Genomic DNA, 55,960 nt, shown 5'->3' on the forward strand with positions numbered 1-55,960 from the left:
AAAACAAACTCATAGTTATTAACAACCACACCCAAAACAAACACAACAAACTAAGCAAACAACTAGAACAGGGACAGATGCACAGAAATGTAGATCACATGGAGAGTTATCAGCCAGGGAATGGAGGGGGAGGGAGGGGAAAGGGTACAGAGAATAAGGTGCATAGGTGGTACATAGAAAATACACAGGAAGAGGTTAAGAATAGCATGGGAAATGAAGAAGCCAATGAACTTACATGCATGACCTGGGGACATGAACTAAACGGGGGGGGGGATTTGGATGGGAAGGGGTGTGCAGGGTGTACAGAATATGTGGGGGACATGGGGAAACTGTATCAGCTTAATCAATAAAATAGATTTAAAATAATAATAAAAATATATATGTTGCTACCAAAAACGAAAAGGGATATGACCAAGGAGAAATATGTAGACAAGGATCCGGGCCCCAACACAGGGACCTCTGCACAGTTCTGCCCCCCAACGTCTCCCTCTTCACCAGGCCTGTATTCAGATGCCGCCCATCATGGGAAGTGCTCTGCTCAGACTCCCACCTGTGTGAACTTTGATAAAGTGCGCATGCGCTCTTATGGGACTATGGGAAGGAGTTACAGAACCGAGACGTCTTACTAATCTTCATGGGTGTGGAGTTTCGAGTTCCATACTGATCCTCTGATTTCACATCCCTGTGCAAGTGAAGCCAGAGGATCGCTACTGTGGTTGAAATGCTCACTGTCCCGCCTCCCGCAGCTGTGTGTCCAGAATACAGGTGAGACACCCCTACATCCTGACCTGTTTGCTGCCAGGTGCATAGGCCATTTTTGCCGAATTACTGAGGCCCTCCTGGCGGAGGTGTCTCCCCATTTCTTTTGTGGGTTTGCTGCTGAGAGATGTTGCCTGAGCAGTCAGCCCACTGCTCACCATTTATAGTCACAAGTCAGGTAGAGCACAGAATCTGTGCCTCACTTTTCACAGCCTATGGAGACCAAATTCCTTCTGAGGGTGAAGATGTGCTGAATCCCCCTTTGATATCCTCCCTGGGTAATATGATGCACTTCAGATAGAGAGAGTGGTTTGGAGGAGAGGAGTTGTGAAAGCCAGGGCAGGGGCAGCAAAGCAGGGCATGGATGCCAGGTGGGAACTTGATCCAAAAGGCCTCTGCACACTTTTTACACCTAAACTGTGCCCCTTTTGGATTCTTTTAGATTACCTGAGAAGATCTAAGAAGTGACATCATCTGTGCGCTCCCACACACAGGTAGTGAACTTCTCCTGTGAGGGATCATTGTTAAATGAAGTGCTCCAGGACATGCTCAGGTGAACCCACTGATGAGCAGGAGGACTCTGGAATGCATCTGTGAGAGGGGAGAGCAGCCTTTCTTCAGGGAAGATAATGAAATGCTCTATTGGGTGTGGGGTTCAGGAGAGCAACACACATTGTTACTGCTGGAGCAGTTTGTGGACCTCTGTGAGAGGAGAGAGCACATGAAGACAGAAAAACAAACCCAGTGTGGTCTCCAGGTAGCAGCTTATTGACCTGCCTCCTTGTGACAAAGGAGAGGAGAGGGTGGGCCTTTCAGCATTTCCACCTGTTTCTGCCAGTGATTGTGGTGGGATTAAATGAAAGGTATGTGCCTTTGAAGACACATTCTCAAAATGCAAACTTGACCCCTCAGCACATGGTCTCCTGAGAAAAGAACTTAGAGGAGAAGGAGGATCAGCACCAGGAGGACATAGAAGCTTCTCAGGTAAAAGATGTTTCCTGAGTCAGAGGTTGTGACTCTGATTAATCTTATTATGATTAGATTCTGAATCAGTGACTGTTATTCCTTTTGTTTCATTTTCTTGGGTACTGAAGTTGTTTTTTTCTACTGTTTTCTGTTTCTTATGATTCTCAAGGTCAATAGTGTATGTATAGTAATTTCCTCCTTTTCCTAGGGCCATCTGTGAATTCTCCTTATCTAGGCATCCCCATGTGAGGAATTCCTGCGTGTAATCAATAATTTTCAAACACTGAACTCATCTCTGTGACAGGTCAATCTTGGATGTCAGTTGTGTGCTGTATATTTGATGGGATGGACTCAGAGACTGGGGTATTGGTGGAGGAGGTATATGTATGGTTAAGTTCATATATCTGAATCATCACCTCTGTATATCAGATGTGAGAAAATGCAGATTTTCCAGTGAGAATCACTGTGAATGTTCTGAAAAAGAACAGTCAGTAGAATGGACTTTGTCATTCAATTGAAAAGAAAGTCTTCCTAGTTAAATATATAGTTTACTGAATATGAGAGGTACCTGTGGATTGACATTGTAAAACTGAATGTTTACTTATGATTTTGTTCATATAATGACTTTCTTATTAATGAATTTCACCAGCAGTGTTTCACCCATAAGGACATATCCTTCTGCATGCCCCAGTCAGTGAATATTCATTGTTCCAATCCACCTGATAGTCACTTGGCTGAGAAGCCCTCTTTAGTGTAGAGTTAATAGATTTTCCTTTATCATTAACAAGAGTCTAGCAGATAATTATAGATGGGTGTGAAAAAACTATCATATTTCATCTGTACACTGTTGTCATCTTTACAACTTCAGTTTGCTTTGAAAATGAAGGCCCTGCATTTATTTCATAGATGTCATTGGCTTTTGACATGAAGGATGTAACCAGTGAGGCTGTTACTGTACACATTTGTTATATTGCACAGTCATGTTGCAGACATACTCTACATTATCACTTTTCATACTTTCAGGTGATTTTACAAGAATCACATTATAAACCCATGTTTAATACAATTCAATTGTTAACATCTACCTCTCCACAAATGATACAGGAACATTTTCAAAGAAATAAAACACTAAGAAACAATAGCTCTAACTTATTTTCTATTATTAGGTTTGTATTTCATTTTTTTATCAGCATGAGTATTTTTTTTAAATTTTAATTGTTGTTCAACTACAGTTTTCTGTCTTAAACATTCATCCAGAATAGGAGGAAGAAACAATAATTGAGAACATGAGGAGAGGCTGAATGACCTCTGGGACAACTTTAAACCTTCCAACATTCTAACCTTAGGGGTACCAGAAGGGGTAAAGGAAGCTATGAAATGAAAAACTGATTTGAAAAATAATGAAGGGAAACCTACCATGTCTGAAAGAAATAGGCAAGCAAGTAAAGGAATCTCTTAGAGTCCCAAAGAAGTTGCACTTGAGGAGGAACACATCAAGACAGATGACAATTCCATTACACAAAACAAAAGACAAGGAGATAATCTTAAACCCTGCAACACAAAAGCAGCATGACCTACAAAGGGATTTCCATGACATTAGCAGCTGATTTGTCAAAAGAAACCCTGCAGGCAGCAAGGGGTTGGAAACAAGTATTCAACGTCATGTAAGGAAGGGACCTACATCCAAGATTAATTTAACAAGCAAAGCTATCATCTAAAATGGAAGGGCAAATCAAGTGCTTCCCAGATAAGGTCAAGTTAAAGGAGTTCTTCATCACCAAGCCCTTCTATGAAATGCTCAAGGCACTTAATCTAAGAAAAAGAACATGGTCAAAAATATGAATAGTGAAGTGACAATAAATTCACACAACTAACATCTGAACCTATAAAGCAAAACCAAAAGAAACACACACTAAGCACACAATGAGGAGTGGAACAAATTCACTGAAATGGAGATCCTATGGAGGGTGAAGAGCAGGGAGGGGGCTGGGGAGAATGGGGGAGAAGGTACAGGGAAGAAGAAGCATAAACAGTGGGTACAAAATAGGGGGGTTTAAAACAGTATAAAAAACGGAGAATTAATAGAACTTATTTGTAGGACCCATGGTCATGAACTTATTCAGGCAATTTTAGAGGAGAGGGTTTGCAGGATGGAGTGGGAAAAGGGGAGTAAAATGGGACAATTGTAACAGAATAATCAATCCAACATACTTAAGTGAGCTTCTGAAAGATGAGGACACGCAGGCGTCACCCACAACTCTTAAATCAAAATCTGCCTTTTAACATAAAGACAGTTTTTATTCCCTGAATGAAACCTAAAGAAGTTAGTTACATTTTCAACTCACCATGCCTTTTTTAGCTGAGAAGTATACACAGATGATTCTGAATGATATAAATATAATACTCAACTACATATGCCTGTGTGTGTTCCTTCATTTTAAAGTTTATTTTCCTGAATGGTAATGTCTTTTCAGTGGATTTGTAGACATATATTATCTCACTTGTTACAAAATACATTACAGACTGTTAGAGAGTCCAAGTGGCCTTACTGAATGATGCAGGGTATCTCCTAGGTCAAAACAACTTCTAACACTTTTCATGTTAGATGACACTGAGAACTGTGCTGTGTCTCCTTCATAAATTTATCTCTTTTTGTTTCCAGGAATCTTTAACCTTCAAAAACATATCAATAGATTTCTCTTGGGAGGAATGGGAATTCCTAGACCCAGCTCAGAGGAAATTGTACTCAGATGTGATGTTGGAGAATTACGGCAACCTGGTCTCCCTGGGTGAGGCTGACTCCCTTCATATTGCCTGCTCCACCCACAGTATTTTCTTTATATAGCATCTTTTGGAAGCTTGACTTTTTATGGTAGGCTTTGAGGTTCATAATCACAAGGGAGAACTTGGAGATTATCTTCTGTAGAAAATAAAGGCTTCAAGAACTGTGGTCCTTAGGAACCCACTGAAAAATGTATGTATTGTTAGAACAATTAAGGTGCTTCAGGAAACAGGACTTTGCAAAATGATCTTCTAGAATATTTTAATTTTCCTGCAGTGATTTTACCTGAACACAACATGGATTGGGAATTGGGAATCGATTAAAAAATAATAATATATATTTTGTACACAGGTCTTGTTGTTTCTAAGCCAGTCCTGGTCACATTTTTGGAACAAATGCAGGAGAGCTGGGATGTTTCCAGAAAAAAGTCAATATCCACACCCCGAGATAGGTGATAATGCAGATGCAGATGTCACATGTGAGTAACACAAAGGTGTCAGAGGAAGACAGAACTTCAAGTGTAGTTTTGGAAGCTGTGCTTAATGGAAAGAATTTTGAAAACACAGGCTTATTTCTTTCACTGTCATTGAGGGCCAGGTGGTCTCCAACAGTATTCTATGCTCCTACATGCTTTCAGAATTCTGTTTTGACTCCAGTGACTTCTGTTATCCTACTAGCAGTTTCCACCAAAACCCCCCCTCTCTAAAAATAAAAACATGCAATCTTTAAAAAGAGTGTGCAGTGTATACAATTAAGCTATTTTTAGACTGTGATGGTAACCTTGGCCAGACTCCTCTTGCATTCCTTTGGGGACCTGAGATAATCTGTGCATGTTGCTTAGAAATTGTCCACTAAGCCTTCTTCACTTTTTTTATTTGTTTTTGTGCCAAGAACAGGGTTCATGAAAGAAGTTGTTGAGATCCTGCAGTTTGTCGCAGAAATTCCATGAATCTTGGGGACGTGTGTTGTTTTTAGAATTATATTTTTAACCCTCTTGGGGATTCAAACAAGTCTCTACAAAGTTTAGACTTGCTTGTTTTCTTGTATGACAACGCACCTCCCCAACCTGAGAAAATTTATTTTTCTATTTCTCTGAAAAATGCCCTTGTACTTCTGCACCTGTACTGTAGTTTGCTGATCCATTCATTCCCTGATGGGCACTTAAGTTTCTTCCAGCATTTGGCCATTGTAAATTCTGCTGCCAGGAACAATGGTGGGCATAGGTTCTTTAGAATAGGTGTATCAGGGTTCTTAGAGTAGAAGGGTCTCCTAAATTTGGGACAGTGTGGATGGATCTGGAGAGCACTATGGTAATGAAATAAGCCAGGAAGTGAAAGACATGTGCCATGTGTACTCACCTATAAAAAAAATACTCAACAAAAAGAACAAGCTAGCAAACTGTAACCAGAAACATGGAAATAAAGAACAAACTCACAGTAACCAGAGGGGAGATGGGAGGGGGATAATGGGGGTAGAGGGCAACCGTTTTCAGGAAGATGAACGAAGGACACATGTGAAAAACTAAAGGGGGGTAGGATCAATGTGGGGAAGTAGGGATGGCTGTGTGGGGGAGTGATGGGGGAAATTGATACAGCTGTACTTGAACAACAATAAAATGCAGAAAGAAATTGTCATTTTGCTTTCCCCCGTCCACCAAGTGAGCAGTGCAGAGAAGGTAGAGGACTGATTCAGCCTCTTTGAGAGACTAAGGAGAGTTTGTACAAGGAGGCAAGAGGGGCCATTTGTATGTAAAATCTACAGGATATGGCTTGGGTGAATTTTCAGGTGGAGTGGGGCAAGACCTCAGGGAATCACTACAGCATTAGCCAGGTTGGAGGGGGCTCAGATACAGCACTTCTAGCTCTATTGTGGGGAGGGCTCAGCAGGGAAGAATGGCCTCAGATGGCTTCTGTGTGGGAGAATGTCCCACCTCCAGCCTTAGGCCTGAAGACAGACAGTTGAGTCCCTCCCTGAATTTCCCTAGTCCCTTTCAATCTGCTGTCCAAAGGCTGAAGGTCAGAGCGTGTGAATCCTTGTAAGTCTGTGGCAGGCCCTTTAAGAGAAAGACCTGGACATCAGCATCTCTAAGTCTCAGTCAGTCATTATCTTTACTACTTTACCAGGGTGATTCCTTATATATGATAAACTCTCCAAACTTTAATTTTTAGGAGTTTTTACATATTAGGAAAGTAAATGATAGTTTTAAGATGAATACTTAAGATGTTGTAGGACTCAATTCAAAATACGAATAAGCCATATGGCAATTGCCATTAAATTGAAGTGTGCATTTGTCTGTTTTTTTCCCTTATACTGTTCATGAAGGATCTTGATTTTTTCTGTGCTTCTTTAATGGTCAATCTCTATTTTGTCTTTTGAGTTACAGAAATAGTCTTCATTTTATATATGTACATGGCTGAATTCTTGTTGGGGCACAAGCATGGGTTGTAACCTAGGTCCCCAGAATGGGGTGCATGTGAGGCCACCTCACAGTGGTGATTCTCACCTCCTCTCCCCTCTGTATAAAAATAAATAAAATGTTTCTAAAAATCTGTTCCAAGTTGAATGTAATTTTTGAAATGATTTGATTCACCCCTTCCTGATTTTTTGTGGCAACCTGTGCCCACATTCTTCTATGACATGCCATGGCCTGAAGAGCTGCACACCATCTCCTCCAGCAACAGTAGTGTCTTGCAGAAGACTGTGGTTCAGGGATACCTTTCTTTCTGCTCTAGAGCACGCCACCCCTGTGACCAGCAGGTGGCTGTGATCTGTACAGTACCAATGCTCACACACTGCTACCTATGGAGAAATCCCTTGTGAAAACTGACATTCAGATCATCCTTGCTGTCGGGTGCTATGGTAGAGTAGCTCCATGTTCTGGTTCGGCTGCAAAACACTTCCTAGATGTAGCAGCTAGTGTCATAGATTAAGATTATGGAGGAGATTCTGGTGTTGTACTGTTCAATTTTGACAAAGGAAACCGTGAAGTTAAAAGGGTGACCACATTGCACAGCACATTTGTGAACAGGTTTATTATCCAGAAATAGGGGAAGTTCAAGTAGTGGAAGACATTGAATGGGGTCCTGGAGGTTTTGGGTCCACTGAAAATAATTGAAATATATGCTGAAAACAGAAAGTGGCAAACATACTTTTTTTTCTTAAAAATCAGTTTTTTTTTTTTAGTGTGTTGGTGCTTAATCAGGCTTTACCTTCCTAAATACTTAGTTGTCTTATGACCAAGGCAAGGGTACATTTTTGTGTATTTTTGCATTTGGGTGTTGTACAAATCTGCATGGCATCTTAACACACATTGCTTTTTTAGTCAAATGTCTATCAGTTACTGACTCCCCCAAAATTCTATTATTTAATTTAGTAAATGCTGACCCTTCAACAGCTTAATTTTCAGTTTGCTTTACAAATGATAAGCAAAGTCTTTTATACGCTGTATTTGATTTTTTAAAAGATTTTATTTATTTATTTATTTTAGAGAGGGAAGGAAGAGGGAGAGAAAAAGAGATAGAGAGAGAGAAAAACATCAATGTGCTTTGCTGGGGGTTATGGCCTGCAACCCAGGAATGTACCCTGGCTGGGAATCGAACCTGGGACACTTTGGTTCCCAGCCCACGCTCAATCCACTGAGCTTCGCCAGCCAGGGCCTCTGTATCTGATTTTTTTTCACAGATTCTTACATAAACTGGACTAAAAGTTAATAAAAAGTTAAAGTTAAGCAAAAGATTTATAGTTGTCTCTTTTAAATATTTTTTATTGTAAATTTTGATAAGAAATCATGTAAATAAAGATCTACCTTCTAAACTTTCTCTAGTGGTACAGTTAAGTCACATTAAGATTATTTGTGTCATTGTGCATCTGAATTCTGAAAACTTTCATCTCACAGAAATGTGGCAATATCCATTAAACAACCACTTCCTCCTTTTCTATAAAACCAAGGCCCAGGTAACTACCTTTTCTTTTCTCTGAGTTGCACTCCATTGGAAGCCCCCTAAGTGGAAAGCTGCACCACGTGTCTCTGTGACTCAAGTGCTTCACTTAGAACATATTCCAGTTTGACTTTGTGGTATTAGGTGAAAACATATTTCCTATTTCCAGGCAGAGCAGTATTCCATTGTATATATGTACTACATTTTTATAACTTTTTGAAAGATTTCATTCATTTCTAGAGAGAAGGGGAGAGAAAAAGAAAAAGAGGGAAACACTAGTGTGTATTTGCTTCTTGCGCAAAACCTATTGGGCAACTGGCCCAAAACCCTGGCATGACCCCAGACTTGAATTTGAACCAGGAACTCTTTTGTTCACAGGCCAGTACTCCATCCACTGAGCCACAACAGCTGGCACTGAATATACTACATTTTTAATGTATTCATCCATTGACCTGGTGGTTGTTTCCACCTACCAGGCTTTTGTATTTAATGCTACCATTGACACATATATGCAAATGTCTCTTTTGAATCCTCAATTCGATATTTTGGGGTGACATATAACCTGTGACCCTTGTGTATGTAGATGATGCTAAACCAACTGAGCAGTGGGTGAGATGGAATAAATTCTCTTAATTCTATTAATTTACATTTCTTTCATGCCTTGATATACCATTTTTAGTGCTAAATAATATTTCATTGTTTATATTTCAGTTTCCTTTTCTATTTACCTGTTAGCATATATCTTCATTGATTTGAATTTTTGGAATGTATGAATGATACTTCCAAAAATAGTCCCACATAGGCTTTTGTGTAGATAAACTTTTTAGCTCTTTGGTTAAATACTATGGAACACATTTTTTTGTATTATGTAATAAGTGTATGCTTAGTTGTGAGGGGACTTCTAAACCCTTCCCAAGGGGCTGTAGCATTTTGTATTTTCACCAGTAAGGAATGAGAGCTCTGTTTGCTCCACATGCACAATAGTATTTGCTTTTCTCAGTGATTTGGATTCTGACCTTTCCAGCAGGGGTTTCCTATTGCTTGAATGTGCACTTTCTTCAATTTTCCTTCTTTTAATGTCCATTTCCTAAAAGACATAAGATGTTGTGAGTCTTTTAGACACCATCATTTTATCTATATGTTTTTAAAATATTTTATTTATCTATTTCTAGAGAGGGGTAAGTAAGAAAGGAGAGAAACATCAGTGCCTAAAAAACATATTGATCTGTTGCCTCAATCGCACCACCAAATGGGGATCTGGAGCCAAACCAGGCCTGTGCCCTTACTGAGAATCCAACTGCTGATCTTTTGGTTCAAAGGCAGGTGTTATGTCCACTGAGCCACACCAGTCAGGGCATACAAATATATATATATATTTTTTTCCTCAGGTCATGGGTTCTTCTTTTCTCTCATGATGATGCTTGCTTTTTCTTTTTTTTTTTCTTAATGCTTCATTTGAGACATCAGTTTAAATGTTAATACTATGAATTTGAGAAACAAAGTTGATTTGCAACTTGCCTTGAAAAGTATGTGGTCCCCTGAGCTTCTGTGCCTCAGTGTGGTGACCACCAGCCTGCAAACCAAAGGGTCACCAGTTGGATTTCCAGTCTGGGGCAAATGCCTGGGTTGCAAACCTTGCCCCCAGTAGGGGGCACACAAGAAGCAACCTCACTGGGATGTTTCTCTCCCTCTCTTTCTCTCTCCCTTCCCCTCTATAAAAATAAATAGAATCTTTACAAAAAAAAGTGTGCAGTGCATACAATTAAGTTTTTGTAATTGTTCAGTAACATGGAACTTATATTTGCAGTCCTTTTTTTTCATAATTTCCATAAAGAAATCATGACATTGCTTGGAGGTGACATGTTTGGAGATAATGTTTTTGGTGTAACAAAGTCTGTTTAGCAGGTATAGAGATGTGTAATATGAAAACTGAACCTAGCCCACACTGTAGGCATGTGCCCTTACTGGGAATTGAACTGGCGATACTTTGGTTCACAGGCACCAGCACTAGATCTATTCAGCACACAAACCAGTGCTCCATGTTTTTCCACCAGATTTTTTTTTTTCGGTGTTGTGTAAGTTCCTTGTATCCTTTGAATATTTAGCATTATTTGTGAGTATCTTCCACTATTCACTACATTAGTTTGTTTTCTTGATGATTTCCATTGCTCTGCAAATACTTATGTCATTGTAGTCTTGTTTATTTTTTTCTCCTGTCTGCTCTACCTACGATGTTATATCTAAAAGAATATTTTTAACAGTCATTACAGAATTTGTCAGCTGTTCTTTCTTCTAGTATTTTCATGGATTCAGGTCTTAAATTTAGGTTTTTATCCACTTGAAGTTTATTTTGGCACATGCCATTAAAAAGTGTTCCGCCTACAATGTTTTATGTGTATTGGTTCACTTTCTCTCAGACCATTTATCATAGAATTTTCTGGTCTCATTGTATATTCCTGATTTTTATTATAAATTAGTTAATGACATACATTTTTCCATTTTAAAGATTTGGTTACTTCTTTTATCATGATGTTTTGTAAAAGTCCTTCATATAACCTGGGTATAAACCACTTACCAGGTACACATTGCAGAAAATTTCCTCCTTCTACAGGATGTGATTTTATCCCACTGGTTGTTTGCTTTAATATTCAGGAGTTTTTATATTTGGTGTAATGCTATTTCTTTACTTTTTCTGGTTTGCATTTCCTTTGGGTGTTATAATAAAAAAAATGCCCTACAAACTCTTCTTTTAGTGAATTAAGAGCTTTTAGCTTTTGCCCTGGCCCTAGTGGCTCAGTTTGTGGAGCAACATCCCTTAAAGCTAAGGTCTCTGGTTTACTTCTGTGAAAAGTAATATGCTTGGGTTGTGGGCCTGTTCCCTGGCTGGGGACATAAACAGGCAACTGCTTGATGTTTCTATATTTTAATGTATTTTTCAATTTGAATATTTTGTTTTTCAGCTTCCAATTCCATGTTTGGGTTACTTTTACACTTTATCTGTTTTGATTTTTATTTTGGTGATTTACAGGTTTGCCACTATTAAGCAGTTGTCATATTTTTCTATGTTTCTATATTCAGGTGGGTATTTTTACTTCTTTATCCAGTAGGTATTACATTTCAATACACCTAGTGCCAATTTTGTAGATGTATTTTAATTTTCTGATTTGATTTTTTTCCTGTCTTGATATATTGTTGGATTTCAGAACTGTAAACCGCTAGGCTTTATGGACTTCCTTTCTCCAGGTTAAAAAAACAAAAAACAAAAAACACTTATTCCCAGTTTAAACTCTAATTTCAGTGTAGAAATTAATTTCAGTAAAAAAAAGTGGTGTGTGTGTTCATTTTTGAGTGTGTGTGAAGTGCAAGTTAAATATACTGTCAGTTTCTTTCTCAAAGCCCAGGGTATTATTTTATGATTAATATTGATTTTCAGTCCAGTAGTTACTTTGGCATTTCAAGTATTACCCTTCCTTTTCGGTGTGCACTTTAATGTATTCACCATGTGCTGTTTTTGTGTGAACAATGTGTGTCCTGCCAAACAGAAACATGCATTTTGAAGATGCTTGAAAACAGTGAGATCATTGAACACACTGGACCCTCTACATGTCTAGAAAAGAACTGGGAATGTGGATTTTTCTTATCCTATTTCCACGGTGTGCCAGGGAATGTGAGCTCAGTGATTGCTGTATGTAAGCAATTGCTGTTCCTTTTCTATGTGCCTTTTTCTCATTGTACCATACTTGGTCTTGCTCCAAACATGTAAAGTTTTTTGAAGTACTCAACACTGTGATTTGTTTAAAAATTCCTTTTAAGTTCAATGTACATTGACCTGTTTTCACACCTGTGAACTATTATTTTGTGTCTTTCAGCTGTGTCATCTGCAGAAAACCAGGACTTTTTGAAAAGGTCAGGAAGAGAAGATTTATTCTTTGAAGCAACACTGGTAAGATGTGAGAGTTGTGCCTTTAATGCTGTCAAAGGACTGTAGGACAAGATAGAAAGGGTGTTTACATGGAGAAACCTAAGTTTGAAAAATTATTCATGAAAAATCCTTGTTATCTAAAGCTGTGAGAAATATTATAAATTTAGGAAAACTTCCAATTTAAATCAGTTACAATATGTTTCCAAATAAGAGGACTTAAAATAATGTTTTAAGTGTACATATTCTTGTAAAGAGCAAGTGGCAAACACAGGACCTCGAGGCCAAATGTGGCCCTCCACCTTCTTTTATCCAACCCAGCACTGTATTTATACCTGGTGGCAGTATCGATCTCCTTGCCCGTAGTGAAGGAATGGTTACATTTGTATGATCCTAAAATTACATGTGGCTCATTGAAAGCACCCTGGAGGCTGATGTGACCCCTGGAAAAATGAGTTTCACCCTCCTGTCCTAAAGTTAGTCTGAACAATGTAGGAAACCTAATGATCTGTGGTGTGTGTAATCATTTCAATTTTTAAAATGTAGAGTGAGAATACATTTTAGTCAATAATTTTTATAATGTGGTCATTTAAAATGCATTTATCAAGCTTAAATGGGATCAATTTGATAATGCCTTTACTAAGTAAATATGCTTCTTTTAGAAATCTTTTTTGTTTAATTGTATAATATTTTAATGAACTTGGGAGTGATTTTTAGTACAACCAACGTGGTTTAATAAGGATCACTGAATGCTTATTTGGGAATAAGTGCACATGTTTAATGAAGTTATGGTTGTCACAGAAGGCCTTTCTGTATTCAATATTTACTAGAGTGCATGGGACTCAGGCAGAAGTAGTCAATGCAATGTAAATTGGAAGAATTCTATCCACGCGTCAAATCCTAATGTACATCAAAAGACTCAGCTTCCAGATAGCCATTATGAAGGTAGTGAAGTCTTTGATGAAATGTCAAATCACAATACTCATCAGAATTTTCCTATTGTGAAGCTGAAAACCAAGCAAAGTAAAGATATCACATGTTTAAAGAATCTTCAGGTAGCAATGAAGAAACAAATATTGCTGTTGAGCAGAAAGTTTACCAATATTTACCATGCATGAAAGTCTTCAATCAAATACCCAATCTAAATACACTTAAAAAAATATGTTTCAGAAAAGAACACAATTGTAATGTCTGTGGTAAAACAGGTCATTTTTTTTCAGGTGTAAATCTACATAAAAAAATTATCCTGCAGTAAAGGCTAATATGTGCAAAGAATTTGACAATGCATTTAAGATTACCTCAACCCTTACCCATCATCACAGATTTCACACTGGGCATGGGCCTAGTAAATATAGAGAATGTGGTAAAGCTTTTAGCCAGTCTTCAGATTTCAATGAATATCAGCAAATGTATACAGGAAAGAATATTTTCCAATGTAGCGAAGGTGACAGTGCCTTTATAGGGTCCTGTATACTTGTACACAATCACAGAATTCATACTGGGGAAAAGCATTATGAGCATAGAGAATGTGGAAAAGTTTTTAGGTGGTCCTCAACCTTTACTTGTCATCAGGGAGTTCATACTGCAGGGAAACCGTATAAATATATACAATATGACAAAGCATTTACACAGTTTTCAAACCTTACTTGCCACCAAAATGTTCGCAGTGGAAAGAACTCTTATAAATGTACACATTGTTGGAAAGTATTTCGATTCCCCTCAACCCTTACTCAACATCAGAAAATTCATACTGGAGGGAAGCCTTATGAATGTACACAGTGTGGCAGAACCTTTAGCCAGACTAGATACCTGACTGAATATCAGAGAATTCATACTGGAGAGAAGCCTTATGAATGTACACAGTGTGGGAAAGACTTTAGGCAGCAGATAACATTGATTCAACATCAGAAAATTCACACTGGAGAGAAGCCATATAAATGTACACCATGTGGGAAATCCTTTAGGCACCTGGCAACACTTATTAATCATCAGAGAATGCATACTGGCGAGAAGCCTTATGAATGTACACAATGTGGGGAAACCTTTAGTCAGACTAAATACCTGACTCAACATCAGAACATTCATTCTGTAAAGAAACCTTATGAATGTAAACAATCTGGGAAAGCCTTTAGACACCCGGGAACCCTTACTCACCTTCAGAGAATTCATACTGGAGAGAAGCCCTATGAATGTACACAATGTGGGAAAGCATTCAGACACCAGGGAACACTTCCTCACCATCAGAGAATTCATGCTGGAGAGAAGCCTTATGAATGTACACAATGTGGTACAACCTTTAGCCAGACTGCACACCTGACTCGGCATCAGAAAATTCATACTGCAGAGAAGCCTTATGAATGTACACAATTTGGGAAATCCTTTAGGCACCTGACAACACTTACTAGCCATCAGAAAATTCATATTGGAGAGAAGCCTTATGAATGCACACAGTGTGGCAAAGCTTTTACATGCTCCTCAACCTTTATTCTTCATCAGAGAGGTCATTCTCATGAAAAGGTTTATGTATGTAAAATATGTGGTAAAGCCTTTCACCAGTGCTGTAACCTTTCTCTGCATCAGAAAGTTCATATAGGAGAGAAGCCTTGTAAGTGCTGAGTATGTAATAAACCATGTTATAGTCCTCAAACCTTACTCAACATCAAATAATTCACAGAAGAAATGCCTTACTTATATACCTAATGTGACAGAATTTTTAAACACTCCTCAATTCTCATTCATCATAAAATATATCTATACTGTAGTGAAGCCTTCTAAATGTACATAATGGCAGAAAGATTTTAGCCACTAAAACCGTTACTTATCCTCAGAGAATTCATACTGGACTCAAGGTTTATAAATGTTGACTCTTTGGCTACACATTAACATTGGGTCACTCATAGTGGAAATAAACCATGTAAAATCAGTGTATATAACAAGTCTTTTAGTGATCACAGCTGCATTACCCAGAATGGGAGATAGCCATCTGGAGAAAAACTGTACAAATGTAGAAATTATAGCAAGATTTTATCCTATAAACAAAGCTTACTCACCAAATTAAAGCTTTTTTTCAACATTCACTTCTTATGGTGCGTGAGAGATCCCACACCATAAAGAAAAAAAAAAACACATTGAAAGGGAAATTGTCGAAAATCATATACATTGACCTACAGCGTCATGATGTACTGGAATGCATAGTGGGGTGGGATTCTACATTCATAAAGAAAGAAAGACTTTTGTGAATTTACACAGTTCACATAATCCCAAGGAACTTATACCTGGAAATGTCTTGAAAGGTATAAAAATTCATGAATGCATGCAAATGAAAATCGCTTTCAAAATATCATAATTCAGAGTAGAGATTTAATGATAGCTTTTAGGTATTGCTCTAAATCAGACTACTTATTTTAAACTTTCTGTGATTATCTATAGTATCAGTCAGTACTTTTCAGTGTGCTTGAAAATGTCAAGAGGATCCATGTCTACCTAGGTATAATTACTCAGAATATCAACTGCTGTATATTGACAGCATTTGAAATATTTTGACAAGGATATATTAAATTGATCCCAGTCTCCTAGAAGATGATGCTACTGTTTTTATTCCCAGTGTGTGTGTGAAATCAGTGGGTTGATTGTTCATTCCTCAACAACCGATGAACTTTCGTATATTAGGTAAGCATCACTCACAAATACATTCTGTAGAAGATCGAGGACAATATAATGTGCAATGTATCAAAAAACCTAAATGAAGGTGCTGTTTTAAGGTTACTCAGAATTTTGTTGTATGTTACAATGTAAGTCATGCTATTTTGTGTGATAGTAAGACACAGAAATGTTAAAAAAATGTTAATGCAGTTATGGCATTAGCAGTGGGTTTTCTTGGTGGCCTCTGACATTAAGTAATGTGGAAAATTTCCCCATGTATTGATGTATTCCATTGTACCTAGTGGAACATTCTCATAATAAGTGTAGATGATAAGTGTTTTTTGAAGAGTTCAGCTATGCTACATTATAATATTGCTGTCATGGCATTTATTTTCTTTAACTTGGATCCTTGAACTGCTGCAACCTTCACTTGCAATTTCACATATGAGGCAGCATCTCACAGAGTCACAGTTAAATGTCCCTTCTTGACCTGACTTACTGGCAGCTGCTCTGAGCAACAGTCTTCCTTCCACCTCAGGCCTTTCACCATACATAACCATTAGATAAGATCTCTGCACAATTTACCAAGATCGTGCCATTTGGTTCATTTTGAACAATCTAAACTTAGTTCAAGAAACCCAAAGTCCTCTGTATTTGAACATGTAATGAATCACATGTCCTAGGGTCTCCTATAGTCTCCCAGCATCTGGCCTCATCTTCACATGTAGCTGTTGTAGGCCTGCTGTGTACATGTCTCAGGCTCTGTGGGAAAGAAGATGTGCTTCAACTCATCTTGTGGTCTTTTATAGAACTTCCACTCACTATACAGAACCAGGGTGCACTGCATAAAAAAATGCTAATTTTTTAAATATTTTATTTATTTATTATTAAGAGAAGGGAAGGGGGTCAGTAAGAGAGGGAGAGAGACATCAATGTGTGGTTGCCTCCCACATGGTCCCTCAAGGTACCTGGCCCACAACCCACACATGTGCCCTGACTGGGAGTCTAACTGGCCACCCTTTGGTTCTCAGCCCGTGCTACAACCACTGAGGTACACCAGCAAGGCAAATTGTACTTTTCAAAAGTGGAGACAACTGTTCTTCAACAACACCAACATATTTTTTAAGAAATGCAAACAAGTATAATTTCAGAGTTCAGATTAATATTTCTGTCATTACGTAAATAAAGTTTAGTTTTATTGATTCACATTAAAAACCAATGTATCTTGATTATTTTATACTGTTACTATTTGACAGGTTACAGGATTAAAAGACATTGGATCTGGACTTAATTTTAGAATCTAGGTGTGTAGTAGTGACAGATAATTGCTTACTGAAAATTTGTGATATTTCTTTCCTGGAAAATGAAAGTATTCATTTTTATTTATTATTTATTTTTTTATTTTATTGTTGTTCAAGTACAGTTGTCTACATTTATCCCCCACCTCTCTGCACTGATTCCAACCTCCTTAATTTTTGTCTATGTGGTCTGTATAGTTGTTCCTGAAAACCCTTCTGCCTTTCTTTCTCATTAACTCCTCCCAAATCCCCTCTGCTTACTGTCAGATAGCTCTTAATTTCTATGTTTCTCAGTTCTGTTCTTTCCATTCATCTTGATTCTGGCCACCTCCCTGTTCTCTTGTCTATATATGGTAAAGCTGCCATGTTCCTTTTCCTTTAAGGTGGACTTATTTAGTAGGTGTCCTAAAGAATCCACTGGCACAGGCTCCCTGTTCACCCGAGCTGGGGGCTCAGGTTGTGCCCTCCTACCACTGTGGGCAGTGTACACACTGCTTTTGTAATTTAGCCTTGAGTTCTCTTGTACTTGAATGGGGTGGGATTACATGTGGGCCAGTTTACTATGGGGAGAAGCCATAACAATAAACCTCAAACCCCGAGTGCTGTGGCACATAAGCTGTTCCCTGAAAGCTGAACCTACTTCAGTGTGATTCTGGTTACCAGTAAGACTGCTATTCCAGTTTGCTACTTGAGGTTGTTGGTGGTTCTTTGGCATGAAATGAGCTGTCTGTCCCATGTCCTAGTTTGGGGACATCTACCTGTGCTGCCACTTTTGCCCTGCTAGGTGACTTGCTATGAGATACAAAAAGATCTTCGGATGGCTGGTACTTTAGTTTGTCTTAGAGGTGCCCAGGAGAGGTCAAACTGAGAAACTGGCCAGCTGCAGTTTTCATCAGCTCAAAAGTCACATTGCAGGTGTTATGGAATATGCAGTAGTCAGGTCGCCTGTTTGGTAGATATTAGAAAAGTCTGACACAGGATCAGCACAGGCCACATGTATGGAAAAGCTTCTGGAAAATGCTTGGGTGGACCTGTGGTTTGGTGGCGGAAGATGTCAGAGCAAAGCTAACAGCTATGGTCAGGTGGTAGGAGACTGAGGTATTGTGTCACCTCATTTTAGGGAACTAATCTTCTAGAATATTTTAATTTCCTTCAGTGTTGTTACATGAGTACAATGTGAATTGGAAATGGGTAATCTATAAAAATAATAATATTTATTTTGTACACAGGTCTTGTGTTTTGTAAGCCAGTGGATCACATTTTTGGAGCAGATGAAGGAGTGCTGAGGTGTTTGCAGAAATAACTAAATACCCCCCCCCAGGTAAATGGGATTGGAGATGCAGATGCCCCAGATGAGAAACCCAAAGGAGACAGAGCAAACCAGACCTTCAAGTGTGGTTTGAGAAGCTGTGCTTCAATGGAAAGGATTTTGAAAAGTCCAGGTTTAACTCTTTCACTGTCATAGAGAGCCAGCCAGTCTCCCACAGTTTCCCATGCTCCTACATGGTTTCAAAATTGTGTTTTTACTCCACTGACCTCTGTTATTCTAATAGCAGCTTCAGCCAGAGCCCTTCCTCTCTAAAAATCAATAGATACAATCGGTAAAAAAAAAGTGTGGAGTGTATACAATTACGTTATTTTTGGACTCCAGGGTCACCAAGTTCTGGCTCTGTTTGCTTTGCTTTGGGGACCTGGAGAATCTGCATGTTGCTGAGAAATTGAACACTAATCCTTTTTCCTTTTCTTAAATTTTGTTTTTCTGGCAAGGATGTCATTCATGAAGGACATGGTTGAAATCCTAGAATTTGACACAGAAATCCCAGGAACCCTGGATAGAGCTGTCATGTGTTCTGACATAATTTAACCCTCTGGAACCTGCAAGGAAGACCCTACAAAGCTTAGAGTCAGTGATGTTCTTGTAGAGCAAAGTCCCTCCCCAACCAGAGACAATCTACTTTTCTGTTTGACTTCAAAATGTCCCTGTGCTAGTGCAAGTGTACCATAGTTTGTGGATCCATTGATTTACCGAAAGGAGCTAAGGTTGCTTCCAGCATTGGGCTATTGTAACCTGTGCTGCTATAAACATTGGGGAGCATAGGCTTTTTCGAATATGTGTGTCAGGGTTTGTAGAGTAGAAGAGGTTCCTAACATTTGGGACAGCGTTATGGTAATGAAATAAGCCAGGCAGTGAAATACAAGTACCATATAATCTCACCTAAAATAGGAAACTAATAAAAACAAGAAAGCAAAATATGACCAGAAATATCGACAGAAAGAACAAACTGACAGAAAGCAGAGGGGAAGTGGCAGGGGATAATGGTGGGAAAGAGGGCACGGGTTTTCAGGAACATGTATAAAGGACACATGGGAAAATTTGAAGGTGGTTAAGATCAATGGGTTACCTAGGGATGAGTTTGTTGAGGATACTGGTGGGGAAAAATGGAGACAACTGTACTTGAACAACAATAAAATAATCTGGAAAGAAAAATGTCTTTTTGCTTTCCCATGGCCACTCAGTGAGGGGCATAGACCATGCAGAGTCCAGATGCAGCTTGTTTGAGAGATTTAGGCGAGTCTGCACCATAAGGGAAGAGGGGCCATTTGTATGGAAAACCAATGGATATGGCTTGGGTGAATTCTCTAGTGGAGTGGATCAAGGCCTCAGGGAATCACTAGGACAGGGCTATAGCATTAGTCAGGTAGGTAGGGACTCGGATACAGCACCTTCTGGCTCTATTGTAGGGAGGGCTCAGCAGGGAAAAATATCCTCAGATAACTTCTGTGTGGGAGAATGTTTCCCCTCCACCTTAACCCTGAAGCCAGACAGTTGACTCACTCCCTGAATACCTCTAGCCCCTTCCATTCTGCTGTCCAAAGGCTCAAGGTCAGAGCTTGTGAGTCCCTGTAAGCCTGTGTCAGGTGCTTTAAGAGAAAGACTTGGATGTCATCATCTCTCAGTCTCAGTCAGTTATCACTACTGGTTTTCCAGGGTGATTCCTTTTATATGATAAATTCTCTAAACTTTGTTGGGTGACGTTTTAGTATTTACTTACATATTAGGAAAGTAAATAATAGTTTTAAGATCAGTTTTAAGACATTGTGGGATGTGATTCCAATATGAATCAGCCATATGGCAATTGACATTAAATTTCAGTGCACATTTGTCTGTTTTCTTCTTTACACTGTTCATGAGGTATCTTGTTTCTTTCTGTGCTTGTTTAATGGTCAGTGACTGTTAGGTCCTTTGAGTTACAGAAATAGCTTTCATTCAACAGTTGTGCATGGCTGAAACCCATTTGGGGTAAATGCCTGTGTTGTGAGCTAGGTCCCCAGCAGGGGGCGCATGTGAGGCCACCTCACCTTGATGTTTCTCAACCTCCTCTCCCCTCTTTCTAAAAATAAATTAAGAAAATCTTTTAAAAAACAGCTTTTCTGAATTGAACGTAATTTTTGAAAAGATTGGATTCTCGACTTCCTGTTCCTCTGTGACAACCTGTGCCGGCATTCTGCTTTGCCATACCATGACATCAAGACCTACACAGCATATCCTCCAACAAGCAGTAGTGTCCTATAGAAGAGGGTGGCCCAGGAATACCCTCCCTCCTGCTCTCAGAGGTCGCCACTGCTGCGGCCAAGGGATCTGCGCAGGTGGCTGGCTATGACCTGCACAGTGCCAATGATTACACAGTGCCACCTATGGAGAAAGTCCTTGTGAAAACCGACAGTCAGACCACTCTGCCTGCTCAGTGCTGTGGAAGACTAGCTCCATGTTCTGGCATGGCTACAAAACACTTCTTAGATGTAGCAGTTCTTTTTGTAGATGAAGATTATGGAGGAAATGCTGGTGTTGTATTGTTCAAATTTGGCAAAGGAAAGTTTGAAGTTAACAAGGGTGACTGCCTTGCACAACTCATTTGTGAATGGGTTTATTATCAAGAAATAGAGGAAGTTCCAGGTTTGGCAACACCGAATGGATTGCCTGAGGTTTGGGTTCCATGGGAAAGAACTGAAATGTATGCCAAGAACAAAAAATGAATAAATATATGTTTTTTTCCTAAAAATAAGACACTTTTGTTTAGTGTTTTGGTGCTTAATGAAGCTTTAGCTTCAAAACTACTTAGTTCTCTTATGACCAAGGAAAGGGTACATTTTTGTGCTTTTCTGCATTTCATTGTTGTATAAATCTGAATGGTAACCTAACACACATTATTTTTTAGTCAAATGTACATCAGTTAATGATTCCTCACAGAATCTATTATTTAATTTAGTAAATGCTGGCCCTCAAACAGTTTATTTTTCAGTTTATTTCATAAATGATAAGCAAAGCCTTTTATACAGTGGATTTGAAATTTTTCACAGATTCTTACATAAACTCAACTAAAGATAAAAAGTTGAACTTAAAAAGGAGTGATTTATAGCTGTCTCCCTTAAAGAACTTTTATTTTACATTTTGATAAGAAACCATGTAAATAAGAATCTACCTTCTCAATTACCTGTAACAGTACAGTTAAGTCATATTAAGTATACTTGTTTAATTGTGCATGTGAATTCTGCAAACGTCCTTCTTGGAGAAATGGCACAATATCCTTAAACAACCACTTCCTTATTTTCCTGAAAACCAAGGCCCAGGTAACCACCTTTTCTTTTCTCTGAGTTGCACTTTATTAGAACTCACCTATGTGGAATCCTAAAGCATGTGTCTTTGGGACTCTTGTGCTTCACTTAGAACATGTTCTAGTTTGACTTTGTGGTATCAGGTGAGAACATATTTTCTGTTTCCTGGAAGAGCAGTATTCCATTGTATACATGCACTACATTTTTGTATGTTTTACAAGATTTGATTTCTTTATTTTTAGAGAGAGGGAAGGGAGGAAGAAAGAGATGGAAACACCAATGTTTATTTTCCTCTCATGTGCCCCCTACTGGGGACCTGGCTGGCAACACAGGCATTGAACCAGCAACTCTTTCGTTCATAGGGTGGCATTCCATCCACTGAGCTACAGCAGCCAGCACTATATATACTACATTTTTAAATATATTTATCCATAGACATGAGGGTTGTTTCCACCTACCAGGCTTTTGTGAATAATGCTACAATTGACACAGGTATGCAAATGTATCTTGCAAATCCTCAATTGAATATTTTTGGGGTGCATATAACCCTGTGAACTTCTTGTGTCTAGAAGACACCCTAATGAACTGAGCTCTGGCTCAGACAGATGATAGTATCTTTATTCTATGAACTTAGGTGTCTTTCATGTTTTGATATATTATTTCTTTAAGGCAACATATAATTTTCATGTATACATTTCTGTTTATTCAGCTGTTAACAGATATCATCTTCATTTTGAGTTTTTGGGATTTACAAATGGAGCTTCTAAAAACTTCCCCTTGTTAGATTTTGTGTAGATAAAGTATTTAGCTCTTTGTATAAATACTATGGAGTACACTTTATGGATGATGTAACTGCATGTTTAGTTGTATGAGCACTTCCAAACTCTTCCCAAGTGTCTCTAGAATTTTATATTTTCACCAACAAGGAATGAGAGTTCTGTTTGCTCTACATGCACAGCAGAATTCTGTCTTCTCTGTGTTCTGAATTCTAACCTTTCCAATAGGGGTTTTGTGTTACTTGAATGTGAACTTTCTTTAATTTTCATTCTTTTAATATCCCCTTCCTAAAACACATAAGATGTGGAGGGTCTTTTAGACACCACCTTTTAATCTATGTACTTTTAAAATATTTTCCTTATCTTTTTTTAGACAGAGGTAAGGGAGAAATGGAGAGAAACATTGATGCCTAAGAAACACATTGTTCAGTTGCCTCTCACACACCACCAAATGGAGACCTGGCACACAACCCAGGCCTGAGCCCTTACCAAGAATCAAACTCCTGACTTTCTGACTGAAAGGCAGGTCATAAGTCCATTGAGCCACACCAGTCAGGGCTTGCAAACACTTTTTCTCAGCCCATGGCTCTCTTCTTTCCTCATGATGATGATTGCTTTTCTGTTTTCTTTTGTTTTTCCTTACCATTTGATTTGTGATATGGGGTTTAAGCGTTAATACTATGCATTGAGATGCAAAGTTGGTTATCAATTTGCCTTGAAAAGAATACAGTGGAGCTAGCTGGCGTGCCTCAGTGCATTGAGCACCAGCCGGTGAACCAAAGGGTCACTAGTTCCAGTCCCAGTCTAGGGCAGATGCCTGGGTTGCTGACCAGGACTCCAATACCTGGTGGACAACAGGCAAACACACATTGATATTTATTCCCCTCTCTAAACATAAATAAATACAATCTTTAAAAAAGTATACAGTATATACAATTAAGTTTTATTAATTTATCAATAACATGGAAGTGACACTTGTCATCCTTTTCTTTCATTTTTTTTAGTATGCATATCATCAGTAATTGCTTGAAGGAGATGTGCTCAGATATAATTTTTTTGACATTAAGCAAGGTCTGTTCAGAAAGTATCTGGACATGTAATTTGAAAACTAAAGGCATTTACTGAATGAGATAGAAGAACCACTGTACATAGGGCAATCACCCCTCAGTCCCTTTCAAAGTAGGCACTTTGGGATCTCACACAGTTTACCCAGGTGCCATCAACTGCCCCATCATATTTTCCTGAATGTCATGAACAGTGTAAAATCTCTTCCCTTTCAAAGGTGATGTTAGTTTTGAGAAAACTAGAAGTTGCATGGTACCAAATCAGAGCTATAGGGAAGCTGAGTGACCTGGGTGATTGAATGTTTCACCAAAACACTCTGCATGAGACATGATGCATGAACAGTGCACTTTTGCACAGGAGCTGCTATTCACCAGTCTCCCAGAGTGCAGCCTTCTGAATCATGTGAATAGAGTCCATTCAGAAATGTTGAAACTTATCAGAATATTTGATGCAGAGTCATTGCTTTACTCTCCTAGTCATTTTGAATGTGAAAGCCCCACAGTACGCATGCTGACTCAATGGGCTCTGCTGCCCCCACTGGCAGTACACGGAAATCATCATTGTTCACCCATGCACAGTCCACTCCACTCTCCTTGGCTGCCTGGATACATCCATGAGGTGCACACCTTTCTTGTTATGATACATTAAGAATCGCCAGACTTTTTCCCAGAACACCTCTATTTTCACTAAAATAAAATCATTTTTATTCCATTCTGTATCTTCACTATGGTAAATAATACTATAGTGGACATAAGGATGTATATACCATTTAAAATGTGTATACTCATATTCTTTGCATAACTGCCAGAAATGAAATTGCTGTGTCCTGTGGTAGTTGTTTATAAATACTTGAGGAACATCCATCTGGTTTTCTGCGGTGGCTGCACCAATTTATTTCCAATCTCACCAACAGTGCACAAGGGTTGTCCTTTCTCCACATCATTGCCAGTAGTCATTGTTTAGTGATTTATTGATAATTGCCATCATGAGAGGCGTGCTGTGGTATTTCATTGTAGTCAATTTGCATAACTCTGATGATGAATGATATTGAACATCTTTTCATATGTCTTTTGACCATCTTTATGTTGTCTTTTGACAAAGATCTCTTTAATTCCTCTGCCCATTATTCTTTCTATAGTATGCTATTTTTTTAAATTTTATGTATTTATATTTAGAGAGGGAAATGAAGGGAGCAAGAGGAGGAGAGAAACCTCAATGTGTGGTCATCTCTTGCACACCTCCAACCGGGTACCTGACCCAAACCCCAGGCATGTTTCCTGAGTGGAAATCAAACTGACAATCTTTTGGTTTACAGGCCAGCACTCAATTCATTTTGCTCACAAGCCAGTGCTCCCCATTTTTCCATCAGATTGTTTATTTGGTGTTGTGTACGTTCCTTGTATACCTTGAATATTTAGCATTGTTTGTGGAATTCTTCCCCTATTCAGTAGATTGGTTTGTTTATTTCCTTGATAATCCCTTTGCTATGCAAAAATTTATCTTATTGTACTGTTCTTTGCTTATTTTTTTACCTGTTTGCTCTGCCTACCATGTTATATCTAAAAAAATATTTTTATGAGTCATAACAGAATTTGTCAGCTGTCCTTTCTTCTAGTGTTTTCATGGTTTTAGGTCTTAAATTTAGTTTTTAATCCATTTTAGTTTATTTTGGTATATGTCATAAGAATGTGATCTACTTATAATGTTTTGCATATATTGATTCAGTTTCTCTCAGACCATTTATGAAACAATCTGCCCATATTGTCGTGAATTCCTCATTTTTTTTCTTACAGATTAGTTATTGACATATAATTGTCCATTTTAAAAATTGTGTTACCTGTTTTTATCATGATGTTTTGTAAAAGTCCTTCACATAACCTGGATATTAAATATTTATGAGATACACTTTACAGAAATGTTCCTCCTTTCTAAAGGGTATGATTTTATCCTACTTGTTTGCTTTAATGTGCAGGGGATTTTATATTTGCTGTAATGCCACTTAATTATATGTAGTTTTTTCAATATCCTTTAGGTGTTATAATTAGAAAAAACTCCAAATATCATATAATCTCTTATTTTAGTGAATTAAGGCCTATTTGCTTTTGCTGTGCCCCAATTGGTGCAGTTTGTGGAGCATCATCCTTCAAAGATGAAGTCTGCAGTTTATTTCTGGGAAAAAGCACATACCTGGGTTGTGAGCCTGGCACCTGTTTTGGGGACATGAACAGGCAAGTGATCACTCTTTCTGCATTTTAATATATTTTTAAATTTGAGTATTGTGTTTTTACTTTCCCATTTTGTTTGGCTTATTTTTACATTTTCTGTCTTTTCATTTTTATCATGGTCATTCACATATTTGCTGATAGTAACTTGTCATATGTTTCTAAGTTCCTATTTTCGGTTGGTTATGTTCAATTATTTATCAAGTAATTAATATATTTCAATATAGGTAGTATCAGTTTTTGTAGATACATTTTAGTTTTCTGACTTGACCTTAGTTTTCTGGTTCCTGTCTTGATATACTTGTTGAGGTTCAGAATTGTAAACAACTAGGTTTCATGAACTTGCATTCTTTAAGTTAAGAGAAAAAAAGAAATGACACTCACCCCTAGTTTAAACTCTAATTTGTCTAAACACAGGGTGTGTGTGTTTGTTTTTGTGTGTGTATAAGTTTCATTTAATATAGGGTCTGCTACTTTTTCAAAGCCCAGGATATCTTTTTATGCTTGATATTGATGGTCTTCAGTCCACTGGTTTCTATGCTATTTCAACTATTACTCATTCTTTTCAGGGTGCACTTTAATGTGTTCACAGTGTGCTGTTATGGTGTGAACACTGTGTGTCCTGCAAAACAGAAACACATGTTTTGAAGATGCTTTCAAAGAGGGAGACTGTTGAATATACTGGATGCTCTATGTGTCTAGGAAACAACTGATAATGTTGAGTATTCTTATCCTATTGCCATTGTGTGCCAGGGAATGTGTGCACATTGGCTTCCAAGTGTACACAACTCTTGTTTTGTTCCTCTTTTGTTTGACTTTTTCTCATTGTAGCATACTTGTTCTTGCTGCAAACGTTTAAAAGTTTTTTGAACCTGGCTGGCGTAGCTCAGTGGAATGAGCGTGGGCTGCAAACCAAAGTGTTGCAGGTTCGATTCCTAGTCAGGGCACATGCCTGGCTTGCATGCCCTGGCCCCCAGCAGCTGCACATTGATGTTTCTCTCTCTCTCCCTCTCTCTCTCTCTCTCTCTCTCTCTCTCTCTCTCTCTCTCTCTCTCTCTCCCCTTCTCTCTCTCTCCCTCCTTCCTTTCCCTCTCTGAAAATAAATAAATAAAATATTTACAAAAATAAAACTTTTTTGAAGTAATCAGCAATGTAATTTGCTGAACAATTCCTTATATCTTCAATGTACATTTAACTGTGTGTCATATCTGTGAACCTTTATTTTGTGTCTTTCAGTTGTGTTACCTACAGAGAATGAGGACTGCTTTCAAGGGTAAGGAAGAGAAGATTTATTCTTTAAAGCAACACTGGTAAGATATGAGAGGTGTGCCTTTGGTACTGATGAGGAAGTGTGTGACAAGGAAAAAGTAATGTTTAAATGTAGAGACCTAAATTTGAAGAATTATTCATGAAAAATCCTTGTTATCTAAAGATGTGAAAAATATAACAAACTTGGGAAAACTTCCACTTTAAGTCAGTTACATTTCCAAATCAAGGTGTTTCCAAATAGGAAGACTGAAAACCATGTTTTAAGTGCATGTATTCTTCTGAGGTACAGGTGACAAACGCAAGGCCTTCAGGTAAAATCCAACATTCCAACATGATTTATCCAGCCTGGCATGATGTTTCCACCTGGAACAGCACCGAGCTGTGAGCCCCTGCTTAAGAGGTAGTTATACTTATTTTGTGCTGAAGTTACATGCAGCCCAATGAAGGCAACTGCAAAGCTAATGCGATCCTGGAGAAAATGATTTTGACACCCCTGTTATAAAAATAGTCTGTAAATTCTAGGAAATCTTATAATTTGTGGTATGGGTAATTATTTGAATTATTTAAACTGTAAAGGAATATATTTTCAGTCAATAATTTGTATAATGTGGTCATTTAGAATGCATGCATAAAGCTTAAATGTGATCAATTTGGCAATGCCTTTCCTCAGGAAATATACTCATTTAGAAATGACGTTTTCATATGTTCCACTGTGTAATATTTTTATAAACTTGGGAGTTATTTTGATGAACTTGGGATGGTTTAATAGGGATCACATAATGGTTATTTAGAAATAAGTACACATGATTAATGAAGTTACAGATGTCACATAAGGCCTTTCTGTGTCCAATGATTAGCAGAGTACCTGTGATGAGGACAGAAGTTATCAATGGAATGAACATTGGATGAATTTTACCCACAACTTAAATCCTAATATATATCCAACAACCACCTTCCAGACAGCCAATATAAAGGGGGAAAGTCTTTGGCCAAATGTCACATCACAATACTCTTCATGGTTTTCTTATTGTGGAGAAGACAGACAAGCAAAGTAAATGCATCACATGTTTAAAGCAATCTTCAAATACCACTGAAGAAATGAATATTCCTGTCAAGGAGAAAGTTTACAAACATTTACCATGCATGAAAGTCTGCAATCAAATACCTAATCTAAATACACTTAACAAAATAGGTCCCAGAAAATAACCTAAATGTAAACACTGCAGTAAAACAGGTCATTAGTTTTCAGGTGTAATTCCACATTAAAAAAAAAAATATATATATATATATATATATATATATATATATATATATCCTGGAACTAAGTCTAACATTTATAAAGAATGTGGCAAAGCATTTTGGACTCCCTCCAGTTTTACTAATCATTATAGAATTCAGAATGGAGACAAGGCTGATTAATGTATAGAATGTGCTAAAGCTTTTAGCCAGTCCTCAAATTTAAATGAATATCATAAAATTCATAGAGGAGAGAAAATTTTCAAATATAATGAAGGTGGCAGTGCCTTTTCAGACTTCTATAATCGTGTACAGGATCACAGAATTCATACTGGTAAAAAGTGTTCTGTTTGTAGAGAATTTGGGAAAGCCTTTAGGTAGTCCTCACAACTTATGCAACATCAGAAAATGCGACAGGAAAGAAGCCTTATAAATGTATACAGTGCGGTAAAGCCTTTGGGCATCAGAAAACACGTACTGAACATCAGAAAATTCATACTGTAGAGAAGCCTTATGGATGTACACAATGTGGGAAAGCCTTTAGGCACCTGGCAACACTTACTAATCATCTGAAAATTCATACTGGAGAGAAGCCTCATGAATGTACACAATGTGGCAAAGCCTTTAGCTGAACTTCAGCCCTTACTTGACATTATAAAATTCATACTGGAGAGAAGCATTGTGAATGCACATAATGTGAAAAGCATTCACACAGTCCTTAACCCTTACTCTACGTCAAAGTTTTGATTCTGGAAAATTAATAGTATATTTGTAATGTATGTGGTAAAGACTTTAACCTCTCCTGTACCCTTTCTCACCATCAAAAAATTCATATAGGAAAGTAACCTTGAAAGTGTTGATCTTTGATAGAGCTTTTTAGAGTGCTCACACCTTACTCAACATCCAATAATTCGCACTAAAGGAATGTCATATATATATATATGGTGGTAAAGGTCTTAACCAGTCTTCAATGCTCATTCATCATAAAATATATTTATACCACAATGAAACCTTTTAAGTGTATATAATGTCATAAAGACTTTAGCCACTTCCAAGACTTCCTAATCTTTTGAGAATTCAAACTGGACATAAGGCTTTTCCATGTGGAGTATGTGGCAACACTCTTTGACATTATGTCATTCATACTGGAGAGAAGCCATACAAAAGTAGTGTATATAACAAGTCTTTTAGTCATCAGAGCTGCCCAATATGAGAGACATCCATCTGGAGAAAAACTGTACAAATGTAGAGACTTTGGCCAGATATTAATCTATATGAAAAACATAGTCAATATATTTAAGCACTATATTTCAATGTTCACTTCCTGTATGGCATATGAGAATTCACATTATAAAAGAAAACATCAAAGAAGAGATTGTGCAATATTATAGAGATGGACCTACAGCCTCATTATATATAGGGAAAGCACAGTCCGGATGATTTTTACATTTATAAAGAATGGAAGACTTTTGTGAAACTACAGTGTTCCCATAACCCCAAAGAATTGACCTCAAAGTTTCTTCGAAGGTAAAAATCAGGAATGGATGTAACTGGAAAAGAGTCTCAAAATGGAGCATCAAAAAAAGAGCATCATAATTCACAGGAGAAAATTAATGATAGATTTCACACATTAGTCCAAATCAGAATACTTACTATAGATAGTCCTTTAAAGTTTAAAAAACATCTACCATTACCATTCAGTGTGTTTCAAAATGTCAAGGGAATGGGTATCTAGATATGTATAATTCCTCAGAATATACACTGTTGTACATTGTAAGCATTTGGGATATTTTGAGAAGGAAATACTAAATTGATCCCAGTTCCTATCAGTTGATGCTTTATGTTTTTATTCCTGGTGTGTGTGAAATCAATGTGGTAATGTTGGTTCCTTAACAGCCTGTGAAGTCTTGTATATTAGATGAGCTTCACTGAATTATTTTGTATTGAAAATTGAGGACATAATGCAAAATGTACAAAACATCTAAATGAAGTTGCTGTTTTTAGGTTACTCAGGATTTTGTAGCATGCCATGATGGAAGTCAAACTATTTTGCATCATAGTAAGACATAGAAACATTATAAATGTTAAGTACTTTTCCATACCTCCCTTTAAAGAAAATGTCCATTAAAATATTGATGTATCTTGACGGTAGTCATAGTTGAATATTAGCTTATTTATCTGGATATAAAAGCCATCAGCAATATGTGAGGGAATATGAACAGTCCATCCCTCAGTGCATAATATTGTCATATGCCCACATTTGCTCAACAGTCAGCCTCCAGGTAGAAACCAAAAAATATGCTCTATGGGATCATAATATACAAGAACAGTAACACTCCCCAAATGTTTGCAATGTGTGTTGGGAAGTGGTATCAAAATTGCACTGTGATTGTTTAGATGATGTGTGAATTTCTATTTATTATTTTTATTGAATGTACTGGAATGTGTTTATGTCTCTGCTGTTACTCAAGTTTATAGATAACCATCTGTTATTTTGTAATGTAGTGCAAATATGGCATCATAGTTTCTGTCCTTGGTGGCCTTAAACATTAAATAATGTGAAAAGTTCCCCATTATTGATATATTTTATTATACCTAATGAACCATTTTAATAATTACAGTAGTGGATATGTGTTTTTTGAAGAGTTCATCTAAGCTGCTATATGATATTGCTGTGGTGGCATTTGTTTTCTTTAACTAGGAGCCTTGAACTGCCAGTACCTTGTGAAATTGCATGCAGTAGACAACATCTCACAGAGTCACAGTTAAATGTTCCTTCTTGACCTGATTACTGGCAGCTGCTGTGAACCACAGTCTTCCTTGTACCTCAGCCCTTTCACTACACATTGTCATTAGATAAGATCTCTGCACACTTTACCAAGATCTTCAGGTTTTTTAGTTCATTTGGAAAAATCTAAACTTACCATGAGAACCCCAACATCCTCTTCACATCAACCCTAATAGAATCCCATGCCCTGGGATGTCCTACAGGCTCCCAGCATCCTGCCTCATCCTCATGCGTGGCCCCTGCAGGCCTGCTGTGTACATCTCCCAGGCTGTGGGGAATAAAGTGAGCTTCAATTTGTCTTGTGGTCTTTTATAGAACTGCTGCCCACTATCCAGTGTCTGGGTGCTCAGCTTCACAAATACAAACTTTAAAATATGCAAACAACTATAATTTCAGAGTTCTGATTAACATGTGAGCTTGTATATTATTCTTCACGACTTCTTCATGAACCTACTTGAAGGCATTTACATACTTTGATACCCAATGGATGCAGTATATACATGTACCAACTTAAAGATCTGATGTAGGAGTAAGAGGCCAGAGGTATATGTGTGCATGCACATATTTTAAGATGGATCACAATATAATGGAAAAAAATAAATATTTAAGCATACTTCATGAAATACTAGTTAACCAGCAATGTTACAGAGTTATAATGTCAATTCTTTAATGTAAATGACATTTGTGGACATATGATTTGTCCAAATTTCTGGACCCTTGGTTTGAGAACCTCACACTGCAAGTTTTTCTTTACTTTCTGTGTTTCCTGTAAAACTTACAACATATGACTTATTTTATAGATCTCAAAGATTGTTTATAGAACCTGGTCAGTGGTTTTAAGAATGGTTCTCATGCTGACTGGTGTGGCTCAGTGTTTTTACTGTTGTGCCACAGAGTGATTATTCACTGGTGTGATTCGGAATCATGGCACATGCCACAGCTATGAATTCCATCCCCAAATGTGGTCCCTGTGCGATGAAGCTCATGGATGTCCCTCTGTCACATCGATATTTTCTCTTCCTCTCTTCTCTGCCCCTCTATCTAAACAATTAGTGAAAAAACATAGGAAAGCATGCCCTTTGTAGTGCCCAAAAATACACAAAAAATCCCAAATTGCAATAAAATGTCATAAAGGAGAAAGCCAATATTGATTAACTTGCATTTATTGCCATTTTCATTCATATTTTCATGATAATATTTTCACTGATTTGAAACAGGAATTTATAGAACCAGATACAGAGAGAAAGGAACATCTATTTGTCGTTTCACTCTGTTATGATTTTGTTGGTTAGTTGATTCTTACGTGTGCCCTGAGTGGGGACGGAATATCAAACCTTGGTGTATCAGGACAGCACCATAACTGACTGAACTGCCTTGTGGGGTAGTCTTCCTCCTCCTAAAAGGAGACTTTTGTCATTTATTGCAATACTGGTTTTATGGGATTAACTCCTTTACCTTCTTGTCTAAGTAGCTCTTCATCTATTTTTCTATTCTAAATGAGAGCCGTGCTGAAAGGGATATTCTTAGTTTTGAATCCCTGCTTCACATAATTTGAATGTGTCTTGACAATCTCTTCTGTCTTTCAAGCTTTCTGGTGAGTAATTAGCAGACAGGATGAACTCAGATCTTTTCTAGGCAACTGCTTTATTTTCTATTGCTGCTTTAAGATTCTCACCTTTTCTTTCAATTTTTGGCATTTTAAATAGTATGTGTGTTGGTATGAGCCTTTTTGGGTTCATCTTGTTAGGGACTCTGGTGCCTCTTGAATTTGTGTGTTTATTTATTTCACAAGGTTAGACAAGTATCCCATCATTTTATCCATGGGTTTTTAATGCCCTGCTCTCTTTCTTCTTTTTCTGGCACTCCATGATACAAATATAGGTAAACATGAAGTTACCCTGGAGGCTTCATTTACTATTACCATTGTTTTGGATTTTTAAGCATTTGCATTTGTGACCAGGTGTTTTGTGTTTCCTTGTTATCCAAAAGTTTGATGTAACTTTCTGCTTCATGTACTCTGCTTTTGATTTCCTTTCATTTTTATTTTATTTCAGTTAAAATAGTGTTCATTTCTGGCTGATTATTTTTCACTTCCTTTCTCTATTTTATGTTTCTCCTCTCTTTGTGAAAGTTCTCCTTAATTCTGTATACTATTTTCCTAAGTACTTTGAGCATCTTTATAATCTGTGCTTTGAACGCTGCATCTGGTAGAGTGCTTTTGACTATGGTTTAGTTCTTATTTGGGAGTTCCGTTCTGTTTTTCAGTTAGGACAGGGGGTTTCGTACCTTATTTTTGCCAGTGCCCTGCATTTATTTCTATATATTGGGTGGAGCTGCTATGTTGCTTGGCCTGTGAAGGATGGACTTGTGTAGTGAGTGTCCTATAGAATCCATGGCAAGGTCCCCCCTTCTCTGAGCTGGGGTCTCTCATGGTGCCCTCCTTTCCCTCATGAGCAGTGTACACATTCCCATTGTAGTTTAGCTGTGATTTATTTTGCACTTAAATGGGATGAATTTACATCTGGGTCAGTTACTGAGAAGACAGGCAGCAGCAACCGATGCCCAACCCCCAGTACTCTAGCACATCACATGTTTGGGGTGTTGATTTCTCTGAATTGAACTTACTTCAGTGTGATTTGGTTACCAGTGAGGCTGCTTCCTCTGTTTGTCATTTTCGGATGTTGTTGGGTGATGCTGTGATGTGAAGAGAAGCTGCCTGCCATATGTGCTAGCTTTGGGATGTCCACCTTTGCTTCCACTTATGCCCTGCTAGGTGACTTGCTATGAGATACACAAGGATATTCAGGTGGCTGCAACTTTAGATTGTTTTGGAGGTTCCCAAGTTAAGTCGAGGTGTGAAAAGTGTCCTGCTACTAATGGCCTAAGGCCAAAGGCCATACGCAGGTGTTACAGAATGTGAAGAAGTCAAAATGCCTGTTTGATATATATTAGAAAATTCTGAATCAGGATTCAACACAGGGCGGATATATGGAAAAGCTACTGGAAAGAAGTTGGGGGTGTCCAGGATTTTGGTGGGGCAAGATATCAGGGAATCACCAGACCAGGGCTAACAGCTGTAGTCAGGTCATAGGAGACTCAGATATGGTGCCCAGCCTACTAAGTCTCATGGTGGTGGTGGGTATGCTTTTGGTAAAGAAAAATTACCTCTGACAGCACACCTGTCTGGGAGAAAGTTGCCCCTCCCAGTCTCACCATGATGTCATACCATTGATTTCCTCTCTGTATGTTGAGCTGCTGCCATGATGCTGAAGGTCAGAGTGACTGAATCCTTGTATGTTTGTTTTGAGGCCCTTTAATGGGAACATATGGGACTCCAGATACCTTCTGTGTCCCTCCACCAAAACATCACTGGTTTCTACAGCCAGCGTTGTGGGGACTTGTCTTCCCACCAGTGGCATGTGGGGCAGGAGGTTCTGGAACCTCACCTTAGTGAGGGTTCCATGCTAGGAATACACACCTTTGTGGGAAATTCTGTAACAAATTTATATATTTCGGTTTTTAACCAGGACAGAAAATTGGGCATTTGGGACTTACAATTTTCACATATTTGCCCCATCTACCCATTTCTCTGCATTTGTCTATGCTTAGTTGTGGGCCTTCTGTTCACCCAGATCAGGTGGGTTCTGAATGTTGGTTTCTGTAGTTTTGTTGTAATTCTGATGTGCTGGTGGAGCATTTGGGTATAGGGGTTACCTTCCCTGTAATCTCAATCACAACCCCTAGGCTTTCTTATTTTAGAGTACATGTATATGATATCTGAGAGTAATTATTCATTTTTCCTACCTCTGCTTTATTCCACTTAGCAGAATGTTCTAATAGTTCATGTATGTTGGTAAAAAAGGCAACATTTTTTTAGTCTGCTATGGCTGAATAATGCATATTCCATTGTAATTCATTTTATGTAAAATGACATTTTCTATTCAGCTGTTGTTAAACAGTTTGGTTGTTTTATGTATTGGCTTTTGTAAAGACTGCTCTAATGAACATTTGTATGCTGATTTCTCTTTTAGTTAGCAATTCTGATTTTTGGGTATATCTCCTGACTGGAATGTGTTGATCAAAAGATTTTTGTGTCTAAAGTAATCTGTTGGACCTTCACTCTGATTTCGTAGCATATTCACCAATTTATCTCCCCACCACTGATGTGCTAGGATTCCATTTTCCATCCTCTCACTGACACTTGTCTCTGCTGGTTTTGAGGACACTAATTGTGAGAATTGAAAAGTAGTATCTTAATGTGGTTGGCATTTGAATTTTCTGCAAGAGAAGAGCTGGGGATTAGGACCGTATTAGAAAAACTATTTTTTTTATTATTTTCCTGACTTTTTCTATATTCTCAATTCTATATTTATTTTTACCATTTTAAACTGTGCTTTCTTTAGATTACGTTTCAGGGATTCCTGCTTTGGGTAATTTGCCACAATAATAGTTGGCCTGCTGTCTAGCATTTACTCATGTTCAGATTACATGTCAAAACTATGCATACCCTTTCCTTTCTCAATGTTACAATTAGCAGTGTGGTTGCTGTAAATTGGTGTGTATTTGGGGGTTATACACAAAAACTCCCATTTCTGGTAAACTAAGGTAACTGTGCACAACATGAGTGTATTTATTACAGGGTGATGGTAACTAGCTATTCTGAAATTAAATTGAACTGATTGTGACTAGTATTTTATTAGTGAAGAATTATATTTAATTAGAAGTTCTGTACATTGGAAGACCATCATTTGAAAATTTCCTAACTGTTTTTAGGATAACTTTACTTTTGTTGTAATTTTCATTTTGAGTATAAACCATTTATTGGAAAGTTAATAGGAAACCCAGGGTTCTTTATATCTCATCAATAATTTATTTTCTATATGTTATCAAGACATGACAAAAATAAAAGCCAGTAATACAAGATAAATCTACCAAACTGCGGAAATTTTGTGAAAATGTGAAAAAAACACAGAGAACATACAAGTCAAACTATGTAAAAACTCAGCTAATGTTGTGCATCACAGGAACCAGAGTATATTCAAATTGTTCATTAACATTAGTGTTTATACCAGTTATCTGATATTTTAGAGGGACTACATTACTATTTATGAATTTTAACCAGAACATCAATATCTAGTTATCATAGGAATGGCTTAAAGGTTTCCGTAAGTCTCTTGGGTAGCAATCTATATGAATACAGCTCTTACTTCATTAGGCAGGGTTCCATCCTCTCCACTGCTACTGGAAAACAGCAATACTCAATGTGAAATGCCTAATGGTGTACATTTCATAAGCATCAGAGAAGGCAGGACATTATATGAAACTCTAAATTCATACTTATTAGATTCAGGATGCCCATCTCTAGAAAGACCACTTCAGGTTTCCAGAAAATATGCTCTACTAATGGACCAGAGAGGCAGCAGTGGGCATTTTGTGGAAAGAGAGTGATGAGTTCTTGTTGAGAGATGTTATGGTAGATACAAACCAGAAGAGATGGTACTTGTGTGAAGTAAATGTAAATAGCTGTTATTTTTGAAGATTGTTCATAAATGTGTCTTATTCTTAGAAATTGTCAATATGCCAGTTGCCAGGCAGAATGATAGGAAAAGCTGGCATAATATTGGTAAGTGTATGAATCACACTGAAGTTCTGTCCTAATGTTTTCCACATTTTTTGAAATATATCTTCACCTTCCTGTTTTAATGATAAAAGTTTACCATGACTTATAACCCTTTGTAGATAATGTTTATTTTACCACAATAGCTTTTATTCCGTTTTTATAAACTTTTACTTATTGATTGATTTTTATAGATATAGGAAGGGACGAAGATAGAAAGATGAACATTATTTGTTGTTCCACTAATTTTTATATTTTACTAAATATTTTATTGTTGTTGTATGTCACTTGTCCAGTATTTCCCCTGTTGCTCTATTCCACTGGCCCCCTCACTGACTCCCATAGTCAATCCCACCCTATGTCCATGTCCTTGAATCTCTCATACATGTTCCTTCACTAGTTGCTTCCCCTTCTTTTCACATTTATCCCTTCCCCGCTCTCCTCTAGTTTCTCCCAGGCTTTTCCTTTTTTCCATGCCTATGATTCCATTTTGATTGTTAGTTTGTTTTGTTCATTACATTTCTCTTCCAGGTTAGATCATATGGTATTTGTGTTTCAGTGCCTGGCTTATTTCACTTGGCATATTACAAATAATAAAATATTGGTTTTGAGCTTGGCACACTTAGGACAATTATTCTGGTTACCAGAACACAATGGAAACATATACTTTGATAAACTAGAAATTTTATTGACACACAAACCTTTTAGTATTATTTTGAAATTAAAGTCACCATAGAGGTGCAAATGGAAAAAAAAAAAAATCTAGCGTTTGGCTTGTGTATTGAAACTGAGGAGCCCATACAGTAAAGTGTTAAATGACTCCCTGTAACATAAAAATATATTTTGGGGAGAAGAGGATAGAAATCCAGAGATAGTTCATCACGTGGCTTCAGAGAATGAAGAATGATGAGAGTTTTGAGGTCTTAGGGTGTGTCCAGGTTGGGCCTGGGCTGCAGTGACCTCCTGAGTGTGTGAAAAAAATATATATTTTTTATTTTTAGATTTTTATTTATTTATTTTTAGGGAGGGAAGGGAGGGAGATAGAGAGAGAGAGAAACATCAATGTGCGGTTGCTGGGGGTTATGGCCCGCAACCCAGGAATGTACCATGGCTGGGAATTGAACCTGGGACACTTTGGTTCCCAGCCCGCGCTCAATCCACTGAGCTACGCCAGCCAGGGCGGGTTGCTTTCATTCTTCATTGAATGAACCAGAACGCCACAGGTCATGAACAGAAGTCTGTGGGTGCATGATTTGCTGTAGTCAGGTGCTTGAGAATCAAGTATGTGGAGAACAAGCAGCACACAATAAAGTAAAAGTAAATAGAGTGATGAAGAAAATGGATCCCAATATTGTGGGTGTGTTTCTAAACAAAGTGACTATCTCCATTACATAAAGTCTGCAGGCTGTTGGGCCATTATTTCCTGACATGTATTCATATTCAGAGCCACCTCATTTAGCAGGGAAAGTGAGAATTTCAATGTTGTTACCATAGCAACTGACACCCGATGTCCTCCACCCATAACTTAAACAATAAAGTTATTTTGTAATTAATTTTAACTTTTCTACTGATTTAAAATCATATTTAAATAGTCCTGATTTCAAAAATGGAAGGACTGATTTGCAGGAAGGACTTCAAGTATGTAATGTGCCACATCCCTGAGTCCTAAACTAAACATCTGGAATTAATTTGAGGGTCCACTTAAACTTAAAACCAAAAACACTGGCACACTCTAAATGAAGGACATGGCCCTGAATCCCTTTGAAATAAGAGTCTGGTTAACTTAAATAGCTCTGGTGAAATGCCTTAGTATAAACACAATGTATTAGGGATCAGAAACTATTTGTTCTTCCAGGGAGGACTCATAAGTGCAAGGACCCTGGAATAAACCTCAAAAGCCAGACATGCATTGCTAAAAATGCTGGGTGTAGGTGCACTTATAAAGGGAGTGTTCTTCTTCCACACAAAGTGTTATTTTGAAACACAGGTACTGTGTGTTGTTTACAGCTCCACAAAGTTTTATCATAAAACTCACTGTAATCTCATAACCTTACAATGACCATTGAAACTATAAATATGTATTAGAAGAAATAAGCTGGGGAAGATGCTTATTTCAGGAGGATGGCCTACCTTCTAGTAGAGGTGAGCAGGTACAATAAGGCACAAGGAAACAGAAGGGCTAGATATTCATTCTCAGGACAACTGGAGTCAAGAAAAGGATCATTCCTACCTCCCCTCAGAAACAGGTCCCTGAACAACATTCTACCTGGTAAAACTGTGCATTTGTTCTGGACCTGATTCCTATGGGTATCAGCTTTTTCTACTGAGTGGGAAAAAAACATTAGGTGTCATTGTTGTGCTTTCCCAGAATACATTATGTGATAAGGACCCTACAAAATGTTTTGAATTGGAGGAATCTCATTGGAGGTTTATATTCACTTGTGAGTATAACCATGCATACGTGCGATATTTAAAAAAAAAATGTGTCTCTGGAATTCATGTAAAATTTAACAAGAATTGACTGGGCACTCAGAAAATGTTTTAAACATGCACTCAGTGCATGTTTAAAGGATGCATATTGTTCTTTTCGTAGGGAGAGTGTTCTTATGAAGAAAAATGCAGTATCCCTCCTCTTTTTTAGAGAAGCATTTCTAGTGTTTTTTTTTCTCTCCTCTATGACCCATTTAGACACACAAATATCACCACACTCTCCTTCATAGTAAAATCGGACACTCCTGGTCACAACTTTTGGGATTTTCCACTACACCGAGGAATCCTCTCAGACACCAGGTAGGTATTAATAGATTTGGTAATATTGAATTGAGAATCATACACTTCTAAACAACAGTAATTATAAAAGAACATAAAAATTACAAATAAAAATGTGAAAGAATCATCACAAATTTAATTATAGAGCTATCATAATCTTAATGTTTGATGAAAATCTCACACATTTTCTAATGTGTTGAAACCATAAAGAATGGTTCCAAAGTCCAATGGGTTGGTCAAGTAAAGAATGTAATGACCAAGGAGAGTTGCAGCCAAGAAGGAGGTGTAGGGAGACACACTGTGCCTCCTTGCATACCCAAAAGAAGGACAACAAAAATTTAAAAACAAAAATAAACAACTAGACATGACATAAAATCAAACTGTATGAAAGTCTAACAACCAAGGAGGAAAAGAATAAACATCCATCCAGACAGGTAGGAGGGATGGAGATGGGCAGCCAGGCAGAGAGGACTCTGTGCAAGGCAGTGGCTGGAGGACCTGGTGAGGTGGCAGCTGGTAAAGGAGACAGACACACATTCAAGTGCAGATGAATGGGGAAGAATAAATGGATAGTGAGTCTGACTTAGCAACCCAGGGATCCAGTGTGGGGAAACAAAGCCTCAAACCTGTGATTGAAAACACTGGTGGGGGTGGAGGCAACTGCAGGAGAAACTCCCAGCCTCACAGGGAAGTTCATTGGAGAGACCCGCAGGGCCCTAGAATGTACAGAAATGCACCCACTCATGAATCAGCACCAGAAGGGCCCAATCTGATTGTGGGTAATGGGTGAAGTGACCGAAAACAGGAGGGAGTGGAGCAAGTGCCATTGTTTCCTCTAAGGCCTCTCCCCCACATATAGCATCACAACACAGTGACATGGGTTGACCTGCTCTGGTGAACACTTGAGTCTCTTCCTCTTACTATGTAATAGGCACACTGAGTTCAAAAAATGGACCCAATGAAAGAACAGACCAAAGCTCCACAAAAAAGACAACTAAGTGATGAAAAGATAGCCAACCTATCAGATGCACAGTACAAAACACTGAATTGGTTGAATATGCTCACACATTAGATGGGATAGTGAAGGCTATGCTAAGGGAAATAAAGGAAAATGTACAGGGAACCAACAGTTACAGGAAGAAAACTGGGACTCAAATCAACAGTGTGGACCAGAAGGAAGGACCATTCAATCTTGGGGGGCGGGGGGAGAAGAACAAGAAGAAGTAAGAAGTCAAAAAAAAATGAAGAAAGGGTTAGGAACCTCCAAGACATCTTTAAGTGTTCAAACATGGAATCATATGGGTACCATAAGGAGAAGAGAAAGAGCAAGAAACTGACAACTTATTTGGACAAATAATGAAGGAGAAAATCCCAAATCTGGAAAAGAAAATAGACTTCCAGGAAGTTCAGGAAGATAAGAGAGCCCCAAAGAAGTTAGATCCAAGGAGAAACACACCAAGGCACATCATAATTACATTAGGCAAGATTAAAGATAAGGAGAGAATCTTAAACGCAGCAAGAGAAAAGGAGACAGTTGTCTACAAAGGAGTTCCGATAAGACTGTCCTCTGTTTTGTCCAAAGAGAACTTGCAGGCAAGAAGGGGCTGGAAACAAGTATTCCAAATCATGAAAGGCAAAGCCCTACATTCAAGATTACTCTATGCAGCAAAGCTGTCATTTAGAATGGAAGGAGAAATCAAGTGCTTCCCAGACAAGGTCAAGTTAAGGTAGTTCATCATCACCAAGCCCTTATTAGATAAAATGTTAAAAGGTCTATCTAAAAAAAAATCAAAATTATAAACAGTAAAATGAAAACAAAATCATAGTCATTAACAACCACACCTAAAACAAACCCAAAAAGAAACTAAACAAGTGACTAGAAAAGGAACAGAATCACAAAAATGGAAATTGCATGGAGGGTTATCAGCAGGGGAGTGGAGGGGGAGTGAGGGGAAAAGGTACAGAGAATAAGTCGCATAGGTGGTAGGTAGAAAATAAACAAGGAGAGGTTAAGAATACCATAGGAAATGTAGAAGCCGAAGAAATGATATGTATGACCCCGGGACATTAACTAAAGTGGGGTGGGACGTGGGTGGGAGGGGGTGTACAGGGTGAAGAAGAATAAACGGGAGAAATGGGAAAAATGTAACAGCATAATCAATAAAATGTATTAAAAATAATCATTAAAATATGTATGTTGCTACCAAAAACGAAAAGAGATATGACCAAGGAGAAATATGTAGACAGGAATCCAGGCCCCAACACAGGGACCTCTGCACAGTTCTGCCCCGCACGTCTCCCTCTTCACCAGGCCTGTATTCAGATGCAGCCCATCATGGGAGTGCTCTGCTCAAGCTCCCACCTGCGTGAACTTTGATAAAGTGTGCATGCGCTCTTATGAGACTATGGGAAGTAGTTACAGAACTGAGACGTCTTACTAATCTTCATGGGTTTGGAGTTTCCAGTTCCATACTGACCCTCTGAGATCACATTTCTTTGCAAGTTAAACCCAATGGTGGCTACTGTGTTTGAGATACGTGCTGCTGAACCTCTCACAACTGTAAGTCCATAATAGAGGTGAGATGGCCCCACACACTGAACTGTTCACTACTGGGTGGGATGCCCATTTTTGCAGAATCACTGAGGCCCTCCCAGTGGAGGTTTCCCCCCATTTCTTTTGAGGGTTTGGTGCTGAGAGATGTTGCCTGTGCCGCTGGACCGCCCCTCAGCATTTAATGTCACAAGTCAGGTAGGGCAAAGAGTCTCTGTGCCTCACTGTTCACAGCCTATGGAGACCAAATTCCTTCTGAGGGTGCAGATGTGCTGAAGCTCCCTCTGATATCCTCCCAGTGTAATAAGATGCACTTCAGATAGAGAGAGTGGTTTGGAGGAGAGGAGTTGTGAAAGCCAGTGCAGGGGCAGCAAAGCAGTTATGGATGCCAAGTGGGAACTTGATCCCAAAGGCCTCTGCACACTTTTTACAGATAAACTGTGCCCCTTCGGGTTGCTTTTAGATTGCCTGAGGAGATCTAAGAAGTGACATCATCAGTGTGCTCCCACACACAGGTAGTGAACTTCTCCCATGAGGGATCATTGTTAAATGATGTGCTCGAGGACATGCTCAGGTGAACCCACTGATGAGCAGGAGAACTCTGGAATGCATCTGTGGGAGGGGAGAACAGGCTTTCTTCAGAAAAGATAATGAATTGCTCTGTTGGGTGTGGGGTTCAGGAGAGCAACACACATTGTTACTGCTGGAGCAGTTTGTAGTTCTCTGTGGGAGGAGAGAGCACATGAAGACAGAAAAACTAACTCAGTGTGGTGTCCCTGTGGCAGCTTATTGACCTGCCTCCTCCTGACAAAGGAGAGGAGAGGGTGGGTCATTCAGCATTCCCACCTCCTTCTGCCAGTGATGGTGGTGTAATTAAATAAAAGGTCTGTCCCTTTGAAGACACATTCTCAAAATACAAACTTGACCCCTCAGCATATGGTCTCCAGAGAAAAGAAGCCCGACTATGAGGATCAGCACCAGGAGGACATGGCAGCTTCTCAGGTAAAAGATGTGTCCTGAGTCAGAAGTTGTGACTCTGATTCCTGTTATTATGATTAGATTCAGAATCAGTGAACCTTCTTCCTTTTGTTTCATGTTCTTGGGTAGTGAAATTTGTTTAATATACTTCTTTCTGTTTCTTTTTTATGATTCTCAAGGGCAATAGTATATGTATAGTAATTTCCTCCTTTTCCTAGGGCCATCTGTGCATTCTCTTTATCTTGGCTGCACCAGGTCAAGAATTCCTGCCTGTAACCAATAATCTTCAAACACTGAACTCATCTCTTCTGTGACCAGGTCATTCTTGGATGGCAGTTGTGTGCAGTATATTCACTGGGATGGACTCAGAGACTAGGGTATTGGTGGAGGAGGTACACTGATGGTTAAGTTCATATATCTGAATCATCACCTCTGTATATCAAACATAAGAAAATGCAGATTTTACAGTGACAATCACTGTGAATATTCTGAAAAAGAAGTCAGTAGAATAGACTTTGTCACTCAACTGAAAAGAAAGTCTTGCTATTTAAATATACAGATAGTTTACTGAATATGAGAGGCACCTGTGGATTGACATTGAAAAACGGAATGTTTACTTATGATTTTGTTCATATAATGACTTTCTTATTTATGAATTTCACCAGCAGTGTTTCACCCATAAGGACATATCCTTCTGCATGCCTCAGTCAGTGAATATTCAGTGTTCAAACCCACCTGATAGTCACTTGTATGAGATGCCCTCTTCAGTGTAGAGTTAATGCATTTTCATTTATCATTAACAAGAGTCGAGCAGATAATTATAGAGGGATGTGAAAAAACTATCACATGCCATCTGTACATGTTTGTTGTCTTTTTAACTTCTGTTTGCTTTGAAAAACGGAGGCCCTGCATTTATTTCATAGACATCATTGGCTTTTGACATGAAGGATGTAGTCAGTGAGGCTGTGTTACTGCACACTTTTGTTATATTGCACACTCAGGTTGCAGGCACACTCTACATTATCACTTTTCATACTTTCAGGTGATTTTAGAAGAATCATATTATACATCCATGTTTAATACAGTTCAATAGTTAAGATCTAGCTCTCCACAAATGATGCAGGAACATTTTCAAAGAAATAAAACACTAAGAAACACTAGCTCTAACTTTTCTACTATTATGTTGTATTTCATTTTTTATCAGCGTGTGTATTTTTTTTTAAATTTTAATTGTTGTTCAAGTAGTTTTCCGTCTTAAACATTCATCCAGAATAGGAGGGAGAAACAATAATTGAGAACATGAGGAGAGGCTGAATGGCCTCTGGGACAACTTTAAACCTTCCAACATTCTAACCATAGGGGTACCAGAAGGGGTAGAGGGAGCTATGAAATGAAAAACTGATTTGAAAAATAATGAAGGGAAACCTACTATGTCTGGTGAAGGAAATAGGCAAGCAAGTAAGGGAAGCCATTAGAGTCCCAAAGAAGTTGCACTCAAGGAAGAACACATGAAGACAGATGACAATTCCATTACACAAAGCAAAAGACAAGGATATAATCTTAAACCCTGCAACACAAAAGCACCATGACCTACAAAGGGATTCCCATGACATTAGCAGCTGATTTGTCAAAAGAAACCTTGTAGGCAATAAAGGGCTGGAAACAAGTATGCAAAGTCATGTGAGGAAGGCACCTACATCCAAGATTAATTTAACCAGCAGAGCTATCATTTAAAATGGAAGGATAAATCAAGTGCTTCCCAGATAAAGTCAAGTTAAAGGAGTTCATCATCACCAAGCCCTTCTATGAAATGCTCAAGACACTTAATCTAAGAAAAGAAAAACATGGTAAAAAATATGAATAGTGAAGTGACAATAAATTCACACTATTAACAATCGAACCTATAAACCAAAACCAAAAGAAACACACACAAAGCAACCAATGAGAAGAGAAACAAATTCACTGAAATGGAGATCCTATGAAAGGTGAAGAGCAGGGTGTGGGAGAGAGGAGCATGGAGGAGAAGGTACAGGAAAGAAGAAGCATAAACGGTGGGTACAGAATAGGGGGAATTTAAAATAGTATAAGAAATGGAGAAGTCATAGAACTTATTTGTATGACCCATGGTCATGAACTTATTCAGGCAATTGTAGAGCAGAGGGTTCCCAGGATGGAGAGGGGAAAGGGGAGTAAAATGTGGCAATTGTAACACAATAATGAATCAAACATACTTAAGTGAGTTTCTGAAAAATAAGGACACACAGCCTCACCCACAACTCTTATATCAAAATCTGCATTTTAACAAAACTATATTTTTTGTTGCCTGAATGAAACCTAAAGAAGTTACTTACACTTTCAACTCACCATGCCTTTTGTAGCTGAGAAGTATACACAGCTGAATCTGAATGATACAAATACAATACTCAACAATCCATATGCCTGTGTGTGTGTTTTTATTTTAAATTTGATTTTCCTGAAAGGTAGTGTCTTTGCAGTGGATTTGTAGACATATATTATATTCACTTGTTGATTTTACAAAATGCATTAGAGATTGCTAGAGAGTCAAAGTGGCCTTCCTGAATGATGCAGGGTATCTTCTAGTTCAAAACCACTTCTATCATTTTTCATGTTACATGACACTGAGAACTGTGCTGTGTCTCCTATATAAATTAGTCTCTTTTTTTTTTCCCAGGAATGTTTGACCTTCAAGGATGTATCAGTAGATTTCTCTTGGGAGGAGTGGGGATGTCTTGACCCAGCTCAGCGGAAATTGTACTCAGATGTGATGTTGGAGAATTACAGCAACCTGGTCTCCCTGGGTGAGGCTGACTTCCTTCACATTGCCTGCTCCACCCACAGGATTTTCTTTATACAGCATCTTTTGGGGACTTGACTTTGTATGGTAGACTTTCAGCTTCATAATCACAAGGGAGAACTTGCAGGTTATCTCCTGTAGAAAATTAAGGCTTCAAGAACTATGGTCCTTAAAAACCCATTGAAAACTGTATGTATTGTTAGAACAATTAAGGTGTTTGAAGAAACAGGATTTTGCAAAATGACATTGTAGAATATTTTACTTTTCTTGAAGTGTTCTTACCCGAGCACAACATGGATTGGAAATTGGGCATCTTTAAAACTATAATAATATTTGTTTTGTACACAGGTCTGGTTGTTTCAAAGCCAGTCCTGGTCACATTTTTGGAACAAATGCAGGAGAGCTGGGATGTTTCCAGAAAAAAGTCAATATCCACACCCCCAGGTAGGTGAGAGTGCAGATGCAGATGTCACAAGTGAGTAACAGAAAGGTCTCAGAGGAAGCCAGACCTTCCAGTGTGGTTTTGGAAGCTGTGCTTCAGTGGAAAGAATTTTGAAAACTGAGACTTATTTCTGTTTCTGTCATAGAGAGCCAGCTGGTCTCCAACAGTATTCTGTGCTCCTATATGCTTTCAGAATTATGTTTTGACTCCAGTGACTTCTGTCATCCTACTAGCAGTTTCCACCAAAGCCCTCCCTCTCTGAAAATAAATAGATGCAATCTTTAAAATGGATGTTCAGTGTATACAATTAATCTATCTTTTTATTGTGATGGCAACCATGGTCAGACTCCTCTTGCATTCTTTTGGGGACCTGAGATAATGTGTGCATGTTGTTGAGAAATTGTATGCTAAGACTTCTTCTCTCTCTCTCTCTCTCTCTCTTTTTTTTTTTTTTTTTTTTTTTTTTTTTGCCAAGAACAAGGTTCATGAAGGAAGTGGTTGAGATCCTGCAGTTTATCACAGAAATCCCAGGAAGCCTCGGGACATGTGTCATGTTTTCTTTTTTTTTTTTAAGATTTTATTTATTTATTTTTAGAGAGGGAAGGGAGGGAGATAGAGATAGAGATAGAGATGAGAGAGAGAGAGAGAGAGAGAGGGGGGGAGAGAGAGGGAGAGGGAGGGAGGGAGAGAGGGAGAGGGAGAGAAACATCAATATGCAGTTGCTGAGGGTTCTGGCCTGCAACCCAGGAATGTACCCTGGCTGGGAATCGAACCTGGAACACTTTAGTTCCCAGCCCGTGCTCAATCCACTGAGCTACGCCAGCCAGAGGGGACATGTGTCATGTTTTCTCACATATATTTTTATTCCTCTTGGAGATTCAAACAAGCCCCTACAGAGTTTAAACTTGTGGTTTTCTTGTATGACAATGCACCTCTCCAACCTGACAAAATCTACTTTTCTGTTTCACTGAAAAATATTCTTGTGCTTGTACACCTGTACTGTAGTTTGCTGATCCATTCACTTCCTGATGGACACTTAAGTTTCTTCCAGCATGTGGCAATTTTAAATTCTGCTGCTATGAACATTGGTGTACATAGGTTCTTTAGGATAGAAGTGTCAGGGTTCTTAGGGTAGAAGGATCTCCTAACATTTGGGACAGCATGGATGGATCGGGAGAACACTATGGTAATGAAATAAGCCAGACAGTGAAAGACAAATACCATGGGATCTCACCTATAAGAAAAAAATAATAGTCAACAAAATGAACAAGCAAGCAAAATGTAACCAGAAACATGGGCATAAATAACAAACTGACAGTAACCAGAGGAGAGGTGGAAGGGATACTGGGGGCAGAGGGCAAGGATTTTCAGGAAGTTGTATGAAGGGCAGAAGGAAAAAACTAAAGGAGGGTAGGATCAATGTGGGACATGTGGGAAAGTAGGGATGGCTGTGTTGGGGGAGTGATGGAGAAAATGGAGACAAGTGTACTTGAACAAAAGTAAGATGTGGAAAGCAAATATCCTTTTGCTTTCCCATTGCCACTGAGTGAGCATATTTTATTCATTTCTAGAGAGACGGGAAGAGAAAAAGATAGAGAGGGAAACACTGGTGTGTACTTGCTTCTAGTGCAACGCTTCTTGGGGACCTGACCCGAAACCCTGGCATGAGCCCTGACTTGAAATTCTACCAGGAACTCTTTTGTTCACAGGGCAGCACTCCATCCACTGAGCCACAACAGCTGGCACTGAATATACTACAATTTTTAATTTATTTATCCACTGACCTGGTGGTTGTTTCCACCTATCAGGCTTTTGTATTTAATGCTACCTTTGACAGATATATGCAAAAGTCACTTTCGAATCCTCAGTTGAATATTTTGGGGTGACATATAACCCCTGACATTTGTGTATATAGATGATTCTCTACCCAACTGAGCAGAGGGTGAGAAGTAATACATTCTCTTAATTTTATTAATTTACATTTCTTTCATGCCTTGATATATCATTTTTTGTGCTAAATAATAGTTCATTGTATGTATTTCAGTTTCCTTTTCTAGTCACCGGTTCATATATATCTTCATTCATTTGAATTTTTGGAATGTATGAATTAAACTTCTAAAAATATTCCCATGTAGGCTTTTGTGTAGATAAAATTTTTAGCTGTTTGGTAAAATACTATAGAGCACATTTTTGGATTATGTAATAAGCATATGCTTACTTCTGTGAGGAATTGTGAACCCTTCCCAAGGGGCTGTAGCATTTTGTATTTTCACCAGTAAGGAATGAGCACTCCGTTTGCTCCACATGCACAGCAGCATAGGCTCTTCTCAGTGTTCTGGATTCTGACCTTTCCAGGAGGAGTTTCGTGTTGCTTGAATGTGCACTTTCTTCAATTTTCCTTCTTTTAATGTCCATTTCCTAAAACATATACGATGTTGAGAGTCTTTTAGACACCATCTTTTTATCTATATGTATTTAAAATACTTTATTTATCTATTTCTAGAGAGGGGTAAGGGAGAGAAGGAGACAGACATCAATGCCTAAAAAACACATTGATCAGTTTCCTCTCTCACACCACCAAATAGGTATCTGAAGTCCAACCCAGGCCTGTGCCCTGACCAAGAATCAGACTGCTGACATTTTGGTTCTAAAGCAGGGGCTCAGTCCAATGAACCACACCACTCACAGGTTACAAATATATACTTTTTTATCAGCTCATGAGTTCTTCTTTTCTCTTAAGATGATGCTTGTTTTTTTTTTTTTTCTTAAAGCTTCATTTGAGACATCAGTTTAAATGTTAATACTATGAATTTGAGAAACAAAGTTGGTTTACAATTTGCCTTGAAAATTATCTGGTCTCCTGAGCTTCCGTGCCTCAGTGTGTTGATCACCAGCCTGCAAACCAAAGGGCTGTAGTTGGATTTCCAGTCTGGGGCAAATGCCTGGGTTGCAAACCATGACCACAGTAGGGGGTGCGCAAGAGGCAACCACACATGGATGTTTCTCTCCCTCTCTTTCTCTCTTCCTTCCCCTCTATAAAAGTAAATAGAATCTTTACAAAAATGTATGCAGTGCATACAATTAAGTTTTTGTAATTGTTCAGTAACATGGAACGTATATTTGCAAATCCGTTTTTTCATAATTTCCATAAACACATCATGACTCATCCCTTGAGGGTGACATGTTGAGAGATATTTTTTTTTGGTGTAACAAGGTATGTTTAGCAGGTATAAAGACGTGTAATATGAAAACTGAACCTCGAATCCACTGTAGGCATATGCCCTTACTGAGAATCCAAATGGCAATCTTTGTTTCAGAGGTGCCAGCACTCAATCCATTGAGGACACAAGCCAGTGTGCCCTGTTTTTCCGTCATATTGTTGTTGTTTTTTGTTTGTTTGTTTGTTTTTGTTGTGGTGTAACTTCCTTGTATCCTTTGAATATTTAGCATTATTTGTGAGTATCTTCCAGTATTCACTAGATTGGTTTGTTTTCCTGATGATTTCCATTGTTTTGCAAAAGCTTATGTTATTGCAGTCTTGTTTAGTTTTTTCTCCTGTCTGCTCTACCTTCCATGTTATATCTAAAAGAATATGTTTTAAGAGTCATGACAGAGTTTGTCAGCTGTCCTTTCTTTTAGTGTTTTCATGGTTTCAGGTCTTAAATTTAGGTTTTAATGCACTTGAAGTTTACTTTGGCACATGTCATAACAAAGTGGTCTACTTATAATGTTTTGTATGTATTGGTTCAGTTTCTCTAAGAACCTTTATGATAGAATCTGTCTGATCTCACTGTATATTCCTGATTTTTAATAAATTAGTTAATGTCATGTGTTTGTTCATTTTAAAAATTGGGTTACTTGTTTTATCATAATGTTTTTTAAAAGTCCTTCATATAACCTGGATATTAACCACTTATCAGGTACACTTTGCAGAATTGTTTTTTCCTTCTACAGGATGTTATTTTATGCTACTGGTTGTTTGAAATGTGCAGGAGTTTTTATGTTTGGTGTAATGCTATTTGTTTACATTTTCTGGTTTATATTTCCTTTGGGTGTTATAATAAAAAAAATGTCCTACAAGCTCTTATTTTTTTTTTTTAGTGAATTAAGAGCTATTAGCCTTTGTCCTGGACCTAGTGGCTCAGTTTGTGCAGCATCATCCCTTAAAGCTAAGGTATCGGGTTTACTTCTGGGAAAAAGAAAATGCCTGGGTTGTTGGGCCTCTTATCTGGCTGAGGACATAAACAGGGAACTGCATGGTGATTCTATATTTTCATATATTTTTCAATTTGAATATTCTGTTTTTCAGCTTCCGATTCTATGTTTGGCTTACTTTTACATTTTCTCTGGTTTGATTTTTATTTTAGCCATTTACAGGTTTGCTACTATTAAGTAGTTGTCATATTTTTCTATGTTTCTATATTCAGGTGGGTATTTTCACTTCTTTATCCTGTAGGTATTACATTTCAATAGAACTAGTACCAATTTTTGTAGATATATTTTAATTTTCTGATTTGAATTGGTTTTCTGTTTCCTGCCTTAATATATTTGTCGAATTTCATAACTGTAAACAACTAGGCTTATGAACTTCCTTTCTACAGGTTAAGAGAAAATAACATTCACCCCGAGTTTAAACTCTAATTTCAGTAAACACAAGTGGTGTGTGTTTGTTTTTGATTGTGTGAGGAGCAAGTTTAATATAGTGTCAGTTTCTTTCTCAAAGCCCAGGGTATCTTTTTATGCTTGATATTGTTCTTCAGTCCACAGGTCTCTGTGGTATTTTAAGTATCACCATTCTGTTTCAGTGTGCACTTTAATGTATTCACCATGTGCTGTTATGCTGTGAGCACTGTGTGTCCTGCCAAACAGAAACGCATATTTTGAAGATTCTTGAAAACTGTGAGATCATTGAACACACTGCACCTCTATATGTCTAGAAAAGAACTGGGAATGTGGAGTTTTCTTATCCTATTTCCACTGTGTGCCAGGGAATTTGAGCTCTGTGGTTCCTGAGTATAAGCAACTGTTGTTCCTTTTCTATGTGATATTTTCTCTTCGTACCATACTTGGTCTTGCTGCAAACATGCAAAGTTTTTTTAAGTACTCAACACTGTGATTTGTTTAAAAATGCTTTGTAAGTTCAATGTACATTGACCTGTGTTTCTCACTTGTGAACATTTATTCTGTGTATTTCAGCTGTATCATCTGTATATAAGCAGGAATTCTTGCAAATGTCAGGAAGAGAAGATTTATTATTTGAAGCGACACTGGTAAGATATGGGAGGTGTGCCTTTGATACTGATAAAGGAGTGTGTGACAAAATTAAAAAAAAAAGATCTTTAAATGGAGAGACATAAATTGGAAAAATATTCATGAAAAATCCTTGTTATGTAAAGATTTGAGAAATATTACAAAATTGGGAAAACTTACCATTTAAATCAGTTACATTTGCAGATCAATGTGTTTCCAAATTAGAAGGCTGAAAATAAGTTTTTTTTTAATAATTTATTTGTTTAAGATTTTTTTAATTTTATTATATTTTTAGAGAGGGAAGGGAGAGAGATAGAGAGAGAGAGAGAAACATCAATGTGTGGTTGCTGGGGGTTATGGCCTGCAACCCAGGCATGCACCCTGTCTGGGAATCGAACCTGGGACACTTCGGTTCCCAGCCCGCGCTCAATCCACTGAGCTCCACCAGCCAGGGCTAGGTTTTAAGTGTATGTATTCTTGGAAAGAGCAAGTGGCAAACACAGGACCTCCAGGCCAAAGGTTGCTCTCCACATTCTTTTATCCAGCCCAGCACCTAGTTTATAACCGGACACAGTTTCCATCTCCTTGCCCCTACTTAGGGAATGTTTACATTTACCCGATCCTAAAATTACATGTGGCCCACTGAAGGCAACCTGGAGGCTGATGTGGCCCCTGGGAAAATTAGTATGACACTCCTGTCTTAAAATCAATGGGCAAACTCTAGGAAAACTATAAATTTGTTGTGTGAGTAATCATTTGATTGTTTAAAAGGCAGAGTGAGAAGAAATTTTCAGTCAATAATTTGTATAATGTGGTCATTTAAAATGGATGCATAAAGCTTAAATGGGATAAATTCCATAATGCCTTTACTAAGGAAATATGCTTCTTTTAGAAATAATGTTTTTTTTTATTTAATTGTAAAATATTTTAATGAACTTGGGAGTGATTTTTAATACAACCAACATGGTTTAATAGGGATCACAGGATGCTTATTTAGGAATAAGCACACAGGTTTAATGAAGTTACAGATGTCACAAAAGGCCTTTCTGTGTTCAATGTTCACTAGAGTACATGGGATTCAGAGAGAACCAGTCAATGCGATGCAAATCGGAAGAATACTATCCACAAGTCAAATCCTAAAGTACATCAGAAGACTCAGCTTCCAGATATCCATGATGAAGGTGGTAAAGTATTTGACCAAATGTTAAATCACAATACTCATCAGGATTTTCATATTGTGAAACTGGAAATAAAGGAAGGTAAATGTATCACATGTTTAAAGGAATCTTCAAGTAGCACTGCAGAAACAAATATTGCTGTCGGAGAGAAAGGTTTCAAATATTTACAATGCATGAGAGTCTTCAATCAAATACCTAAGGTAAATACACTTAACAAAATAGGTACCAGAGAAGAACACAAGTGTAAAGACTGTGGTAAAGCATGTCATTGTTTTTCAGGTGTAAATCAACATAAAAAAAATTACCCTGCAAAAAAGGCTGATATATGCAAAGAATGTGGCAATGCATTTAGGATTACCTCAAACCTTACACATCAGCACAGATTTCACACTGGATACGGCCCTGGTAAATATAGACAATGTGGTAAAGCTTTTAGCCAGTCTTCAGATTTCAATGAATATCAAAAAAATCATAAAGGAAAGAAAAAATTTGAATGTAGTGAAAGAGACAATGCCTTTCTGGAGTCCGGTAGTCTTGCACAAGATCACAGAATTCTTACTGGAGAAAAGCATTATGAGTGTAGAGAATGTGGAAAAGCCTTTAGGTGCTCCTCAACCTTTACGTGTCATCAGAGATTTCATACTGCAGGGAAACCTTATCAATGTATACAATATGACAAAGCATTTACACAGTCTTCAAACCTTACTTGCCACCAAATAATTCAAACTGGAAAGAAGCCTTATAAATGTGCACACTGTAGGAAAGAATTTACACACTCCTCAAGCCTTACTCAACATCAGAAAATGCATATTGGAGAGAAGCCTTATCAATGCACACAATGTGACAAAACCTTTAGCCGGACTGCACACCTGACTCAACATCAGAAACTTCATACTGGAGAGAAACCCTATGAATGTACACAATGTGGGAAAGCCTTTAGGCAGCGGATAACGCTTACTCAACATCAGAAAATTCATACTGGTGAGAAGCCCTATGAATGTACACAATGTGAAAAAGCCTTTAGACACCTGAAAACACTTACTAATCATCAGAAAATTCATACTGGAGAGAAGCCCTATGGATGTACACAATGTGGGAAAACCTTTAGATGGCAGGGAACACTTACTCAGCATCAGAAAATTCATACTGGAGAGAAGCCCTATGAATGTACACAATGTGGCAAAACCTTTAGCCAGACTGCACACCTGACTCAACATCAGAAAATCCATACTGGAGAGAAACCCTATGAATGCACACAATGTGGGAAAACCTTTAGATGGCAGGGAACACTTACTCAGCATCAGAAAATTCATACTGGGGAGAAGCCCTATGAATGTACACAATGTGGCAAAACCTTTAGCCAGACTGCACACCTGACTCAACATCAGAAAATCCATACTGGAGAGAAACCCTATGAATGCACACAATGTGGGAAAACCTTTAGATGGCAGGGAACACTTACTCAGCATCAGAAAATTCATACTGGGGAGAAGCCCTATGAATGTACACAATGTGGCAAAACCTTTAGCCAGACTGCACACCTGACTCAACATCAGAAAATTCATACTGGAGAGAAACCCTATGAATGTACACAATGTGGGAAAGCCTTTAGACACCAGGGAACACTTACTCAACATCAGAAAATTCATACTGGAGAGAAGCCCTATGAATGTACACAATGTGGCAAAACCTTTAGCCAGACTGCACACCTGACTCAACATCAGAAAATTCATACTGGAGAGAAACCCTATGAATGTACACAATGTGGGAAAGCCTTTAGGCAGCGGATAACACTTACTCAACATCAGAAAATTCATACTGGAGAGAAGCCCTATGAATGTACACAATGTGGCAAAACCTTTAGCCAGACTGCACACCTGACTCAACATCAGAAAATTCATACTGGAGAGAAACCCTATGAATGTACACAATGTGGGAAAGCCTTTAGGCAGCGGATAACACTTACTCAACATCAGAAAATTCATACTGGTGAGAAGCCCTATGAATGTACACAATGTGGGAAAACCTTTAGACATCAGGGAACACTTACTCAGCATCAGAAAATTCATACTGGTGAGAAGCCCTATGAATGTACACAATGTGAAAAAGCCTTTAGACACCTGAAAACACTTACTAATCATCAGAAAATTCATACTGGAGAGAAGCCCTATGGATCTACACAATGTGGGAAAGCCTTTAGCCAGACTGCACACCTGACTCAACATCAGAAAATTCATACTGGAGAGAAACCCTATGAATGCACACAATGTGGGAAAACCTTTAGATGGCAGGGAACACTTACTCAGCATCAGAAAATTCATACTGGAGAGAAGCCCTATGAATGTACACAATGTGAAAAAGCCTTTAGACACCTGAAAACACTTACTAATCATCAGAAAATTCATACTGGAGAGAAGCCTTATACATGTGCACATTGTGGCAAAGCCTTTACATGCTCCTCAACCCTTATTCTACATCAGAGAGGTCATTCCCATGAGAAGGTTTATGTATGTAAAATATGTGGTAAAATCTTTCACCAGTCCTGTAAGCTTTCTCAGCATCAGAAACTGCATATAGGAGAGAAACCCTGAAAGTGTTGATTATGTAATAAAGCATTTTATAGTCCTCAAACCTTACTTAACCTCAAACAATAGACACAGATGAAATGCCTTACTAATACACCTAATGTGACAAAAACTTTAACCAGTCCTTTTTGTTCATTCATCATAAAGTATATTTATACTACAGTGATGCCTTTTAAAAGTGCATAATGGCATAAAGCTTTTAGCCACGTCCAATCCTTACTTATCATTAGAGAATTCATACTGGACACAAGGCTTATAAAGGTGGACTCTGTGGCAACATTTTATGACATCAGATCACTCATAGTGGAAAGAAAGCATATAAAAACAGTGTATATAAACAAGTCTTTTAGTGATCAGAGCTGCATTACCCAGATTGGGACATATTCATCTGGAGAAAAACTGTAGAAACATAGAAATTATGGAAAGATTTTAGCCTATAATGAAACCATACTCACCAAATTGAAGCCTTTTTTCAACATTCACTTATGTGGCATATGAAAT

General features: G+C 38.1%; 2 protein-coding genes and 1 pseudogene across 2 annotated transcripts; all 3 read left to right on the plus strand.

Moving 5' to 3' along the window:
• The first annotated feature begins 13,627 nt into the window (after positions 1–13,627).
• LOC118498320 (zinc finger protein 501-like) lies at positions 13,628–14,980 on the plus strand. The gene has a single exon (XM_036016174.1). The coding sequence runs from the start codon at positions 13,628–13,630 to the stop codon at positions 14,978–14,980; it is 1,353 nt and encodes a 450-aa protein (XP_035872067.1).
• Positions 14,981–20,826: 5,846 nt separating this feature from the next.
• LOC114489693 lies at positions 20,827–21,314 on the plus strand (annotated as a pseudogene).
• A 21,833-nt stretch (positions 21,315–43,147) lies between these two features.
• LOC114489648 (zinc finger protein 420-like) lies at positions 43,148–55,465 on the plus strand. Its single transcript, XM_028503542.1, has 6 exons — positions 43,148–43,213; positions 45,882–46,008; positions 46,353–46,448; positions 51,643–51,716; positions 52,763–52,955; positions 53,154–55,465. The coding sequence occupies exons 1-6, from the start codon at positions 43,148–43,150 to the stop codon at positions 55,463–55,465; spliced, it is 2,868 nt and encodes a 955-aa protein (XP_028359343.1).
• Positions 55,466–55,960: the final 495 nt, after the last annotated feature.

This window comes from Phyllostomus discolor, chromosome 15 (assembly GCF_004126475.2).
Source record: "Phyllostomus discolor isolate MPI-MPIP mPhyDis1 chromosome 15, mPhyDis1.pri.v3, whole genome shotgun sequence".
Taxonomy (NCBI): Eukaryota; Metazoa; Chordata; class Mammalia; order Chiroptera; family Phyllostomidae; genus Phyllostomus; species Phyllostomus discolor.

Bases quoted from the DNA above. Each gene is read 5' to 3' on its own strand.
- LOC114489648 (XM_028503542.1), top strand. From the start codon at position 43,148: ATGGTCTCCAGAGAAAAGAAGCCCGACTATGAGGATCAGCACCAGGAG. The intron at 46,449-51,642 runs GTAGGTGAGAGT...TGTGTATTTCAG, and splicing joins GTCAATATCCACACCCCCAG to CTGTATCATCTGTATATAAG. The intron at 52,956-53,153 runs GTAAATGTATCA...ATTGTTTTTCAG, and splicing joins GAAACTGGAAATAAAGGAAG to GTGTAAATCAACATAAAAAA.
- LOC118498320 (XM_036016174.1), top strand. From the start codon at position 13,628: ATGTGCAAAGAATTTGACAATGCATTTAAGATTACCTCAACCCTTACC.